The following is a 72,089-nucleotide window of genomic DNA, read 5'->3' on the forward strand; positions in this document are numbered from 1 at the left end:
TCTTTTTCCGATTTTGTGAAAAGATGGAGGGCTAAGGCCGCGGTCATGAAACAGAAGCCGCTTGAGCAAGATCAGATTCGAATGGTGGTTGGCAACACATTGCCGTATATCAAGAATGAGTTGCGGTATATGCCGTTTACCGATTTCAATCAGATGTATAGTTGTGCCTTGACAGTCGAGGGGGATGGAGAGCCAAAGAAAGCATACACTAAATGGACGAAGTCTGGGTATAGTGTCGGAGGGCCGAGTGCGAGTGCAGAATCTGCAGCAGTGAAAGTGCTTGATCTTAATGCTATCGAAAAGAGGCGGTTCGCCAAATTTGATCAGACTTACGCAAAGGTTTTCGAACGTTTGCAGAAGAAAGGACTATTGAAAGCCCTTACCCCTTATAACAAAGCTCCACCTACTCCGCAGATACAGGCTAGAGGGTATTGTGAGTTCCACAGCAGTTATGGGCATACAATTGAGAATTGTGAAATGCTGAAACACGAAATCCAGGATTTAATCGAGGAGAAAAAGATAGCTGATCCTTCGTCAGTAAACCCTTCCACTAGGCGTAATCCATTGCCTAATCATAGGGTAAGCATGATCGGAATTGATCTGACAAAACGTGTAGTGATGGAATCCTTCGAGGAGAACGTAGAGGAGTTGTTGGACTCCGATGAGAAGAATAATGTGGGAAATGGTTTGTATGTGTCGGCTTTGGAAGAGGAGCCAACGGAAGGAGTGATGGATGATAGAACTGAAACTGAGGAGACCGAGGAAGTCTCATCTCGGAGGATCATGCCTGTGTTGAAATTATTTAGTGGGGTAGAAGACCCCGAAGCTCATTTGTATGGATACGTGTGTGCTATGTTTGGAGAGCCATACAAAGTGGAGGAAGTCGCTCCATAGTTCCATCTTTCGCTGGTGGGCGAACCTTTAAAGTGGTTTCAATCGCTACCTGACGCGACTAAGCATGATTGGTCACTGATGTCAAGCTTGTTTTTGATGAAGTATCGAAGAGACAAAATACGGGCAGGGGAATATAGCGCAATGCAAATTGGGCCTATCAAACGTCCGTTTCCGACTGTCAACAAGTATAATGAAGGGAAGGACCCCATGGAGCACTTGCATTTTTATCTGTCGGCTATGGGTCCTCTAGGTTTCAAAGAGGAGGAGATCACGAGCTTGTTTTGCAACTCATTCGCAGGAGATTCACTAGTGTGGTACATGTCTCTTCCAATGCACGTTAAAGCAGATTGGGCAAAAATGACTAAGAGATTCATCAAGAAATACGCCGCACGGGAATGTCCAGAGGAAATGCCTGCATTACCCGAAGAGGAGACACCTGAAGCAGTAACAGCCATGTCTAAGTATAAGGGAGATGAGAACCCCATTGATCACATAAACCGTTTCCGTGCCTACATGTTTGACGCGGGACTCTACCGAAGTGAGTTAGTCCAGCATTTTCCAAAGACACTCATAGGAGAAGCTTTGATGTGGCACCGAATGCTCGCGGCAAAGACAAAAGGGGACTGGGGATCCCTCATGGAGGCCTTTGTGCAGAGGTATGAGAGGTACATTCCGTGGACAGGGTCGTTGGAAGATTTAGAAAGGATCAGGCAATTCCCCGAGGAACCATTTGTGGATTATGCTAGAAGATGGAGGTTCAAGTATGCCTCGTGTCGGGTCACCTTGAGTGATCAGGAGCAACTCATGTGCATCTGGAAGGGTGCTATTCCACTCGTGGCTAGAAGAATGAATGGAGTGTTCCTCAAGGACTATGAAGAACTGATAGGCTGGGCTCGGTATGGATCATCGGACCCTTCCTACATAAATCCGAATGTCCCTCACATAATGGATCTGAGGGTCGTGGACGTTTGGGGAAGTTCCTCCGACGAGGAAGGTATCAATCAGAGGGTTCCAATCAACATCTGGGATGAGTCTGATGATGAGTCGGAAGTGGCTGTTAGCGTCGAAGGAAAGATTCTGCCAGGATTTGAGATCTTTGATGATGTTGCCGACTGGGGCAGTGGAAAAGCGAGCTGCTTTGTCGAGGAGATTATGATGTTAGACTTGAATGCCGAGGAGCAAGTCATCACCATTGAAGCAACTGAGGGAGCGGTGGACGAGCCTAGTACCTCCAAAGTTCATGAGAAACCCGAGGACCTCGATGATGAAAATTGTATTACTGCTTTGTTTGAATCAGACGATGTAATCGCCAATACTATCAATGAAATGAATTCTGATTTTGCTTACTTGCTTGATGTTGATCGTGATCATTCCATGCATTCTCATTCATATAACATGCCTACATTTGAAATCAATACAATAGAAATGTCAACTTTCAATCTTGGCACGGATGAAAATCCTAAACTTATACAAATTGCTCAAGAATTAACTATTGAAGAGAGGAAAGAATTTGAGAGAATAATAAAAAAATACGAAATAGTGTTTGCTTGGACATACGAAGACATGCCAGGAATTGATCAATCAATCGTAACTCACCGCATTCCAACATATCCCGAGGCGAGGCCTGTAAAGCAGAAGCTCCGACGCATGAGACCGGAATGGGCAGATAAGATCAGAGAGGAAGTGAAGAAGCAGTTAGAAGCAGGGTTCATCGAAGTAATCGACTATCCCCCTTGGGTCGCAAATGTGGTGCCCATCGCAAAGAAGGACGGCAAAGTAAGAATGTGCGTCGATTATAGAGATCTTAACAAAGCATGCCCGAAAGATGAGTTCGCATTGCCCCATATTGACGTATTGATCGATAGTGCAGCATCGAGCGTCTTACACACGAATGTGGATGGTTTCATGGGCTACATGCAAGTTCAGATGGCCGAGAAACACAAAGCGAAAACCTCGTTCAAAACTGAGTGGGGAACATACTGCTACAGGGTAATGCCGTTTGGTTTGAAGAATGCCGGGGCAACTTACCAGCGAATGGCCACAGCACTGTTCCATGATATGATACACAAGGAGGTAGAAGTTTATGTGGATGACATGATGGTCAAATCAGAGACGAGAGAGGGGCACTTTGCTGCACTCGAGAAGTTTTTGGCCCGCATTGCAGAATTCAAGCTAAGGTTAAATCCGAAGAAGTGCTTTTTCGGCGTTTCATCAGGGAAAATCTTAGGCTATATAATCGGAAATAAGGGAATTGAAGTAGATCCTGAAAAAGTGAAAGCCATACGGGAAATGCCGGCACCGAAGAACGAGAAGGAAGTGAGAGGGTTTCTGGGGCAGGTTCAGTATATCAGCCGGTTCATAGCAAGACTCACCGCAATCTGCGAGCCCATCTTTAAGTTGCTACGGAAAGATCAACCCGCGATTTGGAATGATAAGTGTCAGCAAGCCTTAGAGAAGGTCCGGGACTACTTGTCTAACCCACCAGTACTGAGACCGCCTAAACTAGGAAAACCGCTTCTCCTCTATGTGGCGATCGAAGAGCGATCTATTGGGGCAATGTTAGCCCAAGAAGGAGACACCGGTGTGGAGCACGCGGTGTATTACCTGAGTAAGAAGTTCCTGGAATACGAGCTTAAGTACAACATGATCGAAAAGATGTGCGTGGCAGTAGTATGGCTAACAAAGAAACTACGGCACTATTTTCAATCATATAAAGTGATTATTATTTCTCGGATGGACCCCGTAAAGTATCTGTACCGAACTCCGTCTTTGACAGGGAAACTAGCCCGATGGTTACTACTTTTATCCGAGTTTGACATTGAATATGTAACGAAGAAGGTTATCAAAGGGAGGGCCGTTGCAGAGTTTCTGGCCAACCAACCTCTGAATATAGAAGAGGAAGAGATAAGCTATGATTTCCCCGATGAACACTTGAACGCAATAGAAGTTATACCTTGGAAAATGTTCTTTGATGGAGCAGTTAATTCGAATGGAGCCGGAGTAGGGGTATTACTTATCTCACCAGAGGGGGAAAGGATCCCGATGGCCAAGAAGTTGTCGTTCCCTCTTACCAATAATATGGCCGAATATGAAGCGTGCATTTATGGTTTAGAGTCTTTAGCGGCACTAGGAGCATCGTACGTCGAAATTTGGGGTGACTCAAAGTTGATCATCGAACAGGCACAAGGAAACTGGGAAGTAAGGGAAGAAAGGCTACGTCCATATCTAGATCAGCTAGAAGGGTTGGCACAAAGATTCAAGGAATGTCGTTTCTATCATATTTCTCGAGCACAGAACCAGGCAGCGGATGCTTTGGCCACTTTGGTGTCAGTTTGGGACAACCCCCGGAACCTTGCCTTGAAACCGCTGGTATTGAGGAGATCTCACAAACCATGCTACGAGGACGTAATGCTGTTAGGGGCAGATGAAAAACCATGGTATTTCGATATCATGAACTTCATGAAGCATGGAACATATCCGGCAGAGTCAGAACCGAGGGATCAAGCTGTGATTAGAAGGTTAGCTCGGCAGTTCGTCATCCACAACGATTTGCTTTATAAAAGGCACACCGATGGGTTACAACTGAGGTGCTTGGATTAGTGTTAGCCAAGAAAATCATCAGACAAGGCTTCTATTGGCTCACTATGGAAAGAGATTGTAGCGAGTATGCGAAGAAATGCCACAATTGTCAAATCCACGGCGATTGTAGTCATCTTCCAGCCATGAAATTACATGTGTTAGCACCTATTTGGCCATTCGCGGCTTGGGGCATTGACATCATTGGTGAGGTAAGGCCTAATGCTTCAAACGGGCACAAGTTTATTGCAGTCGCCATCGATTATTTCACCAAGTGGGTAGAGGCAGAGTCGTTTAGCAAATTGGGATCCAAGCAGATGAGAAAGTTCATTGAGAAACACTTGATCACCAGGTTTGGAGTGCCTCATCACATGATTACGGATAATGGGGTCCAGTTTCAGGGGGAAGTAAGAAGTCTCTTCTGAGAATATGGCATTGAACATCACAGATCTTCTCCGTACCGTCCACAAGCTAATGGGGCAGTAGAAGCAGCTAATAAGAATCTTAAGAGGATTCTCGTAAAAACGGTGGAATCACATCGGAATTGGCATGAGCAGCTCCCACTCGCATTATGGGCTTATCGCACGACAGTCAGAACCTCGACTGGGGCGACGCCATTCTCCTTGGTATACGGAACAGAAGCAGTCCTGCCGATTGAGATCGAAAAGCGATCGTTGAGAATCGCAGTGGAAGCAGAAATCCCCGAGACGGAATGGGTGAAGAGGCGATGTGAGCAGTTGGCATTGGTGGACGAGAAAAGGATGGAAGCCCTTTACCATGTACAGTTATATCAAAGAAGGATGGCTCGAGCTTTCAATAAAAAGGTCAAGACCAGTCCTATCAAAGAAGGAGATTTGGTGCTGAAACAGATTCGTGTGACGCACACCGACCCTAGGGGCAAGTTTAAACCTAACTGGGAAGGGCCATTCGTCGTGAAGAAGATACTAAGCAAAAGAGCGGTGAAGTTAACTACCATGGACGACATGGAATTCTCCGAACCTACCAACCTGGATAGGCTTAAGAAATACTTTTCGTAAAAAAAAAGAGAAAAAGAAAGAAAAATTCCCGATAGGTTGAAAACCTGCAAAGGGCGACCTATGCAACAATAAAGGAAATCCCAATGGGTGAAAACCCGAAAGGGCACTCATTTAAAAATTCCGGGATAGTAAAAGGAGAGGAGAAAAATCGTCGGGATCCGAAAACCGAAAGGCGGGTCCTGGTAACAATAGTTATAACTTGAGCAGTTACAAAAACAATGTATAAGAGGCTAAGTATTTCTGTTGTTTGTAAATAAATAAAGGCATGAATATATTTGACGAGAATGATTGGAATCATCATAATCTACTGAATGCATGGTAATATGAATCATGAGTTATACATTTCCTACCTTACTTTTCACAATAAAAAAGCCTACCTGCTATCCACCCCGCTCCCTATACATCAGCTATACATCGGGGTAACTCTAATGAAAACTACAAAGCAATACATAATAAGCCTAATATGGAGGGAAGTCCCAGTAGGCCTCAAACCCCCTCAAATGCGATGCCCGCTCCGCAGATAAGGTCTCCTCGGTAACTCGGAGCCTCTCCTCAGCAACTCGTGCTCTCTCCTCGGCAGCGAGGCATCCTGTGGTCTCAACATGCACCCTCTCCTCGGCAGCGAGGCGTCCAATCGTCTCATCACGCGCCCTCTCCTTAACGACAAGACGTCCAGTAGTCTCCCTCCGCATCACCTCCGACCAGTGGTCGTTCCGCTCTTGGTACACCTGGCCAACCCTGGCATCGGCCTCCCGCACCGACTCACTCCGTCTCCGCTCATGGGCGTGAAGATCGCTCTAAAAAAGGAAAAAAAAAAAAGAAGAAAAACAGATGTGAAAAAAAAAAAGAAAAACAAAAAAGCAGCATAGGCAAGAACAGAAATCATACATACATGCATGCATTCCACTACACTAAAATAAGGTAAGCATACATACCAGGTGATCGGCACAGCGCAAGGTGAGGCAGTCTCGGAGGTAACCGGACAGTCCCACATAATCTGTACAAGTCTCTCTCGTAGTCTGTGAAGCGTCGGAAGGGTCAAATGGCACCCTCGATGTGAAGATGGGAGGAGCCATCTCGACACCCGCATAGGCTGCCCCGGACTCATCATAACAAATGGTGGCGAAATCTCTCCCGTAGTCCGGAATGGGCACACCGATGGAGGACCTCTCCGGTCGGGCAGCACTGGAGGACTCGTCGATATAGTAGGGTGGCTCGCCCGCAGATGTCTGAGCTCGAGTGCCGTTAAAGAAGTCCGACAGATGAGCGCTCCTCCAGGACCCCTCCTGCAAATAAAAACACAATAAATACCGCTGACCATCTCATGAATAAAGGTAAATAGGCTGAACCACTCACCGGGACCTCCTCCTGACTGAAGACTGCCGCGACAGCCTCCCGCGAGAATACGTCTGCCACGGGATCCACCTCCATCGCCGCCGCTGGGGCATCCCTCACGCTCAACAGAGTCGATAGGTAGGGATCACGGCCCCCGGCATGAACCCACACCTCTCTACCGACAAACCGACGGGTCAAGTCCTGACGGATGACCGACAGGGGCATGGTCCGCACCGCGAACATGGAAACGGGAATCTCGCCCGGTGTCCAGTGTGCGTCACTAACCCGGGTGATGCCTCGGTCCCCCAAATACCATGCCCGCACGCAGGGGCCGGTGAGCACGCACTGCTGCTCCTGGATCACAGATACATACATGTAATCGGGACCGAAGTCGAGGTCGTCCCACCTGAACTTAATCTAAAAAAAAAAAGAGAAAGTCAGAACGGTTCAAACAAGAATCTAGCATGACTAGACGACATCTACCTGTCCCGGGGTCCGCGAGTCAATCCAATCTAGGAGTCGCGCCACCGTCCGTCTCCTCTCGGTGCCTAGGTCAAAATCTCTCCATCGGGTCATGAGAGGGAGCCTCGGTACTCGTGGCCGAGGCCGAGACTGGCTGGGAAGAATCCGCCTCTCATACGCCCAAACCTGCGGTAAAAACAAAGATTATAAGTGTGAAAAGCGCAAAGAAGATAAAATGGGCGAGTCAAGGGCGCGTCACGTACCAGCAGGGCAAAGGTGTAACCACCGAAGTCCTTGCACTTCTGGCAAGTCAGATCCAAAAATTTATATAGAAAGGCTAGACCTGCCCCCGCCCAATCATAGGAAGCCGCCGTATCCAAATCAATGAGTGCCTGAATAAGACCCGCGTGTACCTTTCCGCCCTTGGTGCGGAAAATCATCTCGCTCAGAGTATACACTAAGAAACTACGAACTGCCAAGTCAGTATCGTCCGTCTCGCAAAAATCCCAGCGACTCAAAAGGCTCGCAGTAGAAATAAACTTCGCCGGAGTAGATCTGGCGCCTGGACAAACTCCCGGTCCAATCAAAGTAGTAAGCCTAGCGAGGTCAACCCGCGGTTGCATCAGGTCAAAATGAAAGGGAACTCGAGTGCTGCTCCCCCGCAGCCCCGTCAACAAAGAGAAATCTCTGGGCGAGATGGTCATCTCCCCAAAGGAAAGATGGAAGGTGTGGGTCGAGTCAACCCACCGCTCGCATAAGGCACGTAGGCCAAAACGATCACACACCCCGTTGGTGCAGGGCAGCGCTGAAATAAAGGGCTCGAAGCCCAACTCGCGCACACAGGCTCTCGTCGCGGCGCCTAGCCTAGCATACCACGAATGAATCTCGGCCGTAGTCCCGGAAATCTCGATGAACTAGAAAGAACAAGACAGGAAAATTTAAATACGGTTCCTAAAGCATACGATTGATGAGAACGCGTTAAGACTATATATTCTTTCATTATCTAACCTAGAGACATCTGGTCAGTTAGGACCAACTTTTTGTAGAAATCTCTCCTTTAGGGTCGTTCATGTAAGGTTTAGTTAATTCTTTAATCCACTCTCGCCCGCATTGACAAGGAGCATAGGTTAAGTTTTACTATTCACATGCCTTAGTTAAGTTTTCACTACTCACGTGCATTAGTTAAGTTTTCACTATTCACGTTTTCACTATTCAAGTTTTACTATTCACATGTATTAGTTAAGTTTTCACTATTCACGTGCATTAGTTAAGTTGTCACTATTCACGTGCACTATTCACGTTTTTACTATTCACGTTATTTTTACTGTTAGCATGCATGAATTCGCAGGGTTACTACTCACATGCATATAACGCGTGTTCGTACACAGAAACAAACAAGTGTTACTTGTAAGTAAAGAAATTCACGCTTTCTAGCTAAAAGTCCTCTAAGGCAATCTGAAGGTTAGCATGCAAATCATGTTCGGATAGGAATACTAAAGCCTAGAATTTGATCAAACAAAAGTGAGAAATCACTTACCTCGTTGCAGCGTGTCCGGCTCAGATGCGTCGTAGGGTCGTGGAAAGGGTCCACTCTATCTAGGTTCACGTAAACCTCATCCATGCCTCTCGTGCCATCGCATTCATCCAAATCCATCCCGAGGATAATCCAAATCAAAGTTTAGAGAGAGAAAGAAGAGAGAGAAGGTGTGGGGTTGAAATGAAACCCCACCACCTTATATAGGAAGAAGGAATGGCATTCCCGTAAATACCAAAAAGGTACGATTTGACATAAAGGTAAAAAGTAAATAATTATTTACCAGGTGCACAGACCTTCGATTTGCAGTCCGTTTCAACCTGCATTTCTCCCAGACAGCAACCAATACTGTCAAGATATGAACTCCAGACAACAGCCAATTTTTACAAAACAGTGACACCAGTCAAAATACAGACAACAGTCAACAGAAAAATAATCATTAGTCTATATCATTCCAGACCAAAACACGTTCCCATTAAACCTCCGAGACACTAGCTCCAGACAATGGTGTTTTAAAAGAATTCAGAATCGTTAGAAAGAACTTTTCTGCCCTTGAGCCATCTTACCTACGGTTCACAACCGAGGTAGCTTTTTAGCCATTGATAGGGGTCAAAAACCCCTATCTTTGGGTACGGTTTTAGGACGGTTTTTAGAGTAATTTGGTTAATAAGCGAGCAATTCTCGCATTTAAATGCTTTTGTGTGAGTTAGTTAGAAATTGGAAACGTTCTATTTACTTTTCGTTGTTTAGGCTCGTTTTGTGATCAATTTAGGCAAATACGGCCGAAATAACATGCATATTAGAATTCCGTTATCTTTTGAAGCTAATTGGTCCGTCAAAAGTCGCACCAAACGAAGCGTTTGCTCAAAATAAGCGATTGACGGATCAATTTGGCTTTTAGACTAATGTTTCCTGGAGTTTTTATGCGTGTGCAGGTGTAAGTTCGGACGAAAAAGGGTTAGAATAACTTAGTCAGAATTAGATAATCTAGTTAGGATTAGTGCAAACCAACCTAGGAGTAGATTAATTAAACAAAACCAACTCAAACCCCTTAAGCCTAGATAACATCCGAGACTTAGTAATTCGGTACTTCCAGAAATAAATCCTGTGGACGATAACCTGGACTTAAACCCAGAAATTTATTACTTGATAACGACGGGGTACACTTATCCCTCAGATTGGGTTCTTCACGGAATCCGCATCAAGTTTTTGGCGCCGTTGCCGGGGATTTATTTCTTCTGCAATATCGAACCAAAGGTTGATTTGTTAGTTTAGGCATTCATTGTGAATATCTTTGTTTATATCGTTTATACTTGTTGATATATGATTTCTTTATACGTTTCTATACTTGTTCATATCTGTATACTGTTACTTATCAACTTTTGTGCTAGAACTTCACTTTTTCTCAGCATTCTCTGATCAATGAATTGGCAAGAAAAAGTCGAGTGGCAAGCTCAAAAGTTTACTATCCCATCAAGACAATACATTCATACCCTGGAGAATGAGGCTCTCAATCCCTCCATGGCCGACTTAAATGAGAAAATGGATATCTTGATGGCAAATCTGAGCCTCAACACCAATGAAAGTGTAAGTTTTGTGGGTAATCACCAAAGGTATAATTCTAACCCCAATTCTTACAGCTTTTATGGTAGTGATTGGAGGAGACCTCAACACTCAAATCTGTCCTACGGGAACCCTAACATATTGAGGCCTCCAAATAGGTTTGTTAATGAGCACAGGGAAAACGAATTGGGAATGTTCCCTTACGAACAAGCAAGCCAAGTTCCTCCACAACCCTCTAGCTCACGAGATGAGGTGCTGTCCCTTTTGAAAGGAATATCAGCCCGACTTACAATCAACGAGGAGGTTTGCAAGGACTTGAGCAACCAACTGGCTCAAATAAACCAAGAGATGCAAAAGCAATCCCGAGATGCTCTCCCAAGCATAAAGGAAAACATAGAAATCCCACAAAGGGAATCAGCTCAAGCCATCTCTTTGAGGAATGACAAAAAGGTAGAACCAAGTCCACTATCACATGCATCACTCGAGGTAAGTGAAGAACCGGAAGCGGTAAGCAACCCCGGTTCAAAATCTGAAATTCTAAATCATGTGGTAGAGATAAAAGATCAAATCAAAACTTGTGTATCTCAAGTACCTTTTCCTCAAACATTAGAAAAGTTTAGGTTTGTTTCATGCTCAGAAGTTTTCATTCTCTTCGACCTACCAAGAGAATCCAAAAGGGAGCAAACCAAACTTTTTCATAATATGTTTAAATTCGGCCTCCTGCTTTCATTAAACTTATTAGAGGCTCTTAATCCGTTTTGTAGGTACGGATTATTTATTCAGGAATTTGAATTCCTAACACGAGTAGAAGCATACACCTAGGCGGGAATTCTATGTCGAGCTCACCGACTATAACGTAGCGCTTCTTGGGAGGCAACCCAAGTTTTAATAAAACTTTTCAGGTTTGTTTTATTTAGATTATACATTGATCTCTTAGTTTAGTCTTTTTAGTTTTCTTTTACGTTTTTTTTAAGTGTTCGTTTAAAAAAAAAAATAATAATAATAATAATAAATAAATATTTTTTTTAATTGTTTAGTTTTCTTTTATTTTCTTTTATTTTTATTTTTATTTTTATTTTTTTTAAGTTTTCAGGTTTAAAAAAAAAAAAATGGCCCCAGGAGGCCCAGCTCGGCGAGCAGGGCACTGCCGCCCAGCACGCCGCTGGGCACTGTGCCCAGCCTGCCGCTGCGCACTGCGCCCAGCCCGCCGCTGGGCACTGCTGCCCAGCGGCGGTGCTCGGCCGCGATAAGGAATTTTTTTGAGATTTTTTTTTTTTTTTTAAATCCCGAACGAAGCTGAAATAAATAAATAAATAAATAAAAAATTTTGCCACCACAAATCGTCAAGCTTTTGCGATTGCGATAAAATCCGTAAGTTTTCTTCTCCACCATAACTTTTTACACTCGTACTTCATGATTTATGATGCAATGTTGGAACTTATTGCATAATTTTAGTGTGAGGAGGAGGGGTAGACAAACTTACAAAAATTGTATAAATTTTTAATTTTCGTTGCGTCGTGTCTAGTTTAGGTTTGCGTTTTGGTGTTTTATTTTTGCTTTATTTATGTTTTTGCATGTTTAGGACCTAAAACCGTGAACCTCCTTCGAATCTAAACTTCGTTATTTATCTTTGAGGGCTGAGAACCGAATCTAAAATTGCATGACAACTAGTTTAGGCGTAGGACACAACTCTTGTATCTGTAAAAGCATGAGCTACAGTTTGCATTTAGACCCTACTTTTGAAGAAATGCTAAAATCATTACTTAGGTAGATAACTTAAGAATTGAAGGCATGTGATATTAAACTTGAGTTTGGGGAAAACTAGTAAACACAAAATTGAATCCCAAAGAATTGCGAGCTGAATTTGAGCCTAAGAGCGAACATCAAAAAGCTCTTTTTCTTGACATTTTTGTGTGAATGCTTTGACTTGTGGAAGATTACAGATTTTGCACCTAATACTGTGTTGAACCTACATGCAATGATTTGAGATGATAAACGATGAATCAGCCTCATTAGAATTAACCCTTTTCTTTACCTTATTTTTTTTTTCTTTTTCATCCACTCTAGGAAGCCCCTTTGAGCCGACATTTTTTTGTAGTTTGTAGATCTTTCTTTCGTTCTAACCCGTTTTTGCGAACCACAACTTGGTTCGCTACTTAACCTTCGTTTTTGCAAAGCTCGAATTGAGCCTTTGTTTTTCTCTAGCGCTTTATCGTTGTTTATGGCATTATAGTAGCAAGCCAAAAGGCTAAGAGGTGAATGAGCACCACTATCCCAAAAAAAAAAAAAAAAAAAAAAGAAAGGAAAAACAGAAAAAAAAGAGAAAAAAAAAATCACAAAAAAGAGAAAAGAAAAGAAACGAACAAAAGGGAAGAACTTCATTCCCCAGTTCCTAAAAATAAAAACGTCTCAAAAAGAAATCCAAAATAAGGGATGAATAAAAAGCTCAGTCACTCCGTATTTGCTAAAGTCATTTTAACCTTGTTTTTGTAGCGCTAGAGCTTTTAACCTTTGTTGTACCTTTAACCCTCTAACCACATTACAACCCCAATTAGAGGCTGTTTTTGATATCATCGGGGTCATGTAGCATAGTAGAGGAACTCGGATGAACGTGCAAAATCAGCGTAATCCTAAGCAAGAACATAAGCCGAGAGTAAACACCTTAGCCACCAAAAATTGTGTGAATGAGTGAACTACCTATGGTGAGGTGTTTTACTTAGCAATCCCCTTAAACTCGTTTAATTGAACATGTGTCCATTTGCTTAAAACTATGACCCATGATAATTGAAATGCGGCTTTTGGATATCGTGTCTCTACTTTGTTTTTCCGAATCCATGTAATTACAGATGTTCGAAGTTGTGTCAAGCACCCAGTCAAACCGGGAGGTTTTCTAGCTTGCTTGTGGTGGCGGGTTTAGTTTTTTAGTGTACTTGGGGACAAGTAAAGTTTTAAGTGCGAGGAGGTTCAAAAACTTGATGCGGATTCCGTGAAGAACCCGATCTGAGGGATAAGTGTACCCCGTCGTTATCAAGTAATAAATTTCTGGGTTTAAGTCCAGGTTATCGTCCACAGGATTTATTTCTGCAAGTACCGAATTACTAAGTCTCGGATGTTATCTAGGCTTAAGGGGTTTGAGTTGGTTTTGTTTAATTAATCTACTCCTAGGTTGGTTTGCACTAATCCTAACTAGATTATCTAATTCTGACTAAGTTATTCTAACCCTTTTTCGTCCGAACTTACACCTGCACACGCATAAAAACTCCAGGAAACATTAGTCTAAAAGCCAAATTGATCCGTCAATCGCTTATTTTGAGCAAACGCTTCGTTTGGTGCGACTTTTGACGGACCAATTAGCTTCAAAAGATAACGGAATTCTAATATGCATGTTATTTCGGCCGTATTTGCCTAAATTGATCACAAAACGAGCCTAAACAACGAAAAGTAAATAGAACGTTTCCAATTTCTAACTAACTCACACAAAAGCATTTAAATGCGAGAATTGCTCGCTTATTAACCAAATTACTCTAAAAACCGTCCTAAAACCGTACCCAAAGATAGGGGTTTTTGACCCCTATCAGCCATCTTACCTACGGTTCGCGACCGAGGTAGCTCTTTAGCCATCTTACCTACGGTTCACGACCGAGGTAGCTTTTTAGCCATCTTACCTACGGTTCACGACCGAGGTAGCTTCTTAGCCATCTTACCTACGGTTCACGACCAAGGTAGCTTTTTAGCCATCTTACCTACAGTTCACGACCGAGGTAGCTTTTTAGCCATCTTACCTACGGTTCACGACCGAGGTAGCTTTTTAGCCATCTTACCTACGGTTCACGACCGAGGTAGCTTTTTAGCCATCTTACCTACGGTTCACGACTGAGGTAGCTTTTTAGCCATCTTACCTACGGTTCACGACCGAGGTAGCTTTTTAGCCATCGTACCTACGGTTCACGACCGAGGTAGCTTTTTAACCATCTTACCTACGGTTCACGACCGAGGTAGCTTTTTAGCCATCTTACCTACGGTTCACGATCGAGGTAGCTTTTTAGCCATCTTACCTACGGTCCACGACCGAGGTTGCTTTTGAGCCATTCTTACCTATAGTCAAACGTACGCTAGATTCTGAGAGAAAAACATCCACCGACGGCCGATTCAGAGGCAAGGCTGGAAAGAATCGACAAATTACACCGGAGCGCGCAGCGCGAAGGTCATGTATTCTCCCTCCTACTCTTTACGCGTCTTTTACTTTTTATATGTTTTACATTGCATGTGTGCGTTAGCAAAAAACGTTTTCAAAACACACACATCACTGTCAAAATAGCAAAGTAGGGGCAACTGTAGACACCGAGTCGGAGGACCTGTGACGAAAACCTGAAAACAAGACGGTTGAAGCGATTGATTCCGGAAATTTTGAAAAACAAAAAGTATATAAAGAATAATAAGTACGTAATAAGGAAGAAAGAGTTACGACGGGTCGCGGTTGCCGATGGGGTGGCGCGCGAATGCTTAGCGGCATGGTGCGAGAGCTTAGCGGCAACCGACGCGCAGTCAACGGCGGCCGGACGCCCACTCGACGGTGCAGGGCGCGCGCTCGACGTCCGTCGGATGCACGTGTCCAACCACAGATGGCGCGCGCTCGACGTCCGCACGATGCACGGGCCCGGTGGCGCGGAGCACTCTCTCGTCGGCCACGGGGCGTGCACGCCCGGCAGCGCGGAACGCGCGTTCGACGACCGCAACGCGTGGGCGTCCGACGGCACGGAACGCACGCCCGACGGCTGCGGGGCGTGCGCGCCCGGCGGCCGTTGGGCGAGCGCCCACCGACGTCGGGCGAACGCCCAACGGCGGGTGGGCGCTCGCCCAACGCTGTTGGGCGATCGCCCAACAATGTTGGGCGATGGCCCAACGTGTGGTTGGGCGGCCGCCCAACCCCCTTGGGCGACGCCCGATTCTTTTCGGGCGTCGCCCATTCCGCCAGGGATCCGTTTGCCTATAAAAGGCACGGATCCCCATGCATTTGAAGGGGTGGATTCTTTGGAGCTTTCTCACTCTAAACATTTTTAGAGAGAGAAAGTCAATTTTTTGGAGAAAATATTTTTTTCCCAAAAAAATCCAAATTTTCCCAAAGTTAAATTTTTACTAAAAAACACAAAAAACCGGAAAATCACGACTCGTGGAATCAATCGGCTTCGACTGTCAGATACCGAACTTGAGGTATTATTCGAGGACTAGACTCGTTTTATTTTATTTAATTCATTTCTTTTCCTGTATTTATTTTTATGTTATAATTTGATTTTTTTGTCATTTATTTATTTATCACGTTTTATTTAATTTTTCGTATTTATTTAATTCCCGTCTCTTGTTAGATAAACGTTCGATTTTGTTTTGAAGTAAAAAACCTCGTTTTGATATCCCATTACGAACCGTGATCCGAATAAAAGGTAGTTCGGGTATCGAAAACGTTATAATTATAAGTTTTAACTAAAAAAAATTTCAAATAATGTTTTAAAATAAAAACGTCGTTTTAGGAACTTCCGTTATTGACTATGATCCATTTTTGGTAGTTCGGAAATCCAAAACGATTGAATTAGACTTAATTTAAAGCTTTTGAATAAATCTGGAAACAATTGGAGTGCTGCTGTAATTTTCCGTTTCTGTCACTAATTGCTGTTTACCGACGGATTTTCCGTCGTTAAATCTGCTGGAATGTAAAAAATGCTGTTTTGGTCCCTATTTCTTAACTTTTAAGCTTTTGGTCCTTTGTATATATATGTGTATTTATGTAATATATATTTTCAAACTATTTTTAGACATTTGATACATATAGTTATTTAGAATGTTTATATATTTTTTTTATTTTATTTTAAATATAAGTATGTGTATATATATATCTTTTCTTTTCTTTTTCCTTTACTTAAAGGGTAATGAATTTTATTTTAAAATGATATTTACTTGGGTGTTTTGGGAGTGATTAATTAGTAGACATTTTGTGGATAAATGGATATTATTTTGACATTTAAATTACATTAGGCATGTATATATATAGTTTTGGGCTATTTGGGCTATATTAGTTATTATTAGATAAAACTATTTAGGGGACAAATGATATTTTCTTATTTAGGGGTTTTATTTATTATTTTCACATATTTAAAGTAAAAATGTATTATACTTAGTATTTTCATTATTATTCCTTATATATGTATTATATAGTATCTTTTCACTTATCCTTATTTCATGTTTCTTTTTTTGGCTAAAATGTATATATATACCTATATTATTTTCTTTATTCTTTTGGGCCATTTAGGGGTCCATGTTTCAAATGGGCTTTATTTGGGAGTGAATTTTGATTTAATATGTTTATTGTTATAATTATGACAAGTAAAGAGTCCATTGAGTGGAAAGGGGAAAATAAATCACAAAAAGAGTTTTCAATTTAATTATTTGAACTAATGGATTTTTAGAGGTTCCTAATGTAAATAAATAGTATTTTCTTGACATTTCAAATCGTTTCTTAAAACACCACGTTTTAAAACCTTAGTCCGTTCCAACGACGGATTAAGCGAACATTAAAATCGTTTTCATTGTAAATAATGAAGTTTTGAATCGTTTTCTTAAAGGATTTGTACAAAATAAAATTGACTTGTATGTTTAACCACGTTTTCTTATCAAAGGTTTTTATCTCAAACGCTTTCAAACACTCGAGTCGTTCCAACGGCAATTCGGGTGAACTTCATCAAATGGGGTTTTAAAACGCACCTAAATCGTTCCAACGGCGATTAAGGTACGAACCATGAAAGTAAATTCGTTTTGGGGAAATAAGTTAGCATAGAATTAACACGCAACACGACATGTAAATCACGTCGTAACTAAATCACTTCTTTCTTCCCCCCTCTCTTTGTATGAATATTGAACTGGTGTAAATGGGTGATTCTTTACTAATGTGGCTTTTCAATAATATATGCTCAAAACGGTTTCTAAAAAGAGAAAGAAAAGGTTTCAAATGAATTTTAAACTTAAAGAAGTATACGATTAGTCCGTTATCGCCTAACATGCTGAGTAGGAGGCCGGTGGTTCATAACCGGGCGATGTCGGGGTGCCTAGTAGCCTTTCTCCGGAAAGGAGCTAGCCTTCTCGGCTCGTACCTAAGTTTCCCGAACCCACACCGGTCTCCCGCAAGGGATCGGTGTTCATTTTCCCATTCGTGGGTGGCGACTCTTCCATATCTCCGAGCTCCAGTCCTGCCGAGCAGCTTGATTCCACGATTGGTTGCTTTCGGCGCCAATCACCGCTTACGTCGCCATGAGGTGTCCACCCCCCGGTCCGCCAGGGAGATTAGGCCGCGGCACCTCGTCTAACAATAGCATGTCATGCATTTTATTGTTTCCTAGACGGTTATTCCGGATTCTTTCAAATTTACATTTACCCGGATGACCAAGACAAAACAACCTTCACATGTCCTTATGGAACATTTGCATATAGGAGAATGTCCTTTGGTCTATGCAATGCACCAGTAATGTTTCAACGTTGTATGACAGCAATATTTAACGATTTCATTGAAGATATCATGGAAGTTTTTATGGATGACTTTTCAGTTTATGGAGATTCTTTCGATGCATGTTTACAGAACTTAGATAAAGTATTGTCTAGATGTGAAGAAACGAATTTAGTATTAAATTGGGAAAAATGTCACTTCATGGTAGACGAAGGAATTGTTTTAGGTCATAAGATATCTGAAAAAGGTTTAGAAGTGGATAGAGCAAAGACTTCAGTTATAGAAAAATTACCCCCACCAACTACTGTTAAGAGAGTAAGATCATTTTTAGGTCATGCAGTTTTTACAGAAGATTTATAAAAAACTTCTCTGTAATTTCCAAACCACTTACTAATTTGCTTATGAAGGATTCAACTTTTGATTTTAATGAGGATTGTTTACAAGCTTTCAATACATTGAAAACAGCTTTAGTCAGTACACCTATAATATCGAAACCCGATTGGAATTTACCTTTCGAAATTATGTGCGATGCAAGTGATTTAGCTGTAGGATGTGTATTAGGTCAAAGGAAGGACAAGAAACTTCATGTTATATATTATGCGAGTCACACATTGTCCGGTGCACAGTTAAATTACACCACAACTGAAAAAGAAATGCTAGCGGTAGTTTTTGCATGTGATAAGTTTAGATCGTACCTGCTAGGATCTAAAGTCATCATTTATTCCAATCATACAGCTTTAAGATATTTATTTGCTAAGAAAGATGCAAAACCGTGTCTTATTAGATGGGTCTTATTATTGCAAGAATTTGACATAGAGATTAAAGATAAAAAGGGAGTTGAAAACCTTGTCGCCGATCATCTATCAAGACTTGAAGATGAAAACGGTCCCATCGGTGAAACATTAGGTATTCGAGATGATTTCCCCGATGAATATCTCATGCAAGTACAAAGTGTCATAGCACCATGGTATGCGGATATAGCCAATTACTTAGCTGCTCATGTTGTACCAGATGGATTAAATTCTCAGCAAAAGAAGAAATTCTTTTCGGAAGTTAAGAAATATTTTTGGGAAGATCCATTTTTGTTCAAAACATGCGGCGATGGAATGCTTAGGAGATGTGTTAGTGAGTTTGAATATGACTCTATAATGTTGGAATGTCATGCAAGCGCTTATGGAGGTCATAACAGCGTAAGCAAAACAGTAGCTAGAATATTAGAATGCGGATTCTTTTGGCCTACCCTGTTTAAAGACGTCCGTTCATTTATTATCCATTGTGATAAATGTCAAAGAACCGGGAATTTAGGAAGGAAAGATGAGATGCCTCTCACAAACATGTTGGAAGTTGAAATCTTCGACGTGTGGGGAATCGATTTCATGGGTCCTTTTCCTCTTTCTTTTGGCAATAATTATATATTAGTAGCCGTAGATTATGTTTCAAAGTGGGTTGAAGCAATTGCAACCCCGACAAATGATTCTAAGGTAGTTGTTAAGTTTTTAAATGAAATATTTTACCGATTTGGAGTCCCTAGAGTTATGGTAAGCGATGGAGGTACTCATTTCATAAATAGAAGCTTTGAGTCGCTTATGAGAAAATACGGAGTACACCACCGTGTATCTACGACATACCATCCTCAAATGAATGGTCAAGCGGAAATATCAAATAGAGAACTCAAATGGATACTTGAGAAAACAGTTTCGTCTTCTAGAAGAGACTGGGCACATAAACTTAACGATGCGTTATGGGCATACCATACTGCATTTAAAACACCTATAGGAATGACACCTTATAGATTAGGTCTATGGTAAAGCTTGTCATTTACCAGTAGAGTTAGAACATAAAGCATATTGGGCTATAAAAACCCTTAATTATGATTTGCAAAGCGCAGGAAGAAAGCGTTTGTTCGACTTAAACGAGTTGGATGAATTACGCTACTTATCCTACGAAAATGCAAAGGTTTATAAGGAAAAAGTTAAAAAGTGGCATGATGCCAGAATCAAAATTAAAAGCTTTAATGTTGGGGATAAAGTTTTGCTTTTTAATTCCAGATTAAAGTTATTTTCAGGTAAAACTCAAGTCTGGATGGAATGGACCATTTGTGGTTGTTAAAACATTTTATTATGGAGCTTTAGAGCTAGAACATTCTAACGGCGATCGATTTAAGGTTAATGGTAATCGATGCAAAATTTATTACGAAGAAGCTCCAATTCAAGCAATTGAATTTCTGGACGAATTCTATGAAAATTAATTTGTTTAGTTTTCATACCTTTAATTTTTGGTTTTTCTTGTCTTTTTTATCATAACTTTTATTTTATTTCATGTTAGTTTATTTTTATTTTTATTTTTATTTTTATTTTTTATTTTCGTTTTTTTATTTTTTTATTTTATTGATTTAGTTATATAATTAATTTTTACTTCTAGTGTTGTGTACAAATAAGTTTTGTAAAATAAAAATCAAATTTAGTCATGTTTTGAAATTTATTTCATGAAGAATAAAGTGTTTTTGAAAAATATGTATTTAGAAATCTCAGTTGCGATTCTCCATGTTCCAGGATTTGAGAATTCTCAGTTGAGATTCCAGAAATCTCGTTTGAGATTTTCTATATTTTAACATTTTAAAATCTCAGTAGAGATTCCAGAAATCTCAGTTGAGATTTTCAGTCGGTTTTATCTAAAAGGTATCAATTTGATGCCTTTTCATTTTCAACAGACACAACCTTTCACTTATGTCACCTATATATTCTTGTAGATTCAGGATTCTTTCATAACATTTCATCTCTTTTAGATTTCTAAATTTCTTTCTTCAATTCTAAATCCTACAGACACCATCTTATTTCACAAACATGACCAAATCTCTGAAAAATGCTAGGAAGAACACTTCTGCTCGAAGGAAGCGTGTTGATATCTCTTCACGCTATGGAGCATGGTTTCCAATCTACAATCATGATGAGGGGAAATGATATTTGCAGTTTATATATGCACAATTTTATGGCATGCTGTATCTGGACGAGTTCCTGAACGAAGAACTCGGGATAAGCGATGACATGAATTGCTATCTGACAAATTTAGGATGGACCAAGTTTGCTTCCATGAAGTTTCCTATTATTGGAAACTGGGTACTAGAGTTTCTGTCTACCGTTCGTTTCGTCAACAAGAGGCGTGTTCGTCTCAGTTTTCGATGTGAGGGTAAGATATTCACTTTTGGATATCCTGAACTTCATAATTGGTTTGGTTTTCCACCACGGGACACCACTCCACATCATCCTGGCAGAGATATGACTTCTACAGATATCTGGAGAATGTTGACGGGATTTTGGAGATTCAATCCACGTCTTGCCTACAACAAATCAATTAATTCTAACTCCATGCTGTTTCTTCACAAATTTCTCTGTCATAGCCTATTTGGTCGAGTCAGAAGCAGTGTCGTCCAGGATACCGATTTGTATGTGCTAGGTGATATTTTCCAAGGTAACACAGTTGATTCCTCAAAAATTTTGATGGAGGGATTAGTTGTCGCTTCCCGTTCGAAGAATCGGACAATAGGGTTTGAGAATATTATATGTGGAATCATTCTGGGTTCCAAGGGATCAGTTTCTGTTCCTTGGACTGATAAGGAACCATTTCCCATAATGAATTGCGAGTTTCTGGAAAATGAGGGACTTGTAAAGAGAGTTTCGTTCTGGTCCAAAATCTCTTTCTCCTACAGAAAGGGAAATCTTTATTCAAGCAAAGATTGACAGGGCCACTGTACGTCGTATTCCAATTCATAGGGATGCTGCTTAATTCTATTTTGTTTAATTGTATATATTGTGTATATGTTTGGTGTTTATGTACATAGATGTTTCGTTTTTTTTTTCATAAGGTATTTATTGTAATTATTGTTCATAATGAATAAAATGTTCCATTCTCTTTTTATCATTACTGTCTTTTAATTCAGGAAAAACCTTTGGTTTTCCTTCAATTTAATGTTTCAGTTTTGTTTGTTTAAGTTTCAGGAACTTACCTTCACATTAATGATGCATAATTACAAGAGGAATTAAATTAATCATGTTAAAATTGTCGAAAACAGTCCAATTTTTACCCAGAAATTCCAGAATCTCAGTTGAGATTCTGAAATCTCGGTTGAGACAGCAAGAAATAAAATTTTCAGCCGAATTTCTCCCCCTGGAGTACTTGCTGTCGCGACTGAGATTTTCAAAATCTCAATCGCGACACGCGGATGCTAAGACGGGATTTGGACAGATTTTTGCCCTAACTCCTATTTCTACTCTAATTCCATACCTATTAATCTTCCCTATTCAATACCTACTACTTACACCTATTTATATCACCTCTATTTACACCAATCAATCATCTTTTACTCTTCCTAACACAAAGATTCACTCATCTTCCCCATAAATCTTTACCCTATTCATCTTCTTCTTCCCTAAATCACCACCATTATCTTTTACTCTTCCTTTCATTCTTTCAAATTTCTTAAACTTTTCCACCACAATCAAACCAAAATGCCTAGACAAAAGAAAGTTGCTAACAAAGCCAAAGAAACCATAGCCAATAGATTATGGGTTCAATATGATGCACCGTTCGATATTGCTACGGAAGCGGAGGGCAGAAAATATCACCGTTTTTCTAATAGCAAGATAGAATTCATCGACATGCCTTTCCTTGATACCGAAACGGTAAACGTATTTTCTTTTACCGAACGTATTGATGAATTTTTAACAGTTCTTGGTTGGAAAAAATTTGCTAGTATGCGTTTTCCTCATGATGAATCGCATATAATAGAGTTTTTAGTCACTCTTGCTTATGATCCGCGTCGTAGCCTTATTTCTTTTCGAAATAATGGTATTCGTTTTGAGGTCGGGTATGCGGCAATGAACCATTGGTTTGGTTTTCCTACTCGGAATTTTTATTCCAAACCAGACTTTTAATGCACACACGGTTTGGAAATCTTTAACCGGCTTAGATGTTTTTCATCCTAAGAACACGTCTAGCAAATTAATTAAGGATAATTGTATCTTTTTCTTTCACAAATTTTTATCCTTTTCTTTATTTGGTCGGGTTGAAAGTTCAAAGGTGCAAGTCCGTGATTTGTTTGTGTTGGATAGTATTTTTAAGAATTTGACCGTTGATAGTATTGAGATGCTATTTACTAATTTAGTTCGAGCTTCCAAGTCTTGCAATAAGAAAATACCAATGGGTAATTTAATTACTGGCATTGTTTTGGGTGCTCGGGGTGAATTAGTGGATTATTAAAATATGCCTCATGTTAGTTTACCTTCCTTGGATATCACGGCACTTTAAAGAGCCAATTTATTGAAGAAATTGGGACCACCCGTATTTATCTCCTATGAAGATCGTACAAGACGTGTTTTTGCTACTTTGGGTGGTGAAGCTTCAAGTTCTCAAGGTTTAGGTGCCCAAGATGATGATGAAGAAGATAATGAGGAATTTGATGAAGAAGAGGAGGAGGAGAATATTGATGCCAATGCACAAGAGCAAGCAAATGTGGAACCAAATGTTGAAGAACAAGTTGGATGGCAACGTGTTTTAACACAAATGAACGAGCACAACCGTCACATGAATTTGCGGTTAGATGAAGTTGTTGCCAACAATGCCGAAATGAGTTCGAGGATAAACACAGTGGATGCCAATATCACTACGTTGAGATGTGAGCACAAATCTACTCGTCGCCGGATGCTTTCATTTTTCCGACGCTAAGGAGTTGAGACTACACCCTCACCACCGAGTTCACCTTGATAGGTTTTATCCTTTCTATCTTTCACTCATTTTCGTTATTATTATTATGTTTTGTTCAAGTTTGGTACAATATGTCTAATTATGTTTGGTACAATTATCTTTATTATTATGTTTGAATGTTATCATACCATATTTTTAATTCAAATTCGTATGGTTAATTTCGTACTATTTTTCATGTTTTATCGCTTTTTGCACCAATGAGGACATAGTCCAAATTAAGTGTGGGAGGAGATATTTCATATTCATTTTAATCTTAAGTACGAATGAATGCAACGAATAAGATTGAATGCTATTTATTTAAGTATAAATGCATGTTATTAATGTTTAGGTAAAGTATATAAAGTAAAGTATACTATGCAACATTTTCAAAACAGAGATGCAACGTTTTTATATTAAGTGCAACATTTTTCAAAAATAATGACAATTTTTCATAAACATATTTTTGTTTTTTTTTTTTGTTTTTTTTTTTGATGAAATAAACATATTTTTGTTAAGTATATATTTCATATGTTTCAATAATTCAATTTTCAAAAATAATGCTTAACATATTTTAAGGTTATCATTATTGTTAGAAATAATATTTCTATACGGGCAATATTTTTACAAATATTTTTACAAATCTCCGATACGATTTTATCAAAAACGTCTCGAGTAAATGTATATAAGTAAAATTTCTTTAGTTTCAAATCTCTATTTTATATCATGAATTCATGATAAATATAAATCTTATTTTCAAATTTTCAATTAGGTTTATAGGCATAAATCGAACTAACAACTTTAGCTTTTTACCTCGGTATGATTTTCGTCTTACATTAAAAACCAATTGAAGTTTTTAAGGAAACTTTAGCCATAATACATGTTGAATTTCAAGTCAATATAGGATGAATGTGCTATTTCTCTTTTCCCAATTTTTAAATTTTTAATTTTTATAACTCGTGTTAATTCAATCAAGTAGTCGTATTCTTAACTTTTGGCCACGATTGAGACAAACCTTATCACAATCGAGGTATGAAAGGGAAGAACATTAAGTACCGTTTACTTTTGGCCACGATTTCGACCACCCTTATCACGATCGAGGTATGAAAGGAACGTTAGAAATTAAAGCAAAATTAAATGTGTTTAAAGTTTTAAGTAACGATTGCGTCCACCCATGGCATGGTCCGTACCTCTTAAACGAACACAAAAGCAAATTAATGCATATAAAGTCACAGACGAGACCACCCTTATCACGGGCGTGACTAAGTAAAAATATCAAACCTAAGTCCTTAATAAATCTATATTTGTAATAGTTTAGGTTTGGGAAAGGAAATTTTATGCTTTGAAATGCCTTGAGACGAAAGATTTGAAAACATGCGTGCTTACACCGTCCCGAATGCTTCAATATAAAAATTGAGATACAAGACGAATGATATATCTCTTTTTCACTAGCTAGTTTGATACTTTGCGTATAAATTTACCATGAAAAGTTTTTCTTTCAGTTTAACTAATTCAAAAAGGGATATATGGATATATGTTCTATTTATGAATAGATTTAGTAAAGAATAAATTCAGTGAAATTTTGCTCGGGACTAGCAAAAGCTTAAGTGTGGGAGTTTCTTAAGCTCAAAATACACCTAAAATATCATATATAAATACATTAAATTTACATTGAAATCGTGCTAATTATATTCATTTAGAGTACTTTTACGTCTTTATTTACTTCTTTAATGCAAGGTACTTAATTATTTGGTTAAATCCAAATAGGAGCTAAAACAGAGCAAAAACGAGGGAAAAACCTAAGTTACATGCCGAAAATACGTGTAAATCAGAAGACCGATGCAAGGAGACGAGAAGCAGCTGAAGGACAAGGAGAAATGCCCCTGTCGCGATTGAGATTCTCAAAATCTCAATCGCGACAGACGAACCTAAGTCGCTAAAATTTGACGTTCGTCAGCTCGCCCCTTCACCCCCTGTCGCGGTTGAGATTCTCGGAATCTTATATGAGACAACGAAGAATTCTGCATAGATTTTACATGTTTAAATCCAAAAAAACGCGTCTGTTCGTTTTGATAAAAGCGACCCTTCACCAGCGGACACGACCCTTGAATTACAACCCTTCACCAACTATAAATAAGTGATCCATTTCAGAAATCAAGGTTGTTGGTTAAGTTGGAAAAATTTAGAGAAATTAGAGAGTTGTTATTATGTTGAAGAAACTCTGATTCAGAAAGAGTCAGAAAGTTAGATTTCATTTCTGTATAAACAAACTTGATGTACACAAGTTGTTATTAGATTAGTTAATAAACACAGTAGCATTAGTTTAGTTTCAAAGGTTGATCAGAGACAAGTTTTCATTCTGGTAGAGGACCGACCGGTCTCTATTCCGAAGATTCAGCGAGAAGAACTAACGGCTGAAGCGCAAAAGGGTCTGACAAACCTACGGAGTTTGAGGGAAAGATTGACAACCCGGATCTCAAAGATTTCGTCAAAATGCTATCCATGTTTCTTCCTCTTTGTTAACTTGTGAAGATTAACAATTCACTAATAATATATTTATTTTATTCAATACATTCTTCTTGTTGTTATTTTGATATTGTTCTGACAAAATGATTTTCAAAATGATAAATTGGTGTTTTTATTAAAACGTTTTATACAATCATATTTACAAAGAAACTTTGTTGAACTCTTGAAAGAATTAGTTTTTACGGATGATATGATCGTGACCGCGGCTTATTGGATATAAAATACTAATTTGATTAAGGTAGGAATCTGCTCAGACTCAGAGAGATTTCTACGGTTCAAAGCCATTTAATTGCATAAATTCTTATGTTATTTCATGTTCATAATCTTACCAAAGTTATAGTTGCTTTCTTTGCTTAATCGAAAACACATTTTATACCTTTGATTTATTCCAAATACGAAAGCGTCTGTCTTGTAATGAAAATCTCAAGACAGAATTGTTCTCTAAGTTCAATATAATATTCTCATCTAATCCTAATTAATCCAAACCAATACAATCAATTAAACGATTTTCTTAAGTTAAACCTAAAGACGTGAATAAAATTGGATTAAAACAAGTTTTAGTTAAAAAGCGTTCCCTATGGGTTCGATATCTTTTATTACTACAAGTGTATACCGTGCACTTGCGGAAATTGCTCAACAGTCTTATCTCTAGCTTGCGGCTTGCTGATGTGTCATTCTTACGGTAATAATATATGCTTCTTTTTTCTTTAAAAAATCACTTATTTTGATAAGTCAAAATATTTAATTTTCAAGTTGAACATTAACAACTAATAATTTTATGTTCAGACTTATTTAATACTGAAAGATAATTTTTAACCTCTAAGGGATGAGTTCATTATAAAAACTAATTTTTCGTTCAAATAATACTTGTAATTTAATTAATTTACAAAATTACATCACTCTCTTTTAAATAAGTAGTCATAATAATAATTTTACTAAAATAACTAACTTTCTAAACTACACAAAACACAAATTTAAACTTTTAAACCACAAAACTTTTTTTATAAATTCAAAACTTTTTTTATAAATCAATCAAACCACGGTAGTTTATTTTTTATTTTTCTACTATCAACGAGATGATATCAACCAAATTTTCTCAATGTAAAATGTATCACCTATTCAAAAACTACTTTCAGTATAATAATAATAATAATAATAATAAGGCTTAATGCATGATTTGCCCTCTAAATTTATGTAAAATGTTTAATTGGCCTCCTGAATTTTTAAAGTGTCTCGATAGTCTTCTAAACTTGCATAAAGTGTTCAGTTAGTCCCCTGAACTTGCATAAAATGCAATCAATTAATCACTCAGTTGAAAAAAAGTAAGCTAAATGCGGAAAATGTATTCCACGTATCTTAGAATGTTATTACATAATTAAAAAATAGATTAAAAATGAAGTTATTACTTCCTCAACTATAAAACTTATCTTCTCTAATATTAGAACCGCATACCCCGATCTTGATCGTTTTACTTTTTTTCTAAGACGAGTGCAATACATCTTTCGCATTTAACTTACTTTCTTGCAACCGAGTGATCAATTGATTGCATTTTGCGCAAGTTCATGAGGCTAACATTTTATGCAAGTTGAAGGGATATCAGAACACTTTGAAAGTTCAGGGGGCCAATCAAGCTTTTTGGACAAATTCAGAGGGCAAATGATGTATTAATCCTAATAATATAACAACAAAAATAATAATAATAATAATAATAAACCTCTAATATATCCCTAATCCCCTCAAATTGTCCAAGAACTGTAACTGATTTCTAAACTTCAAGATGTTATAACTAATCTCCTGAATCTTACTTTTTTAGAACAAATAAACCCTCAAATAGGTTAATATTTATGATTTTGAGAGTTTTTTATTTTGTCTTTTTGTAAAATGTATTAGTAGATTAGTTAGATGTAACAACTGATATTTTGGACATTTTTTTTATTTCTGATGTGATATTATGTTGAATGTTTTTTTGGGGTTTAAGACTTATTTATTCTAAATAGGCTTAATATATCATTTGCCCCCTGAATTTGTCCAAAATTGTTGATTGGCTCCCTGAACTTTCAAAGTGTCTCGATAGCCCCCTGAACTTGCATAAAATATTCACTTACCCCCCTAAACTTGTATAAAATGTAATCAATTAATCACTCGGTTGTAAAAAAAAAGTAAGTTAAATGCGGAAGATATGTTGCACGCATCTTAAAAAAATAAAACGACCAAGATCGGGGTATGCGATTATAATATTAGAGAAGAAAATGTTTTATAGTTGAATAAGTAAGAAATTCTTTTTTAACATGTTTTAATCTATTTTGTGAAATATGTAATAACATTAAGGCAAGTGTAACATATCTTCCGCATTTGACTTATTTAAATATAACCGAATGATTAATTGATTACATTTTACGCAAGTTCAGGAGGCTAACTGAACATTTTATGCAAGTTCAGGGAGCTATCGAGACACTTTGAAAGTTTAGGGGGCCAATCAACCATTTTGGACAAGTTCATGGGGCAAATGATGTATTAAGCCTTCTAAATAAGCAACTTGAGGATGATGTATTTATTTCAAATAAGCAACTTCAGAGATTACTTGTTCCAAATAAGCAAGTTGACGAGGTTAGTTGTAATATTTTAAAGCTTAAGAGGTTAACCAGGGGTGGATACAGAGCCCCTTCGGCCACCAGAAGCACCATGACCAGTGGTAGTTTCGGCCTCCTGTCTCCAAAGAATTTTGATGGGATAGTGAATTAGCACTCAAAATTGACTCAGGTCCTGTTAGATCCTCTCTAAATCCAAAATTCTAATTTTTTTTTTCTGATAAGCCCTCCTTAAATTCAAATTTCTAAATTTTTTGGTCTGTTAGACCCTGTTTAAATCCAAATTTCTTTTTTTTACCTATTAGGCGCTCTCTAAATCTAATTTTTTCTATTAGACGCAATTTTTTTTACATTTTAAGAATCTTAAATATAATGCAGTTTAATTTTGAGAAGTTTTATATTGATACTTAAAAGTTGATTCTTGACTACTTAGATTATAACACGTATATATACGGAAAAAAATTTGAAAAAGTTCAATTTAATAAAAAAAAAATTGTTTACACGTATATGTAAAATCGGTTACCGACCAATATTGTATTCACTACTGGAGTCGGTTGTAATTTTTGAATGGGGTTTGGGTTGTTTTAAAACTAGTGGATTGCTATTTATCGCCCCCTAATTACTTATCACAGCCCTCATATTGATATTTTTGCCCTTTTCATATTTTTCTTTCAAAAACTGTTAATTGGTTCTCTCTTCTGATCAAAACTGAAATTATGAAAATAATTAATGTGTGACAATCCGAGAACCCTGGAAATGGATGATTACGAATCAAAAACATTAAAATTTACATTTTTTATCAAAGAAATTATGAAAAATGCATGGCAATAGACTGATCAAAACTGAAATTATGAAAATAATTGATACGTGACAATCCAAGAACCTCGGAAATGAATAATTATGAGTCGGAAAAATTGAACGAGATATATTTTTCATGAAATATACATTATTGAATGGTTTCTCTCTTCCGATAAATTCTGAAAATAATTGATGATTGCAAAAAAATTGGACGATTTTAGATTTTTTATCACAAAAAATTGGACAATTTTACATTTTGGGGTCAAAAAAAAATTTACCCTAGTTTTTCCGCTGGCCTCCGCCTAGAGTTCAAACAAATATTCTTTGAAAAAAAGATAAAATTTCAGTTTTAAATTTTTTTATGAAAAGAATCGGACAGAAGACGGTAGTTAATATTTTTTTTGAATGAAAGAATGAATTGCATAGATTTAATCAATAGCCAAAGGCTTACAAAAGATGGGGGGATAATATCGGTTACAATCAGGGAGTTAGAGAGGAGGCCTAATTTAGCAGCCTCATCGGCAACCTTATTAGTTTCTCTTGGGGTGAACAGGAAATTACAGAACGGGATGGTACTAGCCAGCTTATGACAGTCCGCTAATACAGCTCCTATGATTGAGATATCCTCTTCGACGCCCTCCTTGTCTGCCCTTTGTAACGCCTTAATAACAATCTGTGAATCCCCTTCGATACTTACGATTTCATCACCGCGTGCTTTGATCCAGCTGAGGGCTTCCCGGCATGACATAGCTTCGGCTAGGACAGGGTTAAAGGTCCCTTCAACAGCAGTAAACCTGGTAGCAATAAAAGTACCCGTAACATCACTGATTACAACGCCTAAACCGATACGGTTTCTATCGACATTTACTGCGGCGTCAAAGTTGATTTTAATCCCCAATTCTGGACATGACCAACGACTATATCGGTGAGCTCGGGGAGTGTTATTTGTATGGACTTGTTGTTGCGCCTGTTTCCAATCGCAGAGGAACGGGTGTTGTTGCGCCTGTTTCCAATCGCAGAGGAACGGGTCCGCCCTTAGCGCAATGTTGGATGCCGAGAACTACAGGTTTTCCCAGATCAGCTTGTTTCTACCAAACCAGCAGAACCACATCCTCACGGCCCATTGTCCTGCGGTCTCGGGAGGCTGCTCACGAAGAATTCTTTGCCATTCGCTGAAGAAGTTCCTGTCCGTCAATAACTGATCTGAGGGTTCCATAGCGGAAAGTCGTCTGATACTCACAGTAGCCGCACAACCAAGGAATAGATGACTGATAGATTCCGTAGCATTATTACATAGTGAACAAGTAAGATTGATACTAACCTTCCGAAGCTGAAGATTATCAGTTGTTGGGAGGATATTCCAGGCTGCACGCCAAAGGAAGTTTTTTAACTTTCGGGGAAAAGGAAGTAGCCATAGCTTACTCCATGGAGCGTTACAAATCTCCTCTAGGGGCCTTGGGTAGCTTTCCGCCAAGGCATAGTAAGCCGATTTTACACTGTAATTCCCTTTCTTCTCCCATCACCAACAAACTCTATCTTCAATATCACGCATCGGGAGCGGTATGCTTTGGATATGCAGCCGATCCTCCTGAGAGAAAACTTCAGAGATGATATTCCAATTCCACTGTCCATTCTGTATTAATTTATTAACCGTCCACGTCAAATCCGCGTTTGTTACATGGCTCGGGCCTCCAATGTCGGAATCGAACCATTTATCCCGCCATATCCATGTTCGCCTGCCGTTACCAATCCGATTTCGGGTGCCTGTGATGAGTAGCTCGTGGCTTTTGAATATACTGGACCAGATGTAACTCGGGTTGTAGCCAATATTCGCTTCGCGGAAGTCTGTGTTGGGGAAGTATCTGGCTTTGAAGATCTGGGACACTAGAGAATTAGGGCGGGTGATGAATTTCCATGCTTGTTTCCCCAAAAAAGTTGTGTTAAACTCATGAAAGTGTCTGAAATTCATACCACCCCACGCTTTCCTTGAACATAGAGCTTTCCAGGCTTTCCATTTTATACCCCGTCCCCACCAATAAGCATTCAGAAGAGTTTCCATTTTTACACATACAGCTTTAGGCAAGGAGAATACCTGCCTAATGTAAGAAGGTAATGATTGAGCTATAGCTTTAATCAGCACTTCTTTACCACCCTGGGATATCTTCTTTCCTTGCCAACCTCTCAATCGGTAATTAATAATTTAAAGGCGGTAAATATCAATACTCTAAAACTAGGGTTAAGGTGCAAAAATACCTTTAACGTTTTGGGTCAAGAGCAATTTTACTCCTAACGCCTAAAATGGTGCAATTTTACCCCTAACGTTGGAAGCCAATAGCAATTTGACCCCTAGCATTGATAAATTGGATCAATTGCATAACAATAGCAATTTCAGACACTATTATAAAACACATATATTTCCATTCCTTATTCGGCACCAATTGCATAACAATTCATTCTAAAAAAATGACTCCATGTTTTTTATAATTTAAAAATAGAATTGGAGATTAATATTTATAAATTCAGTGAATTTTTTGAATTTTTTTTTGTCTAATTCGTACAAAAACACAGTATATGTTTTTTTTTTTTTTATATCCCAACATATGTTTGTGATTTGTTACTGATAAAATAACGCACGTGTGAAGTTCAGATGCCAAAATTCATTACCGAAAAGATAGTTTGATGAATTATTTTTAAAATTGACCCAATTTATCAACGTTAGGGATGAAATTGCTTTTGGCTTCTAACGATATGGATAAAATTACACTATTTTAGACGTTAGAAGTAAAATTGCTCCTAACAAAAAATGTTAGGGGTATTTTTGCACCTTAACCTCTACAACTATTATTTCTACTGTCAAAATCGAAGCCATCCCATTATTTATTTTTTATTTAAAGCAATCCCATTGTCTTAATAACCAAGAAAAAGAAAAAGACAAAATACATTACATACAAAACGATAAAAATATGGAAACTATCCCAAGGAAGAAAAAGAGAGCACATAGGAATAATCTAGAGCTGTCAATTAATTTCTGACACAAAAACAAAAACATTAACACCTAAATAGACCAAGAAAATAAAACTTGCTTGATTTGACCCCCTACAATATGGTTTAATTTGATCCATTTATCAAAATGTTTTACAATATTGGTAGGATGTTGCTGTTTACCGGTCTCCAAATTATTAGTTACCGTTTTTTATTTAATAATTTTACTATTTTTCTTTTAAAAACTGAAATTCTGAAAATAATTGATAAGTTATAATCCGAGAACCCTGAAAATGGATGATTACGAGTCGGAAAAATTGGACGAGGTATATTTTTTATGAAAATATACGTTATTTCCCCTAGGCAGTCACGGAAACCGTCTGGCCAATGGCTAGGCGGTCAGGGAAATCGCCTGGCCAATGGCCAGGCGGCCACAAAAAAAGTTTGCCCATTCGCTAGACGGTTTCCGTGACCACCTAGGGGAAATAACGTGTATTTTCACGAAAAATGTACCTCATCCAATTTCTCTGACTCGTAATTATCCATTTCCGGGGTTCTTGGATTGTAACTCATCAATTATTTTCAGAATTTTAGTTTTGATCGGAAGAGAGAAATCGTTCACGGTTTTTGAAAGAAAAATATAAAAGGGTAAAATTGTCTAATAGAGATCGTTAACTAGTAATTTGAGGGCAGTAAAGAGCAATGCACTATTCTTAATACAATACATTCGTACAATAAAAAGATGTTATTTAAAGCTCATTTGGTTTAGCTAATGTTTTTTTTTTTTGTTGGAAAAGGAAAGAAAAACAAACAAAAGCCCCACAAACTAACCTGGGATTAGCCTAGGAAAGCTAACCCCCACCAAATCATCCGAAAGCAGAGAAAGAAGGAAGTCCGGAGGAGAAGAGAAAGTTGAGACACCCAAAATCTTCACATGGCCCTCAGCAGTAAGGCGGTCTGCCACCCGATTCTGCTCCCTGAAGACATGGCCAAAGTTGATGGTATTGAAGGAAGAACACAATCTTTTGATCTCTTTAACTAAACTATGGCTACCTAAACAGATAGCCTTATTCTCAGAGATCATTTTGACCGCTTCGAGGTTGTCAGATTCCACGAGCAGTCTTTTTAAATCTAGATTTTTGGCGAGCCTAAGCCCAGAGAAGATCCCCCAGAGCTCAGCAGTAAAGGAAGAGCTCAATCCCAGATTCTGAGCAAAACTAGATACCCAAGCACCACCAGCATCTCTCAAAACACATTCAGCCGCAATTCTGCCGTCTACAAGACACGAGCCATCATAATGTTTAGTGTTTATTATTTGTTGTTACTGTTATGGTATACTATTGAAAAAATAGAAATTCTCTACTTTTATAAAAAAAAATTATTTTTCATGTATGAAAAACAAACTCCTCCTAAACAAACACCTCATTTTCAACTTAAAAAAACAAACAAGAAGTAAAGATAGAATGTGACTAATCTCTTTCTTTTCATTAATAGTGTGAACGTATCACATTCCGTAAAAGAAAACTCTACCGGAAATCATTTATATGATAGACGCTTCCCTAAATCTAAAAAACTTAATTGTCTCATAAACTTTCAAAATATTCCGATAACTTCTCTAACTTAATAAAATATAATCAATTAATCATTCAATTTCAAAAAATATACACAAAAAAAGCGTTACCCATGTTTTGAGAAAAGTAAATCAACTTCCAATCAACCAAAATCAAATTATAAAGTTTTAATAAGAAAAAATTAATGTTGTACAATTGATAAAAAAAACTTCATTTTTAACATATTTTAATCTGTAAAATATATAATAAAATTTCAAAAAAAAAATGTGAAAATTACTTTTTTTTATAAATGTTTTTACAATTGAGTAATTAATTAACTAAATTTTAAACAAATTGGGAGCTATATAAATATTTTAAATATTTTAAATAGAAAACTGTCATATAAAATGTAAATAAGACATGATTCTCCATTTCAATTGGTGATCCGTTCGATAAAGATAGAAAATCCACGATAAAAATTCCCATAAAATAGGAATGGAAATAATTTTGTCTAATAGAGCGATAATGGAGAAAATATACTTTATCTCTATGCCATTAATTTTCGATGAGAAATCACTGACTATTTTTCATATTATCGATTAATTTTTTTTGGATAATTTAAATGTATTTTAATTAAATATTTAGTTATTTTTAATTTTTTTTATAGTTTAGAAAGTTTGAAAATAATTATTAATGATTGGTATAATTAGCTCCTCCTTCATATACCATGCTTTATTTTATTTATTTATTTATTTATTTTGTAATATAAACGGTAATTTTCTATGGAAAATTAGAAAAAAAAAATTTAAGCCTTCTGTAAACGAAGAATAGAGATCCCACATGAACGATGATGAAAACAAATCTATCATCGTCTAACTAGCGGAAACGGTGGTAACAGAGATGAGAAATCCCCGACACTAGTCAGAAAACAGAGATGGAATATACATTGTCCCGCCCCGCCACTTTTACATCCCATCACGACACTTTAAAAGTTAGAAGAGGGAAATGCATTCCACATCCCGCTCTGTTTACGTCTTTGCTATCGAAACATTTAAAGATCAATCAAACTTTTACATGTTTTAAACGGTATATTAATCCTTCATATAAACAGCTTAGTGGAATCAATCGAAGTTCCTCATCATCCTCAATGTGATCAGGCCATAAACTTCTCTTAACCTTTTCTTTAGTATCTTTCACAGTTTCCGTCACTAATTCCGCCGCAGATTTCGCCGACTCCTCCACTGTTGCTTTCGTCTTCCCCATACTCTCTACAATTGCCTCTTTCAATTTACCTTCACCTTCCTTCATCTTCTCTTCGATTCCTTCCTCTCTGCCTCTGAAACTACCAAATCAAACCACAACAACACACAAAATCATCATAATATCAACATTATTATCAACACAACAAGCATTTTATCACTGTTAAATTAAATTACTCTAGATTTGGAGGGAAGAAGTAGATCTGAGCTTGATTTAGCAGCGTCTTCAAATGTTGCGCCCAGTTTGAAAACTTTCTTCTAATTAGATCGGAGTTGGTTAAAGTTTAGTAATCATAGTATTAAAAAGGGTAAATTTCAAAAAAAACCCTTGTGGTTTGATGTTGTTCCAAAAAAATCCTTGTGGTTTGTTATTACAAAAAAAGGACTGTGGTTTGCGCCGTTACCCAAAAAACGGAAAATGACTTAACACCGTTAAAGTGCTGACGTGGCACATGGGTAAAACGGGAAATTCATTTTTTTTTTATTTTTTTATTTTTTTCCCTCTCTCTCTCATCTTCTTCTTCTTCCTCCTTCTTCCTTCTTTCTTCTTCATTTTTTTTTCTTTTTTTCCCTCTATTTTTTTTTAATTTCAGACACTCTGAAATTTTCCAGAAATCTGGAAAATTTCCGGATTTTTGGAAATTTCCAGATTTCCAGAAATTTTCCATCCAGCCGCGTATTTTCCCCACAGCCTCTGTCGGACTCCTCTATAGTGCATTTTCTCTTCAGCAGTCGCCACTTTTGAGTTGCCTTGCACGACGATTCGCTGGTTCGAATTCGTGCTTCCAAACTGAATCCGTTCGGTTTTCTCTGCAGGCATTTGAGGTTTTGATTGATAAATAATTTGCGGTTTTGCTTCAAATCCGAAATCCTCAAGGGTTTGAGGAGGTTTTGATTCAAATTCGAACAAAGCGTGAACACTTGATTGAGAGATGAGTTGAGATTCTGTATCATATTCAAAACTAGAAGTAGAATAATTAGATTTTGGTGCAATCAGATCGATGAATTGAGGTTCCGCTTCGAATTCAGAAAAATCGATATGGTTATAGGCAAGATGATCAGAAAATGAAAAGAGGGATATGAAAATCTGGAATTGAGCCCATATATAATGTCTGCCCATACCTACCCTCCAAAATTTACAGATTTCCGAAAATCTGAAAATTTTTCAGATTTCCGATAGAAATCTGAAAATTTTCAGAAATTTCCGAAACTTAAAAAAAAAGAAAAAAAAAGAAGGAAGAAGAAGAGGGAGGAAGAAGAAAAATGGAGGAGGGGAGAAGAAAGAAGAAGAGAGAAGAAAAAAGAAGAAGAAAGAAAAAGAGGAGGAGGAGGAGGAAGGAGGAGGAAAAGGGAGAAGGAAGAAGAAGGAGGAGAGAGAAGAGGGAAAAAAATAAAAAATAAAATAAAAATTCGATTTTTTCGTTTTATCCCTGTGCCATGTCAGCACTTTAACGGTGTTAAATGATTAATCACTCATTTATAAAAAAAAAACATAAATTATGTTATTAATAACATTATAAAATGCGTATATTTCTATATACAGCTTATTTTTTTATAACTGAGTCGTCAATTAATTACATTTTATATAAATTTAATATTAGAACACTTTAAAACTTTAAAAATTTATGAGAACAATAGAACTTTCTCAATAAAAAAAGCAAATGATTAACATGTATAATGTGCTATTTTTTTAGATAAAGAAATTTATCCTAATATTTAAAAAAAAATATAAATTTACCCCTCACATATGAAATAGTACAAAATTATCAAACAAAATCAATTTTACCATTAATATCATCAAATAAGATCAATTTTACGTTTATACAACATAAAATTTGAACCGGATGATTTGATAATTATTTAACTATCACATCGAATTTAAAATTATCAAACAAGATCAATTTTACCCTTAACATCATCAAACAATATCAATTTTACCCTTATTCAACATAAAACTTGAACCGGATATAAACCGGATGATTTAATAATTATTTAACTATCACATCAAATGTTTATCTATAAAATAAAATAGTTATATATATTTTGACTAACAATTTAGGTATTATTTATAACTCAGTTATTAACAATAAAACAGTCCGTTTTAAATTTAGATAGGTAAAATTGAACTTGTTGACGGGTAAAATCGGACTGTAAATCTGTTGTTACGGGTAAAATCGGACTGTAAATCTGCACTTCCCAAAAAACGTACCGACAAATTAAGACCTTATTATCCCCTCAATTTTGAACACACCAGTAGTAGAATCAGAGTTCCTCATCCTCAATGTAATCAGGCCATAAACTTCTCTTAACCTTTTCTTTAGTATCTTTCACAGTTTCCGTCACTAATTCCGCCGCAGATTTCGCCGATTCCTCCACTGTTGCTTTCGTCTTCCCCATACTCTCTACAATTGCCTCTTTCAATTTACCTTCACCTTCCTTCATCTTCGATTCGATTCCTTCCTCCCTGCCTCTGAAACTACCAAATCAAACACACAAAATCATCATAATATCAACATCATTATCAACACAACAAGCATTCTATTCTATCACTTAACTATCAATTACTGTTAAATTACTCTAGATTTGGAGGGAAGAAGTAGATCTGAGCTCGATTTAGCAGCGTCTTCAAATGTTGCGCAGAGTTTGAAAACTTTCTTCTAATCAGATCTGGAAATGATGATGATGGTGGATTTTTATCTCTCTCGTTTCCTTGGATGAGGGAGAGGAAGAAGAAGCAGAGAATTAAAATTGCTGCAGATGTATGGAGATTTTTCTGATTCATTTTTTCTGTCGAGATTTTTGCAGAAAGTTTGAGAAAAGTGGAAAAGAATAAATAGGAAAGAGAGAGAGAAAGAAACTTGTATGGGAAATGGGGAAGAAAGGAGGAGTTAGCTTGAGCCGACATGAAAATGAAGAGGTGGTGGGCCGCCGCTGCTCCTTTCGGTTTTAGGAGGACACGTTTTTGTATTTTATAAGAATTAAATTTAGGATAATGTGCCCTCTAACTTAAGAATCAATTTTTATCTTTAACGTTTAGAATTATACAATTTTATCCGGTTAAGAGAAATTTTATCTGTAACGTTAACAAGTTTGATTAATTTTAAATATTTTTTTTATAAAATATAAATATTTTATTCCTTATTCTACATTAATTGGCTATCCATTTTCTTACCAAAAAAAAAAAAAAATTGGCTATCCATTTCATATTTTCTGTGATTTAATAATAGAATTAGAGGTTAATATTTATTAATTTGGTAAAATATTTTAATTTTTTTTTTCTAACTTACAAAATAAACAATATATTTTCTTCTTTTTTGTAAATTGTTTTCACGTCTAATTATATGTTTATGATCTATCACTAATGAATGATAAAATATCTCATAAATGAAGTGTAGATGACAAGATAAATGATATGTAAATAAAAAATTAGTTATTTTATTAAAAATTATTATTATAACTATTTTATTATAAAAAAAAGTGATTTGGATCAAGTTACAATATTCATATTCTAAATTATTATTTTTTTTTTGGTAAGAGTTCATATTCTAAATTATTTAAAATATAAAATTTGATTTTATAAATTAATTAAATTACAGTTTGTAAATTTTATAAAAACACAAATTAAATTGATAAACTTTTAAATTATGAGAGAACCGTATTTATAAATTGTTCAAAATCAGAGTATATAGTTTATTCTTATATTTTTACACAATTATTTTTATAGTTTTCATTATAATTTATTTTACTCTATTATTATTTTTGCTATATAAATAAGATAAATGAAATAGTAAATTGTGGAAATTGAAGTGTTTCCTTTTTGGTTATTTTTTTTTAGTTCAGTAAACTAAATTAGATATTAAAAAATAAAAGATAGAAGATTTAATCTTTTAAAATAAAAGATTAATAATAAACCAAACATATGGTTAGTGCAAAAATCTGTCATTAGATTATAAGTAAATAACACAACATTAAGAAAGTATATTTATGTGAAAAAAGAAGTCAGTTGCTTTTTTTAAACTAAAGAATTATATTAAAGAGAAAGAAAAAAAAAGGATCTCACTACAAAGTATCAGAATAAAAGCAGGAGATCGAACAATATAAAATAGGTTATTCGGATCAAGAGATGAGAAATCTTATTCGCAAAATGACTAACAAAATTGATCTTAACGTTATTAAAAATAGAGTTAGTTTTTGGTATCTGTGGTTGGTCAAATTTTTATTTTTCCAAATTTGGCCGATAACAACATCAAAATGAAAATTTTCAAGAATTAAATAATATTTTAAACAACTTTAATATTTCAGCTTTTTAGGTTTGAGGTCATTTATGTGTTGTTGTTTTTTTTATGAGAGGGGGTTAATATTTAGAAAGAGAAAACTCCAAAAATGATGATTTTGAAAAAAAATGTAGTTTCATAGTAAATATGACGATAAACAACTTTAGTTTTTGAAAATTTTCATTTTGAGGCCGTTATCAACCAAATTTGAGAAAATGAAAATTTTGCTAACCACAAGTACCAATCTGTAAAAAAATATGAAACTATGAGGATATTATCCTGTAATTTGATTCTCAAACCTTTGTTAACACTTTTCATAGTATAGATGAAATAGATTTTGTGTTTGATTTTATTATCTCTGATTATAAATCCCTTTGTTCGAATATCATTAATTATCGTATCAGTTTTGTTAGTCGATTATCGAATCGTGTAGAGCAAACTCTAGCGAGAACTACCAGTTTTGAGTCTGGTTGTGGAGTGTGGGATTATGTTCATCTTCCTTTTCTTTGTAACGATTTGCTTGGAGATTCTTAATAAAGTTTCCTTTTCCTTTAAAAAAACCTAGGCCAGTTCGAATTAAACCGATCTATTTCAAGTTTTAATCCACTAAACCGGTGCGACTTGAAGTAAACCGATCTATTTCAGGTTTTAATCCACTAAACCGGTGCGACTTGAATTAAACTGGCATATTTCATGTGGTAGTCTACTAAACCGAGGTTAATTGGAATTAAACTTGCCTATTTCATGTGTTAATAGACCAAATCAGATTTAATTGAAACAAAAATCAACCTAATCAAATCAGTCTCAATTAGAAAAAAATTCAATTCCTTCCCACCCTATATAAATACTCGTTGTTAAGCTTAGGGATTCTCACTTCTCCACTTCTCCATTTCTTGATGAATGAAATGATTGGCTTCCCCCGAATAGTGAAGATTGAAGATGATTCTGACAACTCTATGGAAGAACTTCCGAACATTAAGAAGAAGGTTCACATATGATGTTTTAATGTTTTGTATTCTTTAACATGTTCTTCATTTTTCTTCTAGATACTATTTTCTATTTTGCAGTTTATTGATACCATGTTCCATAGTTGTTCGCGAATAAAGAACAACCAAGCTTCAAGGAAAATCTTGATATACAAGACTGAAAGTACAAGCTCGTATGTTTAAGGTTGCTTATTTCTAATTTGAAGAGCATTCCAATTCTTTTTATTATGGTTTTTTCTTTAATTTGGCTTGTGAAATACATTCTTATAGAGTTTGTAAAGGAATACCTCCCTGATGTCATTATTCGTAGGAAGCCACCTTGATTTTCAACATGATTGGATGTCAAAAACCTTTAACCAAAGTGCAGTTAGGAAAAATAGGGGAAACGTAGTTAAAGCATCCCTAGAGACTAATTGTGTAACATCCTCAAAACCATAATATATAAGTATTTACATATTCATAAATGTTGTCATGATTAAATATATACATTTTAGATTCATCTCATTGTCATTAGAAGTTTCACATGCATAATGCGATTACGGTGCGATTAGTAGGCGATTAGTGCGTGTTAAGATGTAACGATTGGTTAGTGAGAGTTAATTGAAGTAGGACTTAAATGAATAAATACATATAATTGATTAAATTACACTTTTAGAGGGCTGAAATTGAAGTTTGTGAGCAAGCACCTCACTAAGCATGAGGTGTCATCCATGATTAAGACAAATTATACCTCTTATTTTAAAAGGATGTACACTACTCCATTCTTATCATTTACATCTAAAATTTCAACCATTCCTACAGAAAACCTCCATATTTTCATACATTAAACCCCTCCAAAGAAAACTCTTCCATTTGCTTCCATTGTCAAGTCAAACAAGTGAAGTTAGGAAACATAGTTGGTGAAAGACACCAATTCAAGGTTAATAGGTTGTTTTAGCATTTTTTCGATGAGTTTGAGATTCTAAAATACCTAAGTATGATGATAAGATTTATTGTGGATGAGTCAATATTGGTTTTGTTGAGTTTTGGTGTTGTCAAAATTGGTTTTAGGCTGTCTAAATGGAATGTATGCATCAAGTGCCCTAAACAGAAATATAGAGTATTGTTTTCAGTTATCTTGTGATATATTTTTCATCTTGATATTGTTCGAATTTGGAAAGACATAAGGAATAAAGTAATTTCATATATATGTTAACAAACTCTCTATAAAATATGGGACTTTAATTCAATATATAGATGAAGATAACTTTGATGGAACATGACTGACTCGAAATTGAATGTTATGTGAGGTACCCATATTGATGTAGAATTTTGAGGACCTTAGGTTCAGAATATGGGAACGTGTATTTTTTCAATATTGTTCCTAACTACTTGAAGTTTATGTCTGTAAAAGGATTTTGACAATCCATTGTGTTTATTGGGAGCTAGGTTGAGTGCATTATGGTAGATCAAAGCTGGATAGTCTGTTTCCTGGATAGAAACAAGACAAAATCATTTTGCATGCCATATATTGTGTAGAAGTGATATTAATATGAATTTTGGATATGTTACACCCATATATGTCTCATTTCAGTAGATTCAAGAAACATGGCATTTGGATTCATATAGAGAGAGTTATGACAGAATGTGTGCAAGTAGGTCATGTGAAGATTTAAGACAAAAGAATTAGATTGCATGAACATTGTGAGGTTAGTGTCTCGTAAATATCATATATCATGCATTAGTTTACATTTTCATTAAGTTTACATTAAGATTAATTTTATAAATGTTATGCGACATTAAAAGGACAAGGTGCAATTGAACGCAAACCCGATCGTGTAGGATAGATCAAGCCGAGTGCGACGATAAGCATATTGCTTATATATGTGTATGAATTTATTATGGCTTGTGACTTGTTGAGTGTGAGATGTGGTTGATGTGAATAATTTTGGAGTGTTTGTGATATGCTGTGATAGATACAAAAGTTATATGATTGAGTCGATCCCGCAAGGTATGCATTTTCGGATTTTGCAAACATTTTGATTCTAACGCACTTCACTCTTAGCCAGACGCCCTGCCTTTTCCCCGTATTTTTTGTTACAGCTTCAAATCCCTTTCTATCAGAGATGGATCGTCTATTGATATTTGATTGGTCTTTCTCGTTCAAATTTTCATCTTAAACCTTAATTTATTGCAAAATTATTTTAATGCGGCTAAAGTTTGCAAATTACAACATGCACTTAATAACTTTTTTTTATTGCAAACACCACATCTTGTGTTAATTAATTGTGATACAATCCGTGTAAAATTTAGGACTGTAATCGAGCCGAACCGAGCTGCTCACATGCAAAGTTCGTTAATGAACTGTTTGCAAGCTTGTTAACGAACTTTGCCCGTGAGTAGCTTGTTAATTCAGTTTATGAACTTCGCTCGCGAACAACTCATTAAATATGTTCATTAATTATACTGATCTAAATTTTTTTAACACAAAACTACATAGTTTTGAAATCTACAAAAAAAAACTACGTTATTTTATATTTTCTTTTTATAGAAATATTATTATTAAAAATATAATCGAACCAAACTTACTCATGTGCGTGTCATGAACATTATAATCGATCTTCTTTATGAATTTATTCATAAATCTATAATCAAAATGCTCGTGAGCTTTTGAGCCGTGATCAAGTTTGGTTCATTTACAAATTGAATAGAATATGATTGAGCTTTTATCGAGCCTAACAACGAAAGTGTGTCGGCTCGTTTCTAATTTTGATATTACTATAAAATTATAAATAATTATAAAATTGGTTGAATTATGACGTAAGATGTCACCACTTTCCACTTCCTTCGTACATACCTATATCGTGCGAAGTCCAGACCTTCTCTCTCTCTCCTTTATCCTCTTTTTTCCCTCTCTATAAATTCTCTAACCTCTGCAACTTCCTCCTTCCTTCCCTCCTCTTTGTTCATCCAATCCTCATTTTCAGAAATTCCCCCACTCAAAATCATGGCCCTTTCATTGTCTACCAAATCCTACCTATCTTCTGCTCATTCGAAATCCCTTTCTCGCATCTTCGCTCTGCGCTTTCAATCCACTCTTCCTTCCCACCCTAACCACACCGACCTCTCCGATGACTCCACCTCCACCGACCCTTTGCTCCGGAAGCTTGAGGATGCTATCCATCGCATCATCGTTCGACGTGCGGCTCCCGATTGGCTCCCTTTCCTTCCCGGTTCATCTTACTGGGTCCCACCTCCTAGATCCGCCGATGGATCCAATGGGATTGCTCAATTGATTGAGAAATTAGCTAATCCATTGACCGATGAGGAGACCTTGTCTACCACCAGCGTCAGAGGTTGGCCTTCCTCTGATTATTTTATTAAAGGTAGCTGCTCGATTTGGGGTTTTTGTTTTTATGATTCAATTACGCGTATTGAAGATTGGGTGTGGTTTGTTTTGATGTGTTGTTGATGGATTGCAGGGTAATTTCATCCAATGAGTATTGTTTTGTTAGGGTTTGATTTGTGTGTTTTGTTAGGGATAGAGATCGATGGAATTTGGTATAATGAGTCTATTCTTCTTGGGATTGAAATCGTATATTTTCATGATGTTTGGCTCAGGAATTCATCAATCATTATTATGCATTTAATGCATGTGAGGTATTGTTTGGGGGTAATTATTTTGGTGTTAGTGATTGGCATTGACTGATTGCTCAGCAGATGAACATGATGAAAATGCACTGTTATTTGCTTTACAACACCGATTCTCTGGTAATAGAACTAGATAGTCGATAGGACATCGTTGAAAAAAGCTGTAATTGGGATATTGTTTCAGTAAGGGATTTTTTTTATGAGTTCAATTACGCTTATTGTTGATGGATTACATGTCAATTTCATCCAAGAAGTATTGATTTGTTAGGGTTTTATTTGTATAGTAGTCTTGAATTATGGTTTGCTTATGATTAGGTGTGTTCCGTTAGAGATCGATAGATTTTGGTATAATGAGTCTATTCTTCTTCCGATAGAAATAGTATATTTTCCATGGTGTGTGGCTCAGGAATTTATCAATCATTATTTATGCATTTAGTGCATGAATTTGAGGTATTGTTTGCGGGTAATTATTTTGGTGTTAGTGATTGGCATTGACTGCTTGTTCTCTGCTGTGTTCCCCACTTAGCTTATTTACTTAGCAGATGAACATGAGGCAAATGCACCAGTATTTGCTTTGAAACACTGATTCTCTGTTAATAGAACGATAGTCGATAGGACATCGATGAAAAAAAGCTGTAATTTGGGTATTGTTTCAGTTAGGGATTTCATTTCAAAGCTTGATTATCCTTATATATAAGGATCAAATTTGACTGCTCATTTATGGAGAAGTATAGATTTGGCTATAACGTATTAATTGGTACAAATTTTACCCTAACATTTCTAAGCAAGTTCAATTGTAGCCCTATGTTACCGAAAATTTGAAAGGTTAGTTTGACATTTATTTAACCGTCAAATTTTCAGCAACGTAGGGCTAAAATTGATCTTGCTGGTAAAATTTATACCATTTAGTACGTTAGAGCTAAATCTGCATTTCCCCTAAAAAGTTGGGGTCAAATTCGGCGTTATCCCTATATATCTTTCTCATGTTTTTAGTTGGCATTTTTCATTTTATTTATGCTACTTTTAAAACATTAGATTCTACTTTTTGTTATAGGTGTATCTTTTTCTTCAACGAATGTGAAGGCTTCTCCAACTAAATCAGAGGCAAAGGCCTCCTTAAATAAATCAGAGGCAGAGGCAAAGGCTTCTTCAAATGAATCAGAGGCGGTTGCAACGTCAAGTACTGTGTTCAAATCTGAAGATGAGGAAGGATGATTCGTGTCTCTGAGAGAACTAGCATCTGGGTAATTGAGATTTTATTTTCGTGTTGTTTTTGCCTTGACATGCTTCTGTTATTTTGGATCTAAGTTGATAATTCGGATGCTAATATGCTGTTCCAATTTTGTTTAGGAAGTAGGAAGTATAGCATAATCTGTTACATTCCTGGTTAGATGATTAGCATTGAATTGTCTATGACTATGTAGTGTAAGAATTGAAAAACAGAGATTCACAATTTGTATATTTAGGAGAGAGGGCTTATGATTTTGGGAGGATTTCCAAATTGGATCGTGTTAGTTTAGGTTGTTAAGGTAGTTGTTAAAGGCGCACTAAGGCGCTAAGGGTCTTGGAGCCTAGGCTCATGCTGCAATGCAAGGGGCGTTCGTGAGGAACACGAGGCGCAAAACAAAAAATATTACTAGTTAAAGCATATCAATATTTGATATCAATATCACTAATACTCTATTACTAGTTAATGGGGTATTGTACTGAACAATTATGAGCCCATCAGAGTCAGATGTCCTGCGCTTGGAACGTTCCCTGTGTCAGCTCCGACAGCTCCAATGATCAATTCGGTATGAATAATCAGAGTACTTAGAGAGATAATGTAGAGAGAGAGAGAGAGAGAGAGAGAGAGAGAGAAAGAAAAGAAGATCACTTTCATCTGTTACCTGTGCCCTTTATATAGGCTTTGGTCCTCCTTCCTTAAGTCCATAATGTCTCTAGGCTTTATTTTGCTCATCAGTCGGGTCCCAAAGGATGGTCCGACTTGGTCTTACGTGTTGGACCTTGCCTTGTTTTTAGCCTTGGATAGTTGGGCTTGGGTTGTGTTGGCCACCGGATAGGCCCAAAGCATTCGGATTTGGGCCTGAAGCCCAAATGCCTTATCACTAGTTAAAGCATAAACCAAAAAAACACACTAATAACCACACAAACAAGACAAAACCACATAAAAACATAATCATAAATGTCAAAAACACCAAGTTAAGTTCATACTTCGTAGAGTCATTAATATATACTTAACGTCTTAACCTAAGTATCTAACTAATTCTACTAAACTAATAACCTAAGTACCTTATTAATGCTACATAAGCATAAACCATTCTGTTTATGTGTGTCACAGTTTCTGTTTACGTGACTCTGCACTTAATCCCTCTCTAGTCTTCCTATATTTACGTCTCTCGATATTCTTATTTAGATCAAGAGTTAAGATTAAGTTTATTTAAATTAGATTAGTGGTTACTGAGGTGCGCCTTGACACTAAACAGTAAAAAAAAAGGGTAAATTTCAAATAAAACCTTTGTGGTTTCACTAATTTTCAGATAAAGGAATGTGGTTCACTTTTTGTCAAAACGAGGATTGAGGTTTCGCACTTTTAATAAAACAATGACCTTTTGAATTAATGCTATTAAACTTTAACGACCTGAAAATGAAAATTTTCAAGAATTAATGTTGTTCAATATCATATTTGCTATGGAACTACATTTTCGATTTTCGAAAATCATCTTTTTTGCAACTTTCTCTCTCTAAACATTAACTTTCTCTCTCTTTCTCAAACACCATCTAAATAATCTCAAAATAAAAAAGTTGAAGAATTAAAGTTGCTTAGAATATTAGTAGTTCTTAAAATATGTCATTTTTGAAGTCGTCAAGGGTGATTTGAATAGTATCAATCGAAAAAGTCCTTATTTTGCTAAAGTTGAAAACCTCAGTCCTTACTTTGAAAAAAAAGTAAATCACAGTCTTTTATCTGAAACCACATGGGTTTTATTTGAAATTTACCCTAAAAAAAACCCCTGGTGAAAATAATATATGTTATTGAGGCGCGCCTTGACTCAATCTCCGAAGCCCAGGCGAGGTGCACAGAGGTGATAGCCTTTAAAATGTGTCTTGCCTTGTGCAATCAAGGCTCACTACCTTGAGCCTTGCGTAAGGCGCACCTTTAACAACTATGACAGTCGTGTTATGTGATTTATATATTTCACATATTATATATGATATAAATGGAACAAAATGATAATCATGTCAAACTACTCGTGTCAGACTGTTTGTCTCTGGAAATTTTATTGTCGTGTTCGAAACTGACAGCTTAATTACTATGGATCAGGTGAATCAAGACATGTAAATGTAAATGTAGAAGCAGGATTCAGTGTTATGTGATTCATATATTTCACATATTATGTACAATATAAATGCAACAAAAAAGATAATCGTGTCAAACGGGTCGTGTCAGACAGTTTGTCTTTGTAAATTGTATTGTTGTGTTCGAAACCGACAGCTTATTGTTATGGATCAGGTGCATCAGGACATGTAAATTCATAGGTAGAAGCAAGATTAAGTGTTATGTGATTCTTATATTTCACATTATTTAGGCCTAATACATCACCAGCTCCCTGAATTTGTCCAAAATAGTAGATTGGCTTCCTAGACTTCGTAAGAGTCTAAACAGCTCCCTAAACGTGCTTATTTCGTATCACTAGCTCCTTAAACTTGTCCATAAAAGTAGATTAGCTTCCTAAACTTTGCAAGTGTCTCACCAACTTCCTAAACTTGTTTATTCTGTAACAACTAAATACAAAAACTTATTAAACCTAAATTCTAAAAATACATTTTTTTCGCCTCTCCTACCTTTCAACCTATTATAAAAGTTAGTGTTGCAGGTTTGAGAGATTGAATGGATGAGAATCGAGAGTTAGTATTATGGTTTTTGTATTTAGTTGTTAGAGAATAAGCAAGTATGGGGAGTTGGTGAGACACTTGCAAAGTTCAGGGAGCTAATCTACTTTTATGGACAAGTTTAGGGAGCTAGTGATACGAAATAAGCAAGTTTAGGAAGTTGGTAAGACACTTGCAAAGTACACGGAGCCAATCTACTATTTTGGACAAGTTCAGGGAGCTGGTGATGTATTAGGCCTATTATTTATGATATAAATGCAACCAAAATGCTAATTGTATCAAACCGTCGTGTCGGATGGTTAGTCCTGTAAATTGTATTGTCGTGTTCGAAACTGACAGCTTATTGCTATGGATCAGGTGCATCAAGACATGTAAATTCAAATGTAGAAGCAATATTCAGTGTTATGTGATTCATATATTTCGCATATTAATGCAACAAAAATGATAATGGTGTCAAACGGGTCGTGTCAGACAGTTTGTCTCTGTAAATTGTATTGCCGTGTTCGAAACTGACAGCTTATTGCTATGGATATCAGGTGTATCATGCCATGTAAATTCAAATGTAGAAGCAAAATTCAGGAGAGAATGAAAAATCTTAAACAATATCAGGACAATTTAGGTCGATCGGAGGACGGAGCAGCAGCACGGATGCAACCTGGTGCGATAAGAAGGGTAGCTATAATTTACGAAACAGCTACCTTGGCGAATGAATGTATTCAATCACTTGGTGTATTTATTTGTATCTGAATATTTTCCCCTTTTTTTGATTTGTAGTTGAAATTCTCAAGCAAGCTTGTATCTGTACTATGTATGTAAATATGCTTTCAGGAATAATTACATTAGTGGTCCCTCCACTTTCTCTCTCTTTTCAGTTATCACCCTCAACAATGAACATAAGGAATTAGGATACTGATACAATGTGTTCATATTTTGTGTCTAAGGAGTAAATAAGGCTAACAAATCCAGTAGATGCTCTCTATTTCTCGAGCGATCGTTTCGTTTAGAGTCTTTCTAGCAAAGCATTCTTCGCAAATTTGTGCAGATTCGAACTGTCTATAAACATTAAATCGATTTTTTCGAGTCTTTCTGGAAAAGATTTCTTCACAAAATTATGCGGATTCGAACTGTATCTTTCTGGCAAAGCATGCTTTGCAAAATTGTGCAGATTCGAACCATCTTTAAACAATAAATTGATCCTTTCGAGTATTTCTGGCAAAGCATTCTTCACAAAATTGTGCAGATTCGAACTGTCTTTAAACATTAAATCGATTGGTCTTGTCCCGGAGAACATTTATGCATCTCTTCTCTTGTGGCATTTGATTGCAATTGTGCTTCTTTGTTCTCGAGATTCATCGTTGGTGATTGATAAGAACTTAGCCAAACCGAAATCAATGAGAAACCATGTTCTTATCAAGAACGTTGCTAGGCTTCAAGTCGGAATGGATGATTGATCTTTCAAAGAGGCCATGGAGACGAATGCAAACGCCACAATTCAAGTTTATAGGTTGATTATTATTGTTGTTTTCATGATGCAACCATCCGTTTAGATTTCTATTTTCCATGAAATCTCACTTAAGAAACGAAATTCACTTGCAAGCTAAAATGTCGGTAAAATACAAATTTTTCTTCTTTTTATCTCACTTTCCGGGGAAAGTGATTGTAATCTAAAATTCCTGTAAAACGCAAACTTCTCTTCTTTTTATCTCACTTAAGAAAGGAAATTCACTTGCATGCTAAAATTCCGGTAAAACGCAAACTTCTATTCTTTTTATCTCACCTAGGAACGGAAAAAATGATTGTAACCTAAAACTCAGTAAAACGTGAACTTCTCTATTTTTTATCACTCTTATGAAAGGGAAAGTGATTGCAACCTAAAATCCTGGTAAAACACAAACTTCTCTTCTTTTTATCTCACTTACGAAAGGAAATTCACTTGCAAGTTAAATCTTGGTAAAACACAAACTTTTTCTTTTTTTATTTCACTTAGGAAAGGAAAAGTGATTGCAACCTAAATTCCCAATAAAATGCAAATTTCTCTTTTTTTTTCAAGTACTTAAATTTCACAAACGTGATCAAACTCTACTTTCAGTTCCGTGATCAAACTCCACTTTTGCTTCTAAAACTCTAACATCGACTTTTATACTTCTTAAACCCAAACTTCGTGAGCAAACACAAACTTCGTGACCAAACTGTTATAATTAGTATCAAATCGATTCTTTAGGTACGGTGTGTTTGTCTGGGACAGTGAAAGCTTGTGGGCTTGTAGCGACCAGTTCTAATGAGTGCAACCGAGATGGAAGGTCTGAATAAGAAGTGACTATAGAGTATGACAATAAAATTGTTACAAATTTTTCTTTTCTTTCATTGGACGGTTAAGTGGGTACTTGGTTAAGATGATCTATTATAGTACAGGTGAACATTGTATCAGTTGGGTTAGTAAATAAACATTTATGGTGAAGCTCGTTTACCTATGATTAGGGAGGTCATGGGTTCGAATCACATCCGGGTCTAGTGGAGATTTTTCATTCTTCTTTAATGTAAGCGCACTGTGCCCAATTTTTTTTAAAAAAAAAAAATAAACCAAATTTTTAGTTAGTCAAACTAAAATTTTCCTCAATATTAAAACCGAATCAAACCGGACAAGTTTATTACTGATTATAATCAAAGACCTATCAAAATTTATTATTAATAAGTTAAATATAATCAGATAAGGTGCAAATATACATCTAACATTTATAGCAAGGAGTAATTTTACCAATAACGTCTAAAATGATGCAATTTTAACTTTAATATTGGCAATCACAAGCAATTTTACCCTTAACATTGACAAGTTGGGTCAATTTGAGAAATAACGTCTTTTCGATCATATGAATCTTTCCATCTATGTTTCACATGTGTGCCATTTCTTCACTCATTAGTAACAGATTACAAACATATGATTAGACGTGAAATTTTAAAAAAAATTAAAAAATATATTGTCCTTTGTAAGGCAAAAAAATTTCAAATATTTGGTCAAATTTATAGATATTAATCTCCAATTCTACTATTAAATTACAGAAAATATGATTTTTTTTAGAACCAGCTAATATGCAATTTGGTGTGAATAAAGAACAATATATATATGATTTTTAATAATATCTAAAATTGACCAAACTGGCCAATATTAAAGGTAAAATTGCAATTGATTGCCAATGTTAGGAATAAAATTGCACCATTTTAAATGTTAGAAGTAAAATTATTCATGATTATAAATTTTAAGAGTATTTTTACATTTTATCCCAAATAAATACTAACAAAAAAAGGGTTAAGGTGCAAAAATACTCCCAACGTTTTGAGCTAGGAGCAATTTTACCCCTAACATCTAAAATGGTGCAATTTTACCCCTAACGTTGAAAGACAAGAGCAATTTTACCCCTAACGTTAATAAATTGGGTCAATTTGAGAAATAATTCATCAAACTGTCTTTTCGGTCATGAATCTTGTTATCTACACTTCATACGTGTGTCATTTTATCAGTAACAAATCACAAACATTCGTTGGGATGTGAAAAAAATAAAAAAATATACTGTCTTTTGTACGGATTAGACAAAAAAATAAAAAAATCCACCGAATTTATAAATATTAATTTCAAATTCTATTATTAAATTATAAAAAATATGACATCCTTTTTTAGAATGAATTATTATGTAATTGGTGCAGAATAATGAATAAAAATATATGTGTTTTATAATAGTGTCTGAAATTGACCCAATTTATCAACGTTAGGGGTAAAATTGCTCTTGGCTTCCAATGTTAGGGGTAAAATTGCACCATTTTAGACGTTAAGAGTAAAATTGCTCCTGGCCCAAAACGTTAAAGGTAGTGTAAACGGAGAAAGTAGAGAGATTTGAGAGAATGAATAACCTTGTCACCTTTACGGAGGAACCTCCTGCCTATCTATTTTCATTGGACTTATTTATGGGCCGAATATTGGCCATGAGGCTTTTTATATGAAAATCAATATTTAATTATAAAATTATAATGGCATTATATCCATTTGGATCCCTAAACTAAAGCTTCAAAATGAATTAGAACCCTAAAATATCAAAATTATCAATTAGGTTCCCGAACTAAGCAAAAATCATCAACTGTGACTATTTTATATAGACTGTAATAATATATGTATTGATTCAAAATGAGTTTGAGAAAGAAGGTATGAAATTGCACAACCGAATTATTTTCGATGAGGCTTCAATTGAAGATTTTTGTTTAGAATGAGGACTGAATTGATGATTTTAGCTAGTTTAGGAACTTGATTGATGATTTTGATAGTTTAAGGTCCTAATTGATTTTGAAGCCATAGTTTAAGGACCCAAATGGGTGTTATACCAATTATAATTAAATCTTACCATTAAAATTAATTCTTAACATCATCAATGGATATGATTTTCATCTTTTTCTTTCAATTTTTTTTTTAAAAAATTTTCTCCTTAACTTTCTAATCGGGTTTCCTTCTTCGAGAAGGAAGAAGAAGATTTGTCTTTCTTCTCCGTCCTCACATCTATATTTTAGTTTCAATTTTTTTTTTATTTATATTAATTTTGTTGGTTTGAAATCCATATTTCTTATCGAAGTTCATTTTCCGTCAGATCTATATTTGTTAGACATACTTTTTTCGTGCTTAGCAAGAGCGGAAAAAGTTCATCTTGTCCGTAGATCTATAGATCTGCGTGGTTGCAAAAAAAGGATTTAGATCCGAATGCCCAGAAAAGCCTACATGATGAAGAATGGATTGCAACGATATTCAACTTTTGAGAAGAATATGATTTATATTTGTTGTTTTATTTGTCCCTTTTATGGTTGTTAATGCTCTTTGTAGGTTTTTTTCTTCTTCTGCCTGTATGAATATGAGATTTTATTTCTCTTAATCTTGTTGCTCTATTTGTACGGATTCAAATGAAATGATATATGATATTTTTATTAAAGAAAAGTTAATTCTCAATGTCTCACTATTTTTTATATATCACAAATAAAATATGTTTTTATACCATAATTTAAAAATTCTAAAGTCCAATTCATAAATTATAATCCTAAAAAATAAACCATAGACCCTAATTTATAAACCATAATCCTTAAAATATATTAAAAATAATAATTTGCACATAATTCAGCTGATTTCTGAGTTTGATGCTTAATAGATTAACCAATCTGTTTTGATTGGGCTTACAGGCTTTATGGGCCGTGGCTATGTTAGTGTTTAGAGAAAGGGTCAAATACATGAATATCATAATTAAGTATAAAATTACAAGTAAATCATATTACCAAACTTAATTCTTAATATGTCATTATTCTCTATATATTATGATTTTACACTATAATTTAAAAAATTTAGACTCCAATTCATAAATTATAAACCTTAGAAAATATATTCTAGACTTCTAGTTTATAAATTCTAATTTTTAAAATATATTAAAAGTACTGATTTTACTAGTTTGATATAATCCAAAATTATGATTTGACATAGTTGTAAATAGTTTTTAAAAGATGAATTTCTATGTAATTTTCCCTTTAGAGAAAGGGTCAAATACATGAATATCATAATTAAGTATAAAATTACATCTAAATCATATTACCAAACTTAATTCTTAATATGTCATTATTCTCTATATATTATGATTTTACACTATAATTTAAAAAATTTAGACTCCAATTCATAAATTATAAACCTTACAAAATATATTCTAGACTTTTAATTTATAAATTCTAATTCTTAAAATATATTAAACATACCGATTTCACTAGTTTGACATAATCCAAAATTATGACTTGACATAGTTGTAAATAGTTTTTAAAATATGAATTTATATTATAAAGAAATTTGATGAATTAGTTTTTAAACTGATTTAGAGAAATTTAAATTGACCCAATTTATCAATGTCAAGGGTAAAATTGTACCATTTTAAACGTTAAAGGTAAAATTGCTCATGGCTGTAAACATTAGGGATATTTATATTTCTTTTATGGAAAAGCATATTTCATTTCATTAAAGAAAAAAATACAACAAAAACATAAGCACGAATAAAACCCACACAAATAGAGGCTGCAACCGGTACAGGATCCATGAAGAAAAGAGAAAGACCACATAGTACGATAATAAAAGCTATAAAAAGTACAATAAAAACAAAAAAACGACAAATATCATATTTCTAATGAATCCAAATTCGCAAGAAAGTAGTTGCAACCCAATCGTCATCATTTAGCTTTTTCCGGCCAATTGGATCTGATGCTTTTCTAGTGGTGCAACCTCGTAGATCCATGGATCTACGTATAAGATAATACGCTTCCTCTCTTGCTAAATCCGGAAAAAGTGTAAATGAAAGAGTTATAGCTGACAAATGCAAATCAAATGGACTCCGATGAGATGTATGGATTTCAACTGAAAATAGGAAGGAAATGCTAAAAGTATAGCGATAAAAACATAGATGGAAGGAGGAAGGATTAGCCATTGATCTTAATGGGATAAGGGCCAAATTTAACCTCTACGTTTCAAGCGAAGTACAGATTTAGCTTAAACGTATAAAATAGTGCAGATTTAACTCTAATGTTTCCAAGCAAAATCAATTTTAGCCATGTTATCAAAAATTTGAAAAGACCGGATTGACTGTTATTTAACTGTCATATCAGACATTCCAAACAAATTTGTCGATAAATTGAAGTAGTTTCCTACATTTTTTGTAACTATATTAATAACACAGTAAATATGTTAGATCGTTTGACAAAAAAATTTATAATTAACTTATATATAGCAGATTTAGGTGCTGTTTAATAAAACTGAAAATTAAGTGCTGAAAAAATAAGTACTGGATTTTAAATGCTGAATTTTATAAGTGCTGAAAATATTGAATGATTTAATTTATATAAAAATATTAGTTGATAATGTTTAATTTAAAATGTTAAGTTAAATTTTTTTACTTATCAAAATAAGTAGTTTTTAACTTAATTAACTAATTTTTTTTTGACAACCAAATAAGCATATATTAAGAATCCAGAAGAAGCATATTACAAATAAAATCAAGGGGTACAGAAAACCACTCACCCCGATGTAAAGGTAAAATACTACTTCTAGCTAACAAATGAGCAACAGAGTTTGCAGAACGACAGACAAAACGAATAGAGCAATTAGAAGACTCGTTCAAAGAAAAATGACAATCATTGGCTAAGGCGTTAAAAGGAGATGAAACCTCTAACGGGCGGGCCATAGACTGTACCACGATCAAAGAATCTGATTCAATGATTACATCCTTCCATCCGCGGTCTTTGATCCAACTAAGAGCTTCACGGACCGATAGCGCTTCAATGAACGATGCATCTTGATAATTCTGCAAGGATCCATTTTTAGCCGCAACAAAACGGCCCAACTCATCCCGAACAATACAACCAAACCCAGCCACATTCTTGTCTGCAAATGACGCATCATCCACATTCAATTTTAGGAAGCCAATTGGAGGACGCTGCCACACCATCAGGCTTGGCACAGCCGGACTTCCTGAAGGAGAAACCGACGCCTGCGCTTTCTTCCAAGCCTGTAGAAATGAGTCGGCCGAATGATACAGGATCGAAGCTTGTGAATCCTTCCGATTCCACACAATGTCATTTCTATAACCCCAAATAATCCACCATAAAACCGCTACAAGCTCAACAAGCTCCACCGGTTTAGAGAAGATCCAACCCCAATAATAAAAAATGTTTTGAAATTGGGTTCCCACATCCCCAATAGGCGAAATAGTCCAAATAGCTCGAGCCATAGTACATCTGAGAAAAATATGATAAGAATCTTCCACCGCCCCATGACAGAGCTTTAAGTGGTGGAGAAACAACCGTTATCAAACACAGTTAAATTAAATAAGTGCTTAACATTTTAATTTAAGCAATTAAGTGGTTTATCAAACAAGGCTTTAGTTTTAGCATTTTAGCAGAATTTTTGTAATTTTATCAGTAATACACTAAATATCTTAGACATAATTAATATTTAGAAGGTATGAAGTGACAGTTACACACCAGTCAAACAATTTTTTCTAATTTTCAATAACGTAGGGCTAAATTGATCTTGTTTGTAAACGTTAATTTTTAATTAAAACTAAAATTTACTTTGAGAAGTAAATTTATAGAAAATCAATTAATATATATTTATACATATGTTCATAAATCAATTATCAATAAAATTTCTCAATACACTTGCTTTCTTTAAATTCAACTCTTTAAAATATCAAATCTTATACAAATATTAACCAAATATACTCAAATCCATCAAAATAAACTAAGAAAAACAGAAATAATATATATAGACACACATGTATGTATATCTTTGTGCATAAATTAACTTCAACAAGGCTTAATATACATTTCTTTGTTTATATTCTTCAAAATATCAAATATATCACAACTATTAATCAAATATACCAAGTTTATCAAAACAAAACTCAAAATATGTACATATAATTATATATTATAGATTGAAATTTGCATGCAAAGGCATATACATGTATATTCTTGAACATAGTTAAAATCCATACTAAAACTATATCATAAAACCCAAATCACTAGCATGCATGGTAAAATCATCAGCAAAAATTCATTTTTCTGAAAAATATAGAGTTCTATATACATACATATATATATATATATATATATATATATATATATATATATATATACATAAAAACTCAAAGGGTAGTTGATAGTTACTTTTGCAAAGAAAAGAAGAAGAACACACTAAGAACTCATTTTCTTGCTTGCAATCTGCCTAGCTCGAATCTAATCTAGAGAGCTCCAAATCAAAATCATACCCACCAGACTATGTATTAGGATGTCTAGAATCTATTGTAAAAAAATCAGCTCGATCGGATGGTGCAATCTCTGGCAATCAAAGAATCATTTGAGCTGGGTCATTTTGGGTGTTTGAAGGAGAACGAGAGTGATGGAGTGGATGATGAACATCCAAATCTTGGAATTGTGCTTAATTGATAGGCACGAAATCAGTATATGAGAATGTGATATTTAGCTTCCCAAGAAGGGAAAATTTCCTTTTTGGTCCCTCTGAATTTTTTTTTTAAAACTTACCCTAAACTTTTAATTGTCTTTCAAACATTTGGTAATGTCTGCTTGAATTGGTTCGGATAGTTCAATCACTCTCCGATTATTTCAAATCGTTCTTCATCAGCCTTCAGTTTGGCGAAGTCTAGTATTGATGGTGTACCACAGTAAAAGCACTTAAATAAGAGCTAAGCCTTCAATAGTATATTAAAATGATAACACTATGGATCCACATTGAGTTAATGTCAGAATATTATAAGTCAATTAAATCCAAAGGGCTAAATAAGTAACGATTTTTTTTATGAGTTTTAAAACACTAAGTAGAAGCTGGAATGTAAAATTAATAACAAAATTGGTAAATAAATGACACAAGCTCATACAAATTTAAAAATGTTAATAGAACTAATGCAATTATGATAAACGAAACACAAATAAACACACAAGAATTGTTTACCTAGTTCGCCACTCGATTTGAATGACTACGTCTGGGGGCACGACCAAGCCAGGATATTTTATTATAATTTTCGAGATCCGGATTACAAAGAAAGAGGCTATATTTATACTCCTCAAGAAACCCTACCGCCCCCATATCCCCGTCCAACTCAACAACGAGTTGGATCGCTGAAGTTGGACCTATATATTAGTCTCCAAAGCCCAACAATCTCCCACCTGGAGACTAAATCCGTCATCTGGTGGTAGTGCCATGCCTTCAACTTAGTTACCAAGGCCAGCTGAAGCCATACAAAGCTTCATCTTCTCTAAGGTTACAACCTTAGTCAACATGTCTGCATGATTCTCTATGCCTGGAATCTTCATCAACTGCAATGTCTTCCTGTCCAAGAGATGCCGTATGTAGTGATACTTCAACTCTATGTGCTTTGTCCTTGAGTGAAATGCGGGATTCTTCGCCAAATGAATGGCACTCTGATTGTCGCTATACAGAATAGGATCCTTCTGCTCCTTTCCCAACTCACGCAAGAAATTCTGCAACCATACCATCTCCTTAATAGCCTCAGTCACTACAACGTACTCAACTTGTACAGTAGACAAAGCCACCACCTTCTGCAGCTTTGAAGCCCAGGAGACTGCAGTACCACCCAATGTGAAGACATATCCGGTTGTACTTCTTCTCTTGTCAAGGTCACTAGATGCCAAATCTGCATCCACATATCCTGTCAACATAACTTCCTTGCCCTCAAAACACATAGCTTGTTCAGTGGTTCCCTTCAGGTATCTCAGAATCCACTTTACTTCTTCCCAATGCTTCTTACCAGGGTATCCCATGGAGCGACTAACAACTCCTACAACATGTACAATATCCGGCCTTGTGCACACCATTGCATACATCAAGCTGCCAATTGTTGAGGCATACGGAGTTCTCTCCATCTGGGCTCGCTCTTCTCTGTTCTTAGGTGAGTCCTGTTTAGATAGCTTGAAATGGTTACCTAGAGGAACCTTAGCTGGTTTGGCATCTTGCATGCCGAATCTCTTCAAGACCTTCTTAATATACTCAGCTTGTGAGAGATGTAATTTTGTATTACAGAACCATAATGCATAACTTTTCTATAAAATTAAGATGAAAAATGAATGAAGATTTTGAGCTAAAACAGAGGAAGATAAACAAGCTCAAACAGAGTTAAAGTTCGAATTTAGAACATCGATTTTTCTAATGAATTTTTGAAAGCTACTTTAAGAAAGATATATAAATAAAAAAGATAAAGATAACCCACCTTATAGAAGCTACGAGTTCAGTTGAGGTGAACGGTGGAGAACTGAGGCGATTCGCGATCAGAGAGATGGAGAACTGGGGAAGAGGGTTACTACGGTCGACGAGAGATGGAAACTGAGGCGAAGAGTGTTACGGCGGTCGGCGAGAGATAGAAAACTGAAACGAAGAGGAATATGGCGGTCGACCAGAGATGGAGGATTGAAGAAGACAGTGGAGGCGAAAATGGAAACTGAGGAAGAACGAAGAAAGACAGTGGATGGAGGCAGAAATGAGATAAGGAAACTGAAAAACCCTAAAACATTACTTTACTTCTTTATATATCAAATTATAAAATAATATTACTTAATTTTTTTTTATAAAGAAATAATATTACTTATTGATTTGAATTGGTTATCTTTGAACTGGTACTAGGTACACAGAATAATACCAAATAATTTAGAAATATTATTAACCAAAATATTAAATGTTATAATATTATTTAACCTAAATATATCAAATTATTATTTTTTGATTTTTTTTATCAAATTATAGTTACAGTATTAGGAGGGCGAGCCTTGGCACAACGGTAAACGTTGTTGTCGTGTGACTGAGAAGTCACGGGTTCGAGTCTTAGAAGCGGCGGTAGAGGAAGGTTTGCCCCAGTACACCCTTGTGGTGGGACCTCTCCCCGGACCCTTGCTTAAGCGGGGACGCGTAATGCACCGAGCACCCTTATAGTTACAGTATTAAATATAAATAATATAATTAATTTTTTTCTGAAAAGAAAATAATATTATTAACTTAAAACGAATTTTTATCGAGCCGAATACCGAACCGCTCATAAGAACAACTCGACTCATTTACCCCTTAATGTTGACTTGGAGAAATGGGAATTAGATTTATGAACAAGTGTTTTTATTCTCTAAAACTGGGTTTAGTAAAATTGAAATTTATGGCAAATATAATTGCAACCAGAAAATATATGTTGAGACGGGTCTGGTTGAAACATGATAAATAGGTTAGAAAAATAGTCAATTGCATACACCGGAAGGGATACGCCAAACGTCGTCCTTAAAAACAGTAAGTGATGGTATAATGTAAAAATAGAATCCCATTTCCCGAAACCTCACGTTCAAAAAGTAGGGTAATCGGGTTTCGCGGCCACTCACACCCATAGGCCTAGACGTAATGATGTTCTATTATAGGGCACGACTACAGCAATTGCCAGCCATGACATCTATTTTTCCTCCGGCATTAAATTCCTTTATGTGGATTGAAGGAAAACAGATAAGCCTAGGTGCAACAGAAATATAAAATTTTATCTATTTTTCGTTTCCCATGATTCGTTAATCATTATTTCATACAAAGATGGATTAAACAAGTGTATCTTTTCTGACGATCTACCTACCATTGCAAACAAAGTGTCCACTAACTTCTCAACCGTGTTTCACAAATAATGAAAACAACGAAAAGAAAACGGTTAGTAATCAACCAATGAATAGCAATTTAAATTGATTATCTCTAAAGAAATCGACACGAGATCAAAGAGATAATAAATGAAAGAGTAATCAAGACGAGTGGAAGTCGGAAGAATTCTCAGCCTCTAAACTTGAGTTGGCCAAAATTCATAAGAAAAGGGGACTAAATATAGTCTCTTAATTTCCAACCCTAATCGCATTAAGTTATATCGCTTAATTAGAATCCTATTCTGAATAGGTTTACTAATAGATAAATAAATATAATCATTATCTTTATCTATATCTTAATATAAATAAATAGGAATCATAATTCTAATTAGATATTTATTTATGTTAGTGATTTAATTAATTAAAAATATAATCACATTAAACCTTCTAATTAATATTATCGCATAATTAGATAATTTTACTATAACTATAATCTAATAATAATTATCAATTAAATTATCTTATCCCTAATTATCTGTAGGACACTAAAGCCCAACATCTCCCACTTGGACTAAAGCCAATTATTTTTAAAATTAATCCCAGAAGAATTCAAATGACGATAATGAACTCTTTGGGTTAAGGCCTTCGTCAACGGATCTGCGAAACCCGACATTCAAAGTTGTTAGTTTTACTTGGATAGGCAAGTCCACACTCCGATCACTTCCCTTCTAGTCCCATCAAATTCCCTCAAATACTTGGATATGCAAGTCCACACTCTGATCACGTCCCTTCGCATTCAAGCCTTTATATTTCTCTTTCATTGTGGCATGCTTGATTAGGACATGCTCATTATCAAATTGTTAGGAAAGCTCTTTCTTGGGTAAACTTTCACTTGATGATAATAAAAGCACTCAATTATGCGATTCTTGTTATGTTAGTAAGGCACATCGCCTACCGTTTCCTACTTCTAACCGTGTTGCTTCCAATATCCCTTAGAATTGATATGTTCAGATGTTTGGGGTCCCGCACCCGTTACTTCGCATGATAAGTATCGTTCTATGTGCTTTTCTATAATCATAATAATAAGTTTTCATGGTTAGCCTTTGTCATTTACAAATCTGAAGTGCTAAGTGTTTTTATAAAATTTAGAACACTTGTGATGCGGACATCCTAACTGGGATCACTGATCACGCGCGCTCTGGCGGATCCTCAGACATCAGACCCACGGAGGTTGTACCTAGGAGGGCGGATCCCCAGGACATACGAGCGGGGCGGATCTAGGAGTACAAAAGGAGGCGTATCAACATCTACCCCTGGGCGGATCTCCAGGTTTACTTCCTCCCGAAGTAATTCACCAACAACCCTGACAATCCGTACCTGTACCATTGTACTGATTGTCGGGGCGAATCACCTATTTTACCCTTTTACGGATAGCCTTATTGAAACCCTAGTAGGGGTAGTCCTTGTCTTTTATTATCATTAGGAGGATGTATTTAAACCCTCATTTTGTAAGGATGAACCAACTTTTTAATCAATCAAAATCATTCTCTTTGAGAACCTAAGGTTTATACCTTGTTTATTGGGATTCACTCCTTCTAGTTTAGCTAGAGAAGAACCTCTTTGTTGGTTTACGATTAAAACCTTCATTTATCGCTTTCAATCTGTATCAGTTGGTATCAGAGCCGATCGTTTCCTGACCTGAAACTTCTTTTGGCAATGGTTCAACCCCGACAACCGCAAGATTCCATGGAAACCAGTGACTGGAGGTATGAGGAGCTGAGGGAGCACCTCGCGGAGCAGATCCAAGCCAGCCATGAGCGGCAGAGGCAAACCAACCAACGGTTCCTGGAGCTAGCCACCTCCCTAGAAAACTTCAAACTGGAGGTTTTGGCTCTAATCCGACCAACTGCGGGAGGATCAACCCAGAGAAAGGAAGGAGTCCCTGAACAACAGCTTCCACAAATGGGTCCTAGGGATCCTGAGGTAAGAAGACCCAACTTTGTCCTTGTGCATAACGCTGATAGTGATAGTGATGACTTTGAGGGTATCGGGAATGATGATACCGTTAGGACTATGAGGGATGTTGGGCCTGTTGACAACCGACGTGTGGAGGTTGCTAGAGTATACCCAGGTCTAGAAAACTTTGATAGAGATGATGCCTTTAAGCTAAAAATAGACTTACCGTCTTTTGGAGGCGAACTGGATATAGAGGGATTCTTAGACTAGTTATCGGAAGTGGAACGTTTCTTTGAGTATGCTGGGATTCCTGATGAGAGGAAAGTAAGGCTGGTGGCGTATCGCTTGAAGGGTGGCGCATCAGTTTGGTGGGATCAGATGAGGGAAGAGAGAAGAAGAGGGGGCCGTTCTTACTGCCGGATTATGAGCAGTATATTTACAGCTCCTATAGGGGATGCTCTCAAGGGACCCGAAGTGTCCATGAGTATACCTCCGAGTTCTTGAGGCTTTCGGCAAGGGCCAACTTGTCAGAAACTGAAAGCCAAAAGACCTCTAGGTATCTAGAAGGGTTGAGATACAACATCCAGGATCGTATTGGCACACAGATGGTGGTTCGGGTACAAGATGCCAGGAATTTAGCCCTCAAGGCTGAGTCTTAACTAACCGGGAGATCTAGGAGATCTGCCACTACTGAGTATACGCCTGGAGGAAGAGATAACGTGAAGTCTTATGACAAAGGCAAGCAGGTGGCGAGTGCCAGTGGGGCCAAGATCAACAGTGTGGGAAGGGGATCTGTCGGAGATACTAGGCCATACAAGGAAGCACCTATACCACCTAAGAGCAACAATCCGTACGCGAGGCCGGCGCCTTTTAAATGTTTTCGGTGCAATGAGCCAGGCCATAGGTCCAACGAATGTCCTAGGAGGAAGAGCGCCAACATGATGGAGAGGTATGAAGATGACTATGACGAAGGGGATGAAGTATTTTGTGAACCCTTGGGAGAAGATGATGATGAGGCGGATGAAGAGAGATATGCCATTCATGTAGTACGGCGTTTGTTAGTCTCCAGCCGGATAGAGGGAGATCAGAGGCACCGACTATTCAGGACCCGCTGTCTTGTGAAAGGTGGGCGATGCAATGTGATAATAGATAGTGGGAGCCAAGAGAACATTATGAGCAGCAGCGCCGTTCGGAAATTTGGGTTGTTGGCGGAGGCGCATCCCGACCCCTATAGGGTGGGATGGATAAAAAACGTGGGTGAACTTAGGGTGACCCAGAGATGCAGGGTACCTATTGTGATTGGTGATTATAGTGATGAAGTCCGTTGTGGTGTGATCGATATGGATGCCTACCACCTATTGTTGGGCCGACCCTGGCAGTTTGATAACGATGCCACCCACGCAGGAAGAGAGAACACTTACAGATTTGTGAAGAATGGGGTGAAGTTCGTACTTACGCAGATGATGAGAGAGCCAAAGGCCGACGAGAAGTCTACCTTGGTAGTCTGTCCTACACACAAATCATTTGTCAGCGAATGTAAAGAGATTCAGATGGTGTATGTGGTAATGGTTAAGGCGAATCACGAACCCTCCCAAAGGGGCGAAAGGGAGATGCCGAATGAAGTGACCCGCCTACTTGGCGAATATCAAGATCTGTTCCCTGAAGAACTGCCGAGTGGGTTACCACCTTTGAGGGACATCCAACATCATATCGATCTTGTGCCCGGGGCTAGTTTGCCAAGCCTTCCCCATTATCGAATGAGTCCAAAGGAAAATGACATCATGAGGCAGAAAGTGGAAGAGCTCATTGAAATGGGATACGTTAGAGAAAGTATGAGTCCGTGTGCCGTCCCAGCCCTACTTACGCCCAAGAAGGATGGATCTTGGCGGATGTGCGTGGACAGCAGGGCTATTAACAAGATCACTATCAAGTATAAGTTCCCTATTCCAAGGCTGGATGATATGCTAGACCAACTTGGCGGATCCCGAGTTTTCTCCAAGATTGATCTCAGGAGCGGTTATCATCAGATATGAATTCGATCTGGGGATGAGTGGAAGACCGCCTTCAAGACCAGAGATGGATTGTATGAGTGGTTAGTTATGCCATTCGGGATGACTAACGCCTCCAGTACTTTTATGAGGCTGATGAATCAGGTGCTTCGCCCGGTGATTGGAAAATTTGTAGTTGTGTATTTTGATGACATCCTGATTCATAGCGAGACCTTGGTGGAGCACGTGGAGCATTTGCGGATAGTGTTTGTCCTGTTAAGGAAACACCAGTTATACGCCAACACTAAGAAGTGTGATTTCGTCATGGAAAGCCTGATTTTCCTTGGGTTCATGGTTAGTGGCGATGGGGTCCAAGTTGATGGTGAGAAGGTAAGAGCCATCTAAGAATGGCCCACTCCTAGGAATGTGGGGGATATCAGGAGTTTTCATGGGCTAGCAACATTTTATCGCCGATTCATCAAAAACTTCAGTGCCATAGTGGCCCCATTGACGGAATGTTTGAAGAAGGGAAGGGGGTTCGAGTGGGCGGATGCCCAAGAGAAGAGCTTCGCCCTGATCAAGGAAAAGTTGAGTACAGCGCCCGTGCTGACATATCCCAATTTTGATATACTGTTCGAAGTTGAGTGTGATGCCAGTGGAGTTGGGATTGGTGGAGTCTTGATGCAAGAAAAGAGGCCCATTGCATATTTCAGTGAGAAGCTCTGTGAGGCACGGAAAAAGTGGGCCACATATGATCAAGAGTTTTATGCTGTAGTGAGGGCGTTGAAAGTTTGGGAACATTACTTGGTGGGGAAAGAATTCATCCTCTACACTGACCACCAAGCTCTCGAGTACCTGGGAAGTCAGCAGCAACTTCGAAGCTCCATGCATGCCCGGTGGTCCGCCTTCATAGATAAGTTGCCCTATAAGCTTATCCATAAGGCTGGAAAACAGAACAAGGTGGCGGACGCCTTGAGTCGAAGGGTGTCACTAATAAAAACAGTCAACCTGGAGACCGATTGTTTTGAACACATCAGAGGAGAATACTTGGCGGATCCTGACTTTGGCAGTATCTGGGAGAAGTGTCAACACCAGCATGGGGATGGGGCGTATCATCTGATGGATGAGTATCTCATGAGGGGCAACCAACTTTGCTTACCCTGCACTTCCATCCGCGAAAAGGTTGTTCGTGATCTACATGGCGGATCCCTTGGAGGGCATTTTGGGCGAGATAAGACATTTGAAGCAGTGAGTTCTCGTTATTTCTGGCCTAAGATGAGAAGAGATGTTGCCTACTTCGTAGAACGATGCTATATTTGCCAGACCGCTAAGGGACGCACTACAAATGCTGGCTTGCAACTACCTTTGCATGTGCCAGAGACCATATGGGAGGATCTGTCCATGGACTTTGTCCTAGGGTTGCCCAGAACTCAGAGAGGCATGGATTCCATCTTTGTTGTGGTTGATCGGGTTTCAAAGATGGCCCACTTCATACCTTGTCGTAAAACTAATGATGCCTCAGCGACTGCTAAGCTATTCTTCAAAGAGATTGTCAGGCTACATGGCGTACCTAAGAGCATTGTCTCGGATCGTGATACGAAGTTCCTCAGTCACTTCTGGCGAACGTTGTGGGCTCTATTTGATACGTCTCTGAAGTTTAGTACCACCGCCCACCCTCAAACAGACGGACAGACCGAGGTGGTCAATAGAACTTTGGGAAACTTACTGCGCAACAAATGTAAGGATAAGCCCAGGATGTGGGATGTGGTTTTAGCCCAAGCTGAGTTCGCCTACAATGGCTCTGTACATTCGGGAACCGGGAGATCCCCATTTGAGGTGGTATACACGAAGACCCCGAATCACGTCCTTGATATAGCCCATCTTCCTAAAGGAAACGTGACTGCCAACCAGCTGGCCAAGGATTATGTACAGATGCACCAAGAGGTGAGAGAGACTCTTGAAGAGAGAAATCGAAAATTAAAGGCTAAGGCGGATGAGCACCGCAGGGACCTACAGTTTGAGGTTGGGGATGAGGTTATGGTCTATTTGGGCAAAGAGAGACTCGCCAACGCCACAAGCAGCAAGCTTCGGCCTAGGAAATACGGGCCATATAAGGTCACCAAGAAGGTCAATGCCAATGCCTATCATATAGCATTGCCGAATTGGCTTGGTAAAATCTCACCAGCGTTCAACATCCGTGACCTTAGCCCGTGGAAGCCGGATGGTCCTTTGGAGTTCAACAAGGATGAATCAGTGCCGAGATCTTTTAAAGAAGGAGAGAATGATGCGGACATCCTAACTGGGATCACTGATCACGCGCGCTCTGGCGGATCCTCAGACATCAGACCCACGGAGGTTGTACCTAGGAGGGCAGATCCCCAGGACATACGAGCGGGGCGGATCTAGGAGTACACAAGGAGGCGTATCAACATCTACCCCTGGGCGGATCTCCAGGTTTACTTCCTCCCGAAGTAATTCACCAACAACCCTGACAATCCGTACCTGTACCATTGTACTGATTGTCGGGGCGAATCACCTATTTTACCCTTTTACGGATAGCCTTATTGAAACCCTAGTAGGGGTAGTCCTTGTCTTTTATTATCATTAGGAGGATGTATTTAAACCCTCATTTTGTAAGGATGAACCAACTTTTTAATCAATCAAAATCATTCTCTTTGAGAACCTAAGGTTTATACCTTGTTTATTGGGATTCACTCCTTCTAGTTTAGCTAGAGAAAAACCTCTTTGTTGGTTTACGATTAAAACCTTCATTTATCGCTTTCAATCTGTATCAACTTGTTGAAAAAACTGAATGGATGAAGCCTAGAGTTAATTTAAAAATCAACAGAAATATGTAGGTCATGAATATTAGAAAAGTTAGCTCAAATACAAAAATGAAAGCATGCAACCTGTCATTAGAAGCAAACTGAGATCATTCCGATACGGTATACAATATTCATTCAGTTATGCCTTAATCTAATAAGAACTGAACCAACAGAAATATGATGATGAAGCTCAGAGTTGATTAAAAAAATCAAAAGAAATATGTTGGTCATCAAGAAGGAAATGTTGGGGAAGAGCCAAAAGATTCGCTGATCTATTGAACTTATTAATTACTTATAATTAGTACAATATGATTAATCATCTATCTTATGATTGATCAGTTATTTAATAGCATTTAACAGAGTTACTGACGCTTTGGCTAAGCACTGTGCCCCCTTTAGGGTACTGTTAATTCATCACCAAGTTTTTGTGGAACTTTTATTTGGCATGATTTCAGTAGTTTAGAGGAATTTAGATTTGCTTAGTTTTATGGTTTTTTTTTTCAATTTTGTTCTTTTCTTTTCCTATTTATATTTGTGTCCTCGTGGTTGTTTGGGTACCAACCTAGTTACCATTTTCCCTGCTTTTACTTAAAAAAACATTCAACAAAATTGAAAATAAAATACATTATATAATATTCATTCAGTTATATTTGAACTCTTCACTAAAGTATATGCCCTCCAAAATGGAAATGCCAGGTGTCACTCTGGATTCTGGTGCTCACTCTTTTGTGTCATCCTCTGTCTACAACTCATCACTTTCTTTTCCTTCTCTTTGTTCATTTTCACTCTCTCTTCTCTTTGTTCATCTTTGCACTGCATTTTTTAGGTAAAACTGCTACTACTGTTATATACTTGTTTGTAGTTTCTTTTTTTTTTGATTTTGGGTATTTTTCTATGCTATGGTGGTATTTTTTTTTCTGTGGGTACATCAATCTGCATCCTACATTAGATGATGGCTTAATCATTTTGTTTTTACTTGAATTTCCTTGTCAAATTTCTAGTTTTTCAGAATCTTGCTTTTGATGATGGTCGATTTCAAAAATAACTGAATCATTTTTAGGTTTACAATGATCGATTGGTAATTTCCTTGGTTGGATTTTTTAGGTTTGAGTTGATTTTTAGGTTCAATTGGTACTTTTTTTTGTGTTTTTAGTTGAAGATATGATGAATTTGATGATGATTTTCAAAAAAACTGAATAATTTTTAGGTTTAGAAGGTCTGATTTTTAAATTTGATTTATTGAATTGGATAATTACATCCAAAGATAATGTGAAATAAAAATCTTATATCTCTCAAAGTAAAACAGAGGTTCAGTTAGTACTTTTTGAACTTTATAGTTGAAGATGACATGAATCTGGTAGGGTTTAGATTGTCCTCCTGGTACATTCATTAAAGGGTGAAATCTAAATCTAATCTGGTAGGGTTTGTGAAATCGAACGTCACTAGTGATATGGTTTCAAAAATATTTAGATTGTTGCCTTTCAATGGAAATGTGCAACGAAAAGGAGAATTGTCCAATCCTTAATTTTTTCTTCTTCAAAAATGAAAACGTGCAGAATTAATGTGAAGTGTTGGTTTGATATGGTTTTGTTATATTCTTATATCTTGTAAACAAAGGTTTAACTCACCCTAAAAGGTATCTCAAAGGGTGAGGATTGTCCCACATATTTAAAGAGCTATATAGCTTCCTCATTTAGCAATGTGGGATGTTTAACACGCTCCTTATGTCCAATTCATTTGGTGTGTGACGCTAATATCACCAATATTGAACCATTGCTCTGACAGCATGTAAATAAAGAGTGAGGATTGCCTCACATATTTAAGGAGTCATATAGTTTCCTCATTTATCAATGTGAGATGTTTAACTATTGCAATTTACTTTGTTGTTATAATGTTTGATGTTTTCGGTTATTTATTTTATTCAAAATTTTGTCTTAGCGGCAAAGAGGATGGTACTGACACCCTTTTGCTGTTCTTCCAATATAGCTCATATTCTGCATTTTGTTTCGATTAGAAACTATTAATGCATTCTATTATGAAATTTGAGTTGTTATATTATGGTGAAAATAATCTAATCTTCAGTATTATGGGACAAATGTAGGTTTTCGTTGGAGCACCATTGTGGGTTAGTTGTCTCCTAACATGATTGATAAGAGAAACGACGGTTATAAGGGGGACAACATTGAAAGGATACAACATTCACAGAAACAAACTAAATCAAATACTTTAAATGAGGGTAACTCATCTACTTTGCCTCCTCAAACAATAGGAGCAGATGGGGTAAGATTTCTCTTTCGTTTTAATATCTGCTTATAAAAGGTCAAATAAGCTGTTGTCGAGATTATTGTCTATTTCTTCATTTTATGTTCTCTTTCGGTTAATGTTTGCTACAGAAACCTCCTGCTGATGCACTTAATTCATTAGCTGATGCCGGAGCTGTCATGGAAAAATCGTCTGAGAAACATGTACTCATTAATGAAAAACAAGTGAGTTTTGTGTTTGCTATTATCCTAATTTATATTATATTTGGTATTATTGTTAGGGATAAGGTACCAAAATAGATTTTTGGTTTTTGGGAAAGCATGAAAGTAGGCTTAACATTTCCCCGATAACAAAATGTCACACGTCATTCATATTACTCTGTTAAGTTCCGATTTCTCTCTCCATGTTCAATTGACAGAACTTAACCTAGTAATATGGGTAACATGCCACGTTACGTTATCAAGGCCTATATTGGTGTCATTTCATAGGTGGAGTCTAAATTGATACTTCTCGAAAAACAAATTTTTTTTTTTCGTACACGGGTTCGAGTCTTAGGAGCGGCCTCTTGCCAATTAAATTGGCAAGGGAAGGCTTGCCCCCAATACACCCTTGTGGTGGGACCCCTCCCCGGACCCTCGCTCAGCGGGGACGCGTAATGCGATCGGACCTTATCCATTATTGTTACTATTGTTTTACCAAACAACTAGTTAAAAAAGAGCTGTTTAATCTCCGCATCTTTATGCTTTGTCTTCACTTTTTCTTTCATCCAAAAGGTTGTGAATCCCAATGGTGATAGGATAGAGCATGCGACTTCTTCTTCTACAAAAGCAATTAAAGTTTATACAAGGCGTGCCAGAAAGAAAGTAGTAGGAGAAGAGGATGCTATACTAACTAAACAGGCATGTGGAGCTGTGGAAATTGATCTTAACACATCAATGGTATGAATAACATTTTCTTTAGTATTTTTTTTATTGTTCCTATTGGTATTATAGTTTTTCATGTGCCACTTTTTCCATTATTAGCCCAATAGACTACAAGAATCGAATCTAAAACCCATTGAGCAAGGAATCAAAATTTTAGTTCAAGCAACGACCACAACTGACTTTACTGATGCTGGAGCTCTCATGGAAAAAGGGTCAGAGAAACATGTACTCATTGATGAAAAACAAGTGGGTTTCCTCTTTTCTACTTCTATATCCTAATTTATATTATATTTGTTATTATTGTTAGCTGTAAGCTACAAAAATAGGTTTTTGGTTTTTGAGAAAGTATCAATATGGACTTCACTTATAAAATACCATCAAAGTAGCATTCACATTTAAAAAAGAGTATCAATTTAGGCCCTGATAACGATATGTCATACGTCATTTAAATGACTTTGTTAAGTTTTGATTTCTCTCTCCTCCTAAAATTGATAGAACTTAACCTAGTAATATGAATGACGTGTCAAGTTCTGTTATTCAGGTGTAAATTGATACATTTTTTGCATATTAGGCATATATTGGTGTTATTTTATAGTTAGAGCCTAAATTGATACTTCCCAAAAAACCAAAGACCTATTTTGGTACCTTATGCATTATTGTTTCTACTGTTTTACCGTACATCTAGTTAGGGAAGAGCTATTTAATCTCCTCCTTTTTATGCTTTGTTTTCACTTTTTCTTTCATCCAAAAGGTTGTGAATCCCGGTGGTGATATGATAGAGCATGTGACTTCTTCTTCTACAAAAGGAATTAAAGTTTATACGAGGCGTGCCAAAAAGAAAGTAGTAGGAGAAGGTTATGCTAAACTAACTAAACATGCATGTGGAGCTCTGGAAAATGATCTTAACGCATCAATGGTATGAATAACATTTGCTTTAGTATTTTTTTTAGGGTAAATTTCAAATAAAACCCATGTGGTTTTATTTGAAATTTACCTTTTTTTTTATTGTTCCTATTGGTATTAAACTTTTTCATGTGCCACTTTTTCCATTATTAGCCCAATAGACTACAAGAATCCAATCCAAAACCCATTGAGCAAGGAAGCAAAAATTTACTTCAAGCAATGACCACAACTGACATGGAAAAAGGGTGCGAGAAACTTGTACTCATTGATGAAAAACAAGTCAGTTTCCTATTTGCTACTTCTACATCTTAATTTATATTATATTTGTTATTATTGTTAGCAGTAAGGTACCAAAATAGGTTTTTGGTTGTTGGGAAAGTATCAATATGAGCTTAAGGTACAAAAGAACATCAAAGTAGGCTTAAAGTTTTAAAAAAAAGTATCAATTTAGGCCCCAATAACGAAATATCACATGTCATTCATATTACTCTGTTAAGTTCTGATTTCTCTCTCCACGTACAATTGACAGAACTTAACCTAGTAATATGAATAATGTGTCACTTTCCATTATCAATGCCTAAATTGATACATTTTTTAAATGTTAGACCTATATTAGTGCTATTTTATAGGTGGACCCTAAATTGATAATTCCCAAAAACCAAAAGCCTATTTTGGTACCTTATCCGTTATTGTTCTTAGTATTTTACCAAATAGCTAGTTAAAAAACAGCTATTTGAACTCTCCTCTTGTATGTTTTTTTTGTTTCACTTTTTCTTTCATCAAGAAGGTTGTGAATCCGAATGGTGATAGGATAGAGCATGCGACTTCTTCTACAAAAGCAATTAAAGTTTATACAAGGCGTGCCAGAAAGAAAGTAGTAGGAGAAGGGGATGCTAAACTAACTAAACATGCATGTAGAGCTTTGGAAAATGA

At 36.5% G+C, this 72,089-nt stretch overlaps 2 protein-coding genes and 1 long non-coding RNA gene across 7 annotated transcripts in view; 2 read left to right on the top strand and 1 right to left on the bottom strand.

Moving 5' to 3' along the window:
• Positions 1-34,860: 34,860 nt before the first annotated feature.
• LOC136220627 (uncharacterized) lies at positions 34,861-38,256 on the bottom strand. 2 transcript variants are annotated; one of them, XR_010684636.1, is made up of 3 exons: positions 37,906-38,256; positions 35,507-37,805; positions 34,861-35,412 (listed from the first exon to the last, which is right to left on the bottom strand). It is a non-coding gene; the product is annotated as an uncharacterized lncRNA (long non-coding RNA). The 2 variants fall into 2 exon arrangements; XR_010684637.1 differs by having other exon boundaries at positions 37,539-37,805; positions 37,906-38,221.
• A 5,191-nt stretch (positions 38,257-43,447) lies between these two features.
• Positions 43,448-48,978, top strand: LOC136220635 (uncharacterized). 3 transcript variants are annotated; one of them, XM_066008447.1, is made up of 3 exons: positions 43,448-43,924; positions 45,274-45,463; positions 48,650-48,978. In XM_066008447.1, exons 1-2 carry the CDS (start codon positions 43,576-43,578, stop codon positions 45,432-45,434), a joined length of 510 nt encoding a protein of 169 aa, XP_065864519.1. In that variant the 5' UTR covers positions 43,448-43,575; the 3' UTR covers positions 45,435-45,463; positions 48,650-48,978. The 3 variants fall into 3 exon arrangements, with proteins under 3 accessions (XP_065864519.1, XP_065864512.1, XP_065864506.1); XM_066008440.1 differs by having other exon boundaries at positions 43,449-43,954; positions 48,471-48,690; XM_066008434.1 differs by having other exon boundaries at positions 43,452-43,954.
• An 18,850-nt stretch (positions 48,979-67,828) lies between these two features.
• The window catches only part of LOC136224782 (uncharacterized), a 5,599-nt gene continuing 1,338 nt past the window's right edge, over positions 67,829-72,089 (top strand). Inside the window, exons 1-8 of one of the 2 annotated variants that reach the window (XM_066013409.1) lie at positions 67,829-67,894; positions 69,170-69,348; positions 69,462-69,554; positions 70,104-70,268; positions 70,353-70,499; positions 71,005-71,169; positions 71,310-71,435; positions 71,941-72,089. The exon at positions 71,941-72,089 is cut by the window's right edge and continues 16 nt beyond it. In XM_066013409.1, the coding sequence (XP_065869481.1) occupies positions 69,211-69,348; positions 69,462-69,554; positions 70,104-70,268; positions 70,353-70,499; positions 71,005-71,169; positions 71,310-71,435; positions 71,941-72,089 (983 nt within the window). In that variant the 5' untranslated portion in view covers positions 67,829-67,894; positions 69,170-69,210. The remainder of the gene's footprint in view (positions 67,895-69,169; positions 69,349-69,461; positions 69,555-70,103; positions 70,269-70,352; positions 70,500-71,004; positions 71,170-71,309; positions 71,436-71,940) is intronic. The other variant, XM_066013898.1, reaches the window with a different exon arrangement.

The sequence above is a fragment of the Euphorbia lathyris genome, chromosome 1 (assembly GCF_963576675.1).
Source record: "Euphorbia lathyris chromosome 1, ddEupLath1.1, whole genome shotgun sequence".
Taxonomy (NCBI): domain Eukaryota; kingdom Viridiplantae; phylum Streptophyta; class Magnoliopsida; order Malpighiales; family Euphorbiaceae; genus Euphorbia; species Euphorbia lathyris.

Bases quoted from the DNA above. Each gene is read 5' to 3' on its own strand.
- LOC136220635 (XM_066008440.1), top strand. From the start codon at position 43,576: ATGGCCCTTTCATTGTCTACCAAATCCTACCTATCTTCTGCTCATTCG. The intron at 43,955-45,273 runs GTAGCTGCTCGA...TTTTTGTTATAG, and splicing joins CTCTGATTATTTTATTAAAG to GTGTATCTTTTTCTTCAACG.